The sequence below is a fragment of the Salvelinus namaycush genome, chromosome 8 (genome assembly GCF_016432855.1).
Source record: "Salvelinus namaycush isolate Seneca chromosome 8, SaNama_1.0, whole genome shotgun sequence".
Classification (NCBI taxonomy): domain Eukaryota; kingdom Metazoa; phylum Chordata; class Actinopteri; order Salmoniformes; family Salmonidae; genus Salvelinus; species Salvelinus namaycush.
Genome location: NC_052314.1, coordinates 47,417,845 through 47,489,933, shown reverse-complemented (window position 1 = coordinate 47,489,933; position 72,089 = coordinate 47,417,845). Strand labels below are relative to the sequence as shown.

The 72,089-nt window shown below is 41.8% G+C and overlaps 1 protein-coding gene across 1 annotated transcript; it reads right to left on the bottom strand.

Annotated features, from left to right (window-relative positions):
• Positions 1 to 20,200: 20,200 nt before the first annotated feature.
• Positions 20,201 to 67,211, bottom strand: LOC120052757 (microsomal triglyceride transfer protein-like). The gene is made up of 17 exons (XM_038999853.1): positions 67,014 to 67,211; positions 64,983 to 65,173; positions 62,892 to 63,035; positions 60,753 to 60,860; positions 60,075 to 60,331; positions 59,577 to 59,727; positions 59,013 to 59,170; positions 58,445 to 58,613; positions 55,721 to 55,828; positions 54,965 to 55,177; positions 49,913 to 50,124; positions 34,454 to 34,551; positions 34,100 to 34,221; positions 30,818 to 31,045; positions 30,334 to 30,458; positions 21,741 to 21,911; positions 20,201 to 21,615 (listed from the first exon to the last, which is right to left on the bottom strand). Exons 1-17 carry the CDS (start codon positions 67,072 to 67,074, stop codon positions 21,468 to 21,470), a joined length of 2,664 nt encoding a protein of 887 aa, XP_038855781.1. The 5' UTR covers positions 67,075 to 67,211; the 3' UTR covers positions 20,201 to 21,467.
• Between the last annotated feature and the right edge of the window lie 4,878 nt (positions 67,212 to 72,089).

Genomic DNA, 72,089 nt, shown 5'->3' with positions numbered 1-72,089 from the left:
GGAAGGAAAAGGACCATGGGCTAAGGTTGGAGTGAATCGCCGCCCATGGGAACAGCTGGAGGCAGCTCGGAGAGCGGAGGAAACCGGAGAGAGGAACCGGCGTTATGAGGGGACGCGTCTAGCACGGAAGCCTGAAAAGCCCGCAAGTACAACCCAAAAATTTCTTGGGGGGGGGGGGGGGCTAAGAGGTAGTGGGTCTAGGGCAGGTAGGAGACCTGCGCCCACTTCCCAGGCTAACCGTGGAGAGCGGGAGTACGGGCAGACACCGTGTTACGCAGTAGAGCGCACGGTGTCTCCTGTACGTGTGCATAGCCCGGTGCGGGTTATTCCACCTCCTCGCACTGGTAGGGCTAGATTGAGCATTGAGCCAAGTGCCATGAAGCCGGCTCTACATATCTGGCCACCAGTACGTCTCCTTGGGCCGGCTTACATGGCACCAGCCTTACGCATGGTGTTCCCGGTTCGCCTACATAGCCCGGTGCGGGTTATTCCACCTCCCCGCACTGGTCAGGCGACGGGGAGCATACAACCAGGTAAGGTTGGGCAGGTTCAGTGTTCAAGGGAGCCAGTACGCCTACACGGTCCGGTATATCCGGCGCCACCTTCCCGCCCCAGCTCAGTACCACCAGTGCCTACACCACGCACCAGGCTTCCAGTGCGTCTCCAGAGCCCTGTTCCTCCTCCACGCACTCTCCCTGTGGTGCGTGTCTCAAGCTCAGTGCCTCCAGTTTCGGCACCACGCATCAAGCCTCCTGTGCGTCTCCAGAGCCCTGTACGCACTATTCCTTCTCCCCGCACTCGCCCTGAGGTGCGTGCCGTCAGCCCGGTACCTCCAGTTCCGGCACCACGCACCAGGCCTACTGTGCGCCTCAGCAGGGCAGAGCCATCTGTCGGCCCAGCACCGTCTGAGCCATCTGTCTGCCCAGCGCCGTCTGAGCCATCCGTCTGCCCAGCGCCGTCTGAGCCATCCGTCTGCCCAGCGCCGTCTGAGCCATCCGTCTGCCCAGCGCCATCTGAGCCATCCGTCTGCCACGAGCCATTAGAGCCGCCCGTCTGTCCCGAGCCATTAGAGCCGTCCGTCAGTCAGGAGCCGCTAGAGCCGTCCGTCAGTCAGGAGCTGCCAGAGCCGCCAGCCAGTCAGGAGCTGCCAGAGCCGCCAGCCAGTCAGGAGCTGCCAGAGCCGCCAGCCAGTCAGGAGCTGCCAGAGCCGCCAGACAGTCAGGAGCTGCCAGAGCCGCCAGACAGTCATGAGCTGCCCTACAGTCATGAGCTGCCCTACAGTCATGAGCTGCCCTACAGTCATGAGCTGCCCTTCAGTCATGAGCTGCCCTCCAGTCATGAGCTGCCCTCCAGTCATGAGCTGCCCTCCAGTCATGAGCTGCCCTCCAGTCATGAGCTGCCCTCCAGTCATGAGCTGCCCTACAGTCATGAGCTGCCCTACAGTCATGAGCTGCCCTACAGTCATGAGCTGCCCTCCAGTCATGAGCTGCCACTCAGTCATGAGCTGCCACTCAGTCATGAGCTGCCACTCAGTCCGGAGCTGCCACTCAGTCCGGAGCTGCCACTCAGTCCGGAGCTGCCACTCAGTCCGGAGCTGCCACCCAGTCCGGAGCGGCCACCCAGTCCGGAGCTGCCACTCAGTCCGGAGCTGCCATTAGTACAGAGTTGTCCCTCTGTCCTAAGCTACCTCTCTGTCCGGAGCTACCTCTCTGTCCGGAGCTACCTCTCTGTCCTGAGCTACCTCTCTGTCCTGAGCTACCTCTCTGTCCTGAGCTACCTCTCTGTCCTGAGCTACCTCTCTGTCCTGAGCTGTCTCCTCTATGTAGGAGGGGCCTTAGTGAAGGTTCCTGGACCATGGTCGGGGGCGAGGGTCGCCACTCAAAGGACGCTAAGGAGGGGGACAAAGACAGTGGTGGAGTGGTGTCCTCGTCCACCGCCGGAGCCGCCACCGCGGACAGATGCCCACCCAGACCCTCCCCTTGAGTTGTAGGGGTGCGCCCGGAGTTCGCACCTTGAGGGGGGGGTTCTGTCACGTTCCTGACCTGTTTTCTGTTGTTTGGTATGTGTTTATTGGTCAGGGCGTGAGTTTTGGGTGGGCAGTCTATGTTTTCTGTTTCTATGTTGGTTTTGGGTTGCCTGGTATGGCTCTCAATTAGAGGCAGGTGTTTGACGTTTCCTCTGATTGAGAGTCATATTAAGGTAGGTTGTTCTCACTGTTTGTTTGTGGGTGATTGTCTTCCGTGTCAGTACATGTTACCACACGGGACTGTTTCGGTTTGTCTGTTCCTGTTTGTGTGTTCTTCGTTTCATGTAAGTTCGTAAGTTTAGGTCTGTTTAGTTCGTTTTGTTATTTTGTATTTCTAAAGTGTATTTCGTTTCGTCTTTGTCTTGTTAATTAAATCATTATGAATTCACACCCCGCTGCACTTTGGTCAAATCCTTGCTACTCCTCTTCGGATGAAGAGAAGGAGGAAGCCCGTTACAAGCACAGGTAGCATGCACAAAGCCAACCTAACTAACCAAGAACCAACCAAACTAACCAAGAAACAACTTCATCAGATGACAGTATTATAACATGTTACACAATAAATCTATGTTTTGTTCGAAAAATGTGCATATTTGAGGTATAAATCAGTTTTACATTGCAGCTACCATCACAGCTACCGTCAAAAATAGCACCGAAGCAGCCAGAGTAATTATAGAGACCAACGTGGAATAACTAAATACTCATCATAAAACATTTCTGAAAAATGCATCGTGTACAGCAAATGAAAGACAAGCATCTTGTGAATCCAGCCAATATTTCAGATTTTTTAAGTGTTTTACAGCGAAAACACAATATAGCATTATATTAGCTTACTACAATAGCCTACCACACTCCCGCATTCATTCATCAAGGCACGTTAGCGATAGCAATAGGCACGTTAGCGTTAGCGAATAAACCAGCAAAATATATTAATTTTCACTAACCTTCATAAACCTTCCTCAGATGACAGTCCTATAACATCAGGTTATACATACACTTATGTTTTGTTCGAAAATGTGCATATTTAGAGCTGAAATCAGTGGTTATCCATTATGCTAATGTAGCTTATTTTTCCCAGAATGTGCAGATATTTCTATTAGACTCTCACCTATTCTGACCAAATAGCTATTCATAAACATTACAAAAAAATACATGTTGTATAGGAAATGATAGATCCACTAGTTCTTAATGCAATCGCAGTGTTAGAATTCTAAAAATATCTTCATTACCACATAAGGCTTACGTTATGTCGACCGAGTGCCCAAAACCTGGGCGCAAAACTACTAGTACACAGTTCGACAGATATATGAAATAACATCACAAAATGGGTCCTACTTTTGGTGATCTTCCATCAGAATGTTGGACAAGGGGTCCTTTGTCCAGAACAGTCGTTGTTTGGATTTAGAACATCGTTTTTCCCTCTTGTATTAGCAAGCACACTGGCCAAGTGGCGCGAAGCTCCCCATCGTCAACAAACACAGACAACGCAACACGCCTAACGTCCCGAAAAAATTTCAATAATCTATTAAAACTATATTGAAAAAACATACTTTACGATGATATTGTGACATGTATCAAATAAAATCAAAGCCGGAGATAGTATTCGCCTATAACGACGGCTTTTCAGAAGGCAATTCCAGGTCCATGTTCGCGCTCTCCAGAAAAAAAAAAATGGATGACTCGTCGTGCTAAGATGATTTATTCCACCTCAGACCAAGATAAACACTTCCTTTCTTCTCTCACTTCCTCTTGACATCGAGGGGAAGGTGTATGACGTGCATGTATACTCATACGTGTCATGCCCATTTATAGGCAGGCCTTTGAACAGAGCATCATTTTCAGACTTTCCACTTCCTGGTCAGAAAGTGTGCTGCCAAATGAGTTCTGTTTTACTCACAGACAAAATTCAAACGGTTTTAGAAACTAGAGAGTGTTTTCTATCCAATAGTAGTAATAATATGCATATTGTACGAGCAAGAATTGAGTACGAGGCCGTTTAAATTGGGCACGTTTTTCCCCCAAAGTGACAACAGCGCCCTCTGTCCTCATCACAAGAATGAACAAAGTGCCAACAATGCCTAACATTAGGCTCTAACTAGAAAAGCAAACAGCTCTAGGAAACAAATAATAATGTCGGCTAGGGAGCCAGTCAGCTAACGTTAGCTAGCTAACAGTACATTGTATCTTAAGACATAACTATCTAGCTAGGTAAACAATGAACCTAGCTAGGTAAACAAAGTTTAAGATCACCCACGTCACGTAACGTTAGCTAACGAGCTAGCCAGATAGCGTTAGCTAGTTAAACAACAATGAACAAAGTGGCAACAATGCCACAGTGCTGGGAGCTAATCAACCAGGTCCAGTGTTATCTAGCTAACATTAGGCTTGAACTAGAAAAGAAAATGGCTCTGGGAAACAAATAATAACATCAGCTAGGGAGCAAGCCTAGCTTGAAATGAAACCACTTTCTGTCAAAATTAGAAACGTGTAATATCTGAAAATGTAGCTAGCTAACGCTAGACTATCTTACCTGTATACATCAACATGCATCATGGACACCTCTCCCTGTTAGGAATGTCATACCATGGTTGCCCTTAGTTTTAAAGATGTAATCCAGAGACAGGTGTTTTCTCCATCTCTTTAGCTATCATACTCTAATTCCACGGATTTCAAAACTTGATCCTCCAGAAAATGGAGAGCAACACTTATGCAGCTCCACTACACAATACATTTTTTTAAAGCAGTGTTCGACAGGATTACCAACACAGACATAGACAGACGCCTTCAATATGGCAGACCAATCCGAACTTCTCTCTCGGCATGTCCAGCCCACTCATTATCACAGGCAATAATGGCTAGCGGTAAGGTTGCTAACTTTTTCTGTGGCTTAACCAACAAGGCTTGTAATTTAGCAATTGTTTTCGTATTTACAGATGGCATACAAGTTTGTTATTAAGGCACATGAATGTTCACATGTTCAAGAAGGCATTTCTGCCAAAAAATGCATTTCGATTAAAAAATATATATTTTACATTCAAACAGCTCTCCTGTGAAGTCGCAACATACGCTTAGTTTCCTGAATCGGGTCACATATCAACTTTTCCACAGTGAAGTTGATGAAATGCTGGCCTTATTAATCGCAAGGATGAAAATTGGAGCCCTAAGTTATAGGCTTCTGTAGCCATGCGCAAATTACATTAAAGGGGAAAACCTACGGAGTTGATTTGTGATTTCTAGTATGTTTTATATGCCTCGACTTTTCAATGTATAACAAAAAATAGTATCATGTTAAACTATTAGCCACTTTCGGTAGCCACCATCAGCTATACCCACATACTGTACATTTATAACTGTCAGTTTAGTGTTCATTTCCTTAAATTTTGCATCATTCCATTACATACTTAGATTACCTTTATTTCCTCTTTCACATTTGTGTGGTTGTTCCTGAGGATCGCTAGCAATAGTTGCTCATATTAGGCTAATGTATTACAAGTTCTGCAGTAATTTGGGACATGTAGCCTACATATGTAGCAGTTTAAAGTTGTTTGCCTGGCTCTGAGTTCATGACAACTAGAATGTTGTCACCACAGTTCCATGATTAGTGGGTATTATTAGGGTAGATTTATAGCACTACTCTTCAACCCCCATTGTACACTTTGAATCAAACCACTGTAATTTTGATTGACCAATATATTTAGTGCGTAAAGTCTCTCCAAACCTGTTTTTTTTTATATTCATGAATACTTTCCTAAGAATAAATAGATAACATACAAGATCAGAGTATTTTTAAATCTACCAATTGGTGCTGAAAAGTAGACAAATATGCGTGTATTTAGGTCTACATGACTTTCTTTCATTGATCCCTAATATTCTGAACCGTTTTCTCCATATATTGTAGTATAGTCTGTGGAGAAAATTCAAATTAAATGTACACCAAACTTAAAGGGGTGGCTTTAGATAAATGTACTAAAAACCCTATTGAATGAAAACTCCAGGAGAAAATCTGTTGGCCAGCAAGTGGGAGAGTTTTCAGTGGTTGAATTACATATATTCAGCACGCGCAGGGGAACCACGCCTGCAAAGCCCTTTACTGCAAGTCGCAGGGAAGGCAAGCGTACTGAAGGCGTACATTTCCTAAATTTGAATCCGGCCCCAAATGAGTTATCTGGTATACTAGTTTATCAGTGCTTCTAAGGAATCAGTCACTTGCTTTGAGTTGCACTTTACTTTACACCAGTATTTCCACTAGTTACCTGGTGTTTGCTAGAAAATGATGTGGTAACAATACTTTCTGGTACTTACTTTGAATAATTATACACAGTTGGTAGGCCTACTTGATGGTGCTTGTTTTAGTGAATTCTAAAGAAAGAAAAAATGTATTTCTGTGTTGTTTTCAATTTACCCTATACTTTTGAAGTAAAGTATTCGCAAAGCGTCTTGGAGTAGGAGTGGTGATGTGGAATCAGATTTCTATTTTAGAAATCGTAATGTTTAAGATTATATTGACTGGTGGGACAATGTAATCTTACATCTGGCAATTTGAATAGCCAGATTGCTAAATAGTCAATGAATGGTACCAAAACTATCTCCACTGACTGTATCTTGCACTGACCCTACGCACACTCACTACTTTGACACTCCCACACACGTTCACATACACTACGCACACACACATAACACAAACACACATACATACACATTACACACAGACGCGCAGACTCACCCACTTTTACACTCATCATTTGCTGTTGCTACTCTGTTCTTTATTTATCTCTAATTATTATCTATCCTGACGCCTAGGCACTTTATCCTGCCTTCATGTACATACCTACCTCAAATACCTCGCACATTGATCTGGTACTGTTCTGAAGTAAGGAGTGGGATGTACTCTGTGGGGAGCTCGTCACAAAGTCTCAATAGAGTAAAGCTGCAAAAGGCTGAGACGGCCTGCCACCACCTCTGGTCGCCACCTCTGCTGACTATGAGCTTCCAGATCCGTTCATGACTGCGGCTGCCCAACTGCTGGAGGCTTCAAGAAGCACTCAAACAGACTTGATCTAGTTACTTTTGTAGCCTATATTTCTTTTAAAATTATTTCTTGTTTATTTTGTTTAACAAGTGCTTTCTGTCTGTAATGAAAAGCGCTATAAACGTTTAATAAATTATTATTATCATGGATTAGACTAAGGGCTTTATTTAATCCATATAGGCGAAGTTCCGCATTACAGCGTGATTGAAATTTAAAGGCAATGTTAGCGGAGACTGCATTCACGGGAAACATTGTATATGTCAGCTCAATCAATTATCTTTACAATTCTATACACAATCTGTAACGCTTCAGCAATACATATTGAATAAAGCCATAAGTATCACTTTAAGTGTAAAAAAAAAATCACTCAGTGCTTATATACCACTTACAATAGTTCATAATTTCATCAATTAGCGGCCTTAGTTCGATATTTTTGGAGATTTTTATTTGTAGTTAAACATCACTGCACTAAAACCTTATGAAAGAATGCACAACTAGCATTTTATAAGGTCTCACAAAAAAGTGTTATCCTTAAGTACAGTACGTTGGAATAATGTTAATAGTAGGCTAGTAATCAAATCGTATTTGTCACATGCGCCGAATACAACAGGTGTAGAAATGTTTAGTGACATGTAATCTACAATATTGTAACGATTGTCGTCTGAAGAAGGAGAGGAGGACCAAGGTGCAGCGTGGTAAGTGGTCATATTTTTTTATAAAATATGAAAACACTTGACAAACAACAAAAACGACAAACGAACAGTCCTGAAAGGTGAAAACAAAACACTAAACAGGAAACAACCACCCACAAACAAAAGTGGGAAAACAGGCTACCTAAATATGGATCCCAATCAGAGACAACGATAGACAGCTGCCTCTGATTGGGAACCACACCAGGCCAAACACACAGAAACAGAAACCTAGACCTACAACATAGAATACCCAGACATAGAATACCCACCCACATCACACCCTGACCAAACTAAAAATAGAAACATACAAAGCAATCTACGGTCAGGGCGTGACAAATATAGCCTATACAATGCCACACTAGCTAGGTTTCCATTCAATTGGCGGACAGATTTTCATGCGAATATTCTAAAATCTGCATAAATAAAATATGCCCATTTTCCCACCAGAGATGTGTTTCCATCAAATTGACTTGTTGCAGATAAAAGTATGTGCATGGTGACGTAGTGCACATAAAAATGACTTTAGCACTTAAATCCCCATGTACCAAATAAAAAATACAAGTTAAATGGGTTTCCATCTAATTTTCACATTCAAGGGAATGTGCCCACTCTTGTATTGGCATGTGCACTCTAGCCAACCGCTTGCAGATACAGTGTGGGTATATGATGAGATTATTATGGTCAAAAGAGCAAGATTATTTTAATTTGTCAAATGGCAGCCAAGCATCAATCATCATGTTACCAGAATAAGACCCTCAATATTTATTGGAAAGGAGCATAAAGCTCACCACCTTGCACTTTCACCACCCTGTGAAGTTCATCATAATTTATTTAATCTGTGGCCTAATAAACTGAATGTTTTCCGGAGTCGTAGTGGGAGGACCACACAACATGTCATCGCGTGACTCCAAGTTTACTTCGATATGATGTTATTATATCGATATTTGCATATAAGAGCGTCTTCACTGCCATTTATTGCATTATTAATTTTACAGACACAAAAAAATCCCACCTTGTCTAGCGTATTTTGTTTTGTCGACATTTGGAAAGTTTATGATAAATTTGCTGTTTCCATCAGGCCTGTCATGACATTTTTTGTCCGGCATGTACTTTACGGGCATAAAAACGTTGGATGAAAACCTGGTTATTGTGACAAAATACAGTTTAAATGTTGAACATTTATTTCACACAATTTTATGAATTACGTCTACATTTAACTTAATTACATTTTTGTAATTTGGGTTCCTCAATATTAAATCGATCATATATGTGAATGGAGATTTCCATTGGCACTGTGCTTTATGTATTGACATTTGTGGATATATTGAGACTCAAAATCAATTCATAATTCTTCACCTCTACGCACCCTCCCCTACCCCTTCTGTCCTCATCTTCTCTTTCACAAACACACACACACACACACTTGTTGGTGTATTGAGACAATTGCGTGAGGGATACATGTCAGCTGGGTCAGTGGCAGGGGAGACAGATGGGGTTGAGTTGTAGCATTGGGCATGGCTGGGATAGCGACGGGAGAGAAAAGGTCAGGCAATGTAAAGTATTTGTTGTGCTGAGGCAGGAGGAGGACAGCTGCTGGGAGAGATCAAATGCTGGGGGGGGGCGAGGGGGGGGAATAGGTGGGTGAGCGAGGCTGCAGCAGGTTAAACTTTTTATAGGGTGCCCCTCACTCCAAAAAGGGAAGGAGGAGGTGGAGTGGTGCTGACCTCCAGCTCTTACATAAAGGGTTTATATACTTTTACTACATTTTACTGTATCTTTCAATGGTCACACTTTACATTAAGTTGCTCTTATTCCTGTATAATAACACCACACTGAACCTCACACCAAATATTTTGACCATGTCAAAAGGGTAACACTTTATATGAAATGTTAGACCTATGTAATAATGCTGTAATTACTCAAGTAATAATGTTGTTTTATATTATAAGTTAATTTAGTAGTTGCTTTGTAATTGCATCGTCAATTGTCGGTACATCTGAACATCACACCTGTGGGACAGGTACAGGATGGCAATAACAACTGCCCGAGTTGTTAGGAACTCGGCCAGGAACGCACAATCCCTCCATCAGTGCTCAGACCGTCAGCAATAAACTGTGAGAGGCTGGACTGAGGGCTTGTAGGCCTGTTGTAAGGCAGGTCCTCATCAGACATCACCGGCAACAATGTCGCCTATAGGCACAAACCCACCGTCGTTGGACCAGACAGGACTGGCAAAAATTGCTTTTCACTGACGAGTTGCGGTTTTGTCTCAACAGGGGTGATGGTCGGATTCGCGTTGATCATTGAAGGAATGAGCGTTACACCGAGGCCTGTACTCTGGAGCGGGATCGATTTGGAGGTGGAGGGTCCGTCATGGTCTGGGGCGGTGTGTCACAGCATCATCGGACTGAGCTTGTTGTCATTGCAGGAAATCTCAACACTGTGCGTTACAGGGAAGACATCCTCCTCCCTCATGTGGTACCCTTCCTGCAGGCTCATCCTGACATGACCCTCCAGCATGACAATGCCACCAGCCATACTGCTCGTTCTGTGCGTGATTTCCTGCAAGACAGGAATGTCAGTGTTCTGCCATGGCCAGCGAAGAGCCCGGATCTCAATCCCATTGAGCACGACCTGTTGGATCGGAGGGTGAGGGCTAGGGCCATTCCCCCCAGAAATGTCCGGGAACTTGCATGTGCCTTGGTGGAAGAGTGGGGTAACATCTCACAGCAAGAACTGGCAAATCTGGTGCAGTCCACGAGGAGGAGATCTACTGTAGTACTTAATGCAGCTGGTGGCCACACCAGATACTGACTGTTACTTTTGATTTTGACCCCGCCCCCTTTGTTCAGAGATACATTATTCAATTTCTGTTAGTCACATGTCTGTGGAAATTGTTCAGTTTATGTCTTAGATGTTGAATCTTGTTATGTTCATACAAATATTTACACATGTTAAAAGTTTGCACAAGTTTGCTGAAAATAAACGCAGTTGACAGTGAGAGGATGTTTCTTTTTTTGCTGAGTTTAGCATGAATAAATTAACCAAAATAACTTTTTAAAGTTAAGCTAACATAATGGTGTCCTGTCTCTTTATCAATACAATTACTTGAGTCAATACAATTAAATAATTAACCATGTCCAAGCCAGAATAGCCCATAGGATAGGAGCCTGTCTCATGTTTCTGTAGTGTGAGGTAGCTTGATGTAAGTACATCTGGACAGAACACCAGTATATCACTAGGCCTTACCCCAAATCCATCTCCTTAATGTCAAGTGCCAACCATTTTCTTTTTTTGCTATGACTCACCGGGGATTGAACCCCAAACCTTCCAATGTCAGGGAAGACACTCTAATCACAAGGCCACTGAATTATCCCCTGAATACAATTTCTTGAGTAATTAGTATCACACAGGTATAATAGTTAATGTGAGTGTTTAATTCACTGAACCGTTGTTGCAAAAGTGGATGTGGTCAAAATATTGTGTGTGAGGTTTGCCAAGAAAACAAAAACAAATTCAAGCCTTTTCAAATTGACCCTTACCCTGATTAAGTTTTATTACGTGTCCTGACCACAATCCTTTGTTGTTTTTCTACACAGGAGTGCTTCTTGAGGAGCCTGTCCAGTGATAAGTAGATATTTTATGGTAATCTTCTCACACCCTTCTTCGCACCCAGTCCACCAAATTCCACCTGAACCCACAATGTTTCCAAGCCCAACCACCTGCCACCATCACCGCCCCATCCAACTCTATCCTGCCGGTGGTCATTGCAGCATGTCTGTATCTGTAAAACTATGCCTACCACTTGTTTGTAAGGTAGCTAATTGTTTTGTAAGACTGCTTTCGGATGTGTATTTAGATTACAGACCATCCCTTTTGTTCAAACGCAGTTGGATTCAGGCACTGCAATATTGTGATTCAAAAGGAAATAATGACTGTTTTCCTATTAAGTTTCAACATTTTAGACACTTTATTGGGTCCACAAACATTGAATTCAGCATGTTTCCCTTCCTGTGAAGCAAACATCTCTTTTTTGAATTCCAAACAAGATATGTTTTGTTTCTCACAATTATTGTTGAAAAAATATATTGCAGCATACAGTATCATTCATCAAACAGTAGCATTCAATGTACAAGTTGCTATGATTCATGGGAGAATAAGTAAACATTTCAATTTAAATGGAAGGCCCATAAAAGTCACACACGTGTGTGGCGTGCGCGGGTGTGATTGTCCCAACAAAAATATTTAATCAGTAGACATAATCAGTAGACAATAGACATCAGTAGACCTTATTACACCATACATTGGAAAACATTTGCATTTGCACGTGGGTCAATTCCAATTTAATGCATCATAAAAATTCAAAATCCAATCCAGGAAGGATTTTTAATAAGGGATTTTTTTTATTCTCTGAACTGACACGTTTCCTTTTTCTCTTGGCTGTTAGGTGACCTGTAGAAGTAGAAAAACGTTTTATTTCTCTCTCTGAACTAGCTGCACCCATTGTTTCCTAATTTTGCAGGTAATGGCCACACAGTTATTGCATTGTGTGATTTGATGTGCTTTTATATGACATTCGTATGGCACTCTCTTTATATGCAAATAATATGAGGATAGACTTAAGAGAAACACACTAAGTGTGTTGCCGAGAAAAGCTGGAGCCCTGGGACCTGCCACATATTTAGTGGTTGTTCAGGGTCAGAGGTTGGCAAATAGTGTATTTGGGGCAAACATTTCCCAAGTAGCTTTAGGCTTAGGGGAGCCAGCTATAGTTGAGACATTTTAGGGGATAACCTCCTCTATAGGTTTTGGCTAACTTTTACACTCATGTGTAAGAGGACAATGATATGGTGCCTGTGTGTGTATGCACTGTAGGTGTTTAGTAATTGTGAGGTATTATGCATTATGTGAACAGACAACAGGCTGGCGTGCTACTTCAGCCATAAAAAGAGGGCATAGAAGTAGAGTACAGAGAGCTCAGATAAATTAGAAATACATCAGTCAATCATTCATTCATACATGAGTATTTTTTATTTAAGTTTTCACAATGTTTTGGGGGGTTGCCTACTTGTAAACAGAAACGGGAAAGGAATTGTCTTTCCCTTTGATCCTTTTCTTAAATGGCAATTATTTAAAAAATAATGGATACTGCCAATTCATGCCCGTTCTGAATACTTTTAGAATAATTCTGAATGGCAATTGTAAATAATGCTTATATTCATATTCAGTCAGGACCAGGGTTGGGTTGAATTCAAATTTCAATTCAGTCATTTCAGGTTATGATTTGAAATCAAATTAAAAACACTAATCTTGTTCTTTCCTTTTGAACAATTATGCAGTGCAACAATAGACGCTCATGCTTAGTACAATGGTGCTTTCTTCATTTTTGAATATGCATACTGTAGGTTTCTGTTTTTCTTGTTTTACAAATTTGAACATACATACAAGGTATTTGGAGCTGCTGGTCAGTCTATGAACCTGAATTGTGTAAAAAAAAATATTTGAGTTTTCTGTCTGTGACAACATACTGTATAAAAAAGTACCCTGTGCGTTGATTCCACTGTAGAAGAAAGTATAGTCACAGTACAACCCACTGGGCCATGGATCTATAACATTTAAAAAATGTTCACCTGTTACAAAAGGGTGTATTAAATTGACTTATGGTATTTCACCTTCATCATGCAAACATTCGGATTCAAACGTCAAACATGATACCTTTCAAAATGTCAAACCAGAGAAGACAATGTATTGAAAACATTTTTGGACATACAATTTCTTGTGTTGTTGGTTTTTATGAAATGGTTCATATACTGTGGTATGTAAACTGAATTTCCTTCTTAAGGGTGTGTAATTGCTGTTGGGCACGTTTGTGCACTTGGCAGGCCAGCTCAATGATTTTGTTCACCAACCAATAGCAGTGCATACTATAACAGTTGAAAATTGGTTGATGATGTTTCTTGTCCTTCAAAAGGAAATTCGTTACACATTAACCTGATGAATTGTTGAATACTAGAATGTAGTCTAATTGAATTCTGACACAAAGTAGCACATTTTTCTGAACAGTACATTCACACTACTTACAGTGCCTTCAGAAAGTATTGACTTTCCAACATTTTTGTTGTGTTACAGCCTGCATTTAAAATTGGTTAAATTGAGGTTTTGTGTCACACACAATATAGTGTATGTCAAAGTGGAATAATGTTTTTAGAAATGTTTACTATTTTTTTTTTCAATTGCATGGGCTCACTCTGTGTGCAATAACAGTGTTTAACATGATTTTTTGAATGACTACATCCTCTCTGTACACCACACATACAATTATCTGTAAGGTCCCTCAGTCGAGCAGTGAATTAGAAACACAGACCATGGAGTTTTTCCAATGCCTCGCAAAGGGCACCTATTGGTAGATGGGTAAAAAAAATCTATCAATACACTCAGTCACTACAAAGATACAGGCTTCCTTCCTAACTCTGTTGCCGGAGAGGAAGGAAACCGGTCAGGGATTTCACCATGAGGCCAATGGTGACTTTAAAACAGTTACAGAGTTGAATGGCTGTGATAGGATAAAATGGATAAACAACATTGTAGTTACTCCACAATACTAACCTAATTGACAGGGTGAAAAGAAGGAAGCCTGTACAAAATAAAAAATATTCCAAAAAGGCACTAAAGTAATACTGCAAAAAATGTGGCAAAGCAGTTCACTTTAGGTCCTGAATACAAAGTGTTATGTTTGGGGCAAATCCAATACAACACATTACTAAGTACCACTTTCCATCTTTTCAAGCATAGTGGTGGCTGCATCGTGTTATGGGTATGTTTGTAATTGTTAAGGACTGGGGAGTTTTTCAGGATAAAAAAGAAACGGAACTGAGCTAAGCAGAGGTTCAGTCTGCTTCCCACCAGACACTGGCAGATGACAATAACCTAAAACATAAAGCCAAATCTACACTGGAGTTGCTTACCAAGAAGACAGTGAATGTTCCTGACTGGCCGAGTTACAGTTTTGACTTAAATCTACTTCAAAATCTATGGCAAGACCTCAAAATGGTTGTCTAGCAATGATTAACAACCAATTTGACAGAGCTTGAATACTTAAAAAAAAAGAATAATGGGAAAATGTTGCACAATCCAGGTGTGGAAACTCTTAGAGACTTACATAGAAAGACTCACAGCTGTAATTGCTGTCAAAAGTGCTTCTACAAAGTATTGACTCAGGGGTGTGAATACTTATGTAAATTAGATATTTCTGTATTTCATTTTCAATAAATTAGCAAACATTTCATAAACCATGTTTTCACTTTGTCATTAAGTGGTACCGTGTGTAGATGGGTGAGAAAAAAATATATTTAATCAATTTTGAATTCCGTCTGTAACACAAGAAAGGGTGGAATAAGTCAAGGGTTATAAATACTTCATGAAGGCACTGTGTAAATATGTGTATTTCACTTGGTAATGTTAGATGTTCTAGTCTAGCTGACTACAACAGAAATATGTCATTACACTGTCATTACCTTTATGTCTCTTCATTGTATGTCCATTTCTGAAAAATGACATTACATTTTAGCTCAACTTAGCTGATGTTAGCATTTCATAACTTACTGAGTTATAATTTGTCACTAACATGAACAGTCATGATTTGACATGATATATGTTAAGCTTATTCAAAGTGATAACATAATTTAGTAAAGAACTACCCAAACAAACTGTAGCATAAATTATGAGTCATTGAATAAGAAATCTCAGTTTACAGCTTCACCTAAGCACAACATCCCTCCCAAAGCCCATAAATCTACTAGCTTTCATGTTCCCTGATGCCCAATGAAAGAAACATTCTGTGTAAATGCTTGCTTTTTGAAAGATGTTGAAAAGAATGAAAGATTGATGGGGAAGTAATGTTGAGATGGGAGAAATGTACGTGAACGAATGCATGAGAAAGAATGGCGCTATTATGATTGAGTGGCTACATTAGCCTTGGTGTCTGCAAGACAGTCATACAAAAGGGACATTATGTATGTGTTGTGAAAGTATTATGCTTTACGTACTTAAGATGGCGGCCTAAGAAGGAGCACGAGACCGGGAGGTCAATGCAGAGTTTGTTTGTTAGATGAAGCAGTGCCATGTTTGCACTTGCAAGGTGACGGTGATGAAATATGACAAGTAGACTGAGGTGAAAAGAACACACTGTAGGCCCAAAAGCCTATAAGTGTTTGGAATAAATCAAATTGCAAGCTAATTAACATTGTCTGTTGCGTATGTTTCTCATCATGGTCGTCTTGCTTGTGTCCATTTTCTTTGCTAAGGTACTTCCATAACATATTGACAGTGATCAAATCGTTGGGAATCACAGCTATCTTTAAACACACTAAGTGGTGTCCCAACCAGTGTTTTTCTGGTCAATTTGTATAATTTCTGTTGCTGGTAATATGATGTCCCCCCAACCCTTTCCAGCAACTTACTGCTCTACTGAATCTGCTCCTGAAATAAGGTATCCCAAGAAAAACAAGAGGAGCAAATTGATTTACTTGGAGAGACACATAAAAGTGTTGGCGTCTGCCGAAGGGTGCAAGGTTAACTTTCTGATGGCCCTGAAACCTCACCCGGCCCGGGCTTAAGTTCAACCTGACAGTTTGCTGGTGTGTTTACATCGTTGCCATGGAGGCAGTGAGACTGGCAGACAACCCCTTGCTCCCACCTGCTCTCTGTACTTCCTAAAGAATCTCCTATAAGGCCCTGTTGTTGTGCTTGGAATCCAACCGGGGGCTCTGATGTCACAACTGCGACACAAGGCCAGACACGATTTATTGCCTCACCCGGGTCAGCAAACGGGTGCACTACTCATTCAGTGCTCCTTCACACACTCACTCACATGTCATGCTGAATTCCAAATCAACCCCTGGCCCTTAATCTCTAGCCACTCCGTAGATCTGACAGGATTGGATAGGTGGAGGTGATATGGCGACATTTCCACCCAGCCAATCATAAGACAAGATGAAGCGATTTCCATGATGCTTACTGTATATCTCAGATTGACAAGACCGCCTGCTGTAGGAGTTAGGGGTCAATTTGGGATTCAGAATCAATGCTCTCCCCTGGTTGACATACTTTGCTTATGCTACATGCCATCAACACAAAGTGTCAAAAACATAACAGGACTTGGTTTCCCACTTTTGATGTTTTTTTTAATACTATAAATCATTACTAAAGTGCAACGTTAATAGGCTTGTGAAATAATTTTTAACCATATCCTGTAAACATACATTGCCTTCAGAAAGTATTCCTACCTATTGACTTATTCCACATTTTTCTGTGTTAAAGCCTGAATTTCTCCCATTCTTCCTTGCAGATTTTCTCAAGGAATCAGGTCTGGCCTTTGGCTGGGCCACTCAAGGACTTTCACATTCTTGTTCTGAAGCCATTCCAGCATTGCTTTGGCTGTATACTTGAGGTCATTGTCCCGTTGGAATGACATAGCGCTTTGCATTCAGGCCACAGCGTAGTATTTGTCTCATCAGACTACAGAATCTTTTGCCTTATGCTCGGAGTCTTTCATATGCCTTTTTGCAAACTGTTGTCATGTGCCTTTTTCACAGGAGTGGCTTCCGTCTGGCCACTCCCCCATAAAGTCCAGATTGGCGAAGTGCTGCAGAGACTGTTGTTTTTCTGGCAGGTTCTCCCTTCTCTGCCAAAGCACTCTCTAGTTCTGTCAGAGTTGTCATTGGGTTCTTGGTCACCTCCCTGACCAAGGTCCTTCTTGTCCGGTTGCTCAGTTTGGTCGGACGGCCAGCTCTAGGCAAAGTCTGGGTAGTTCCATATTTTTTCAATTTCCCAATGATGGAGACCACTGTGCTTTTGGAAACTCTATACATGGTTTTATACCCCAGATATATGCCTCATCACAATTCTATCATCTTGTAGATCTACAGACAGTTCCTTGGAGTTCATGGTATAGTTTCTGGTGGGCTCCAATCAAGTTGTAGTGACATCTCAAGGATGATCAAAGGAAATTGGAGCTCAATTTGAAGTGTCATAGCAAAGGGGCATAAATACTTATGTAAATTTGATAATTTATATTTAATTTTCAATACATTTGCAAAAATGTTTTAAAACAGGTTTTCACTTTGTCATTATGGGGTATTGTGTGTAGATGGGTGAGAGAAAAAATATTTAATCCATTCTTAATTCTGTCTGTAACACAACAAAATGTGGAATAAATCAAGGGGTATGAATACTTTCTGAAGGCACTATCTGTAAATATGTCACGTCCTGACCATAGAGAGCATTTATTTTCTATGGTAGAGTAGGTCAGGGCATGACTAGGGGTTGTTCTAGTTTATATTTTCTATGTGGGGGTCTAGGTTTATTTTTCTATGTTGGTGATTTGTATGAATCCCAATTAGAGCCAGCTGGTTATCGTTGTCTCTAATTGGGGATCATACTTAAGTATCATTTTTTCCACCTGTGGGTTATGGGATATTGTTTCTGTGTAGTTGCCTGTTAGCACTGCAATGCCACCACGGTTAGTTTATTCTTTTGTCTTTTCTAAAGTTTCACTTCTTTAATAAATTATGTGGAACTCAAAGTACGCTGCGCCTTGGTCCACTCCTTATAACGATCGTGACAGAATATCCAATCAACAAAGGACCAAGCAGCGTGCCCGGGAGGAGATGGCATCTTGGTCTTTGGAGGAGATCAGGGAGAGAGCATCCTGGACTTGGGACGAAATAATGTCAGGAGACAACAGCCTGCCATGGAAGCAGGCGGAAGCAGCGAAGGAGGGATAGCGACAAAGTCGGGGAGGAAGGGCACAGAAACCCCAATATTTTTTTGGGGGGGCACATGGAGCAGTTGGCGGAGCTAAGGAGTGAACCAGAGCCAGTCTGGGAGAAGAGGGAGAATTTGGAGGAGAGAGAAATGGGAGAGTTGTTGAGTTGGTGGAGGATGCACGGATTGTGCCCTAAGGAACGTGTTGTCAGTTTGGTGCCACCTGAGTCAGCTCCCCGTACTCGTCCTGAGAAGTGTGTTAAAGTTCCGGAACAATTGATGCCGGCTATACGCACCAGGTCTCCAGTGCACCTTCACAACCCAGTACGTCCTGTGCCAGCTCCTCGCACTTGCCGTGCGAAGTGTGTTAAAGTTCCGGTACCTTTGATGCCGGCTATACGCACCAGGTCTCCAGTACGTCTCCACAGCCCGGTACGTCCTGTGCCTGCTCCTCGCACTCTCCCTCAAGTGCGCTTTCCCAGTCAGGTGCGTCCTGTTCCTGCTCCTCGCACTTTCCCTGAAGTGCGTGTCCCCAGTCCAGTACGTCCTGTGCCTCCTCCCTGCACTCACCCTGAAGTGCGTGTCACTAGTCCGGTGCCACCTGTACCGGCCCCACGCATCAGGCCTCCAGTGCGCCTCCAAAGTCCAGTACGTCCTGTGCCTGCTCCTCGCGCTCGCTCTGAGGTGCGTGTCACCAGCCCGGTACCACCAGTGCCGGACCCACGCACAGGGCTTCCTTCCGGCGACAGTTCCCGGTCCAGAGCTTCCGGCGACAGTTCCTGGTCCAGAGCTTCCGGCGACAGTTCCCGGTCCAGAGCTTCCGGCGACAGTTCCCGGTCCAGAGCTTCCAGCGACGTTTCACGGTCCGGAACCTCCAGCGACGGTCCACGGTCCGGAACCTCCTGCGACGGTCCACGGTCCGGAACCTCCTGCGACGGTCAACGGTCCGGAACCTCCTGCGACGGTCAACGGTCCGGAACCTCCTGCGACGGTCAACGGTCCAGAACCTCCTGCGACGGTCAACGGTCCGGAACCTCCTGCGACGGTCAACGGTCCGGAACCTCCTGCGACGGTCAACGGTCCGGAACCTCAAACTCCATGGCTGGAGCCTTCCCCTGCGCCGATGCCCAGTCTAAGCACGGTGTCCAGTCCAGCTCCAAGGCCAGAGTCTTCTTTCTTTCTTCTTTCTATGTGGGGTTCTACGTTTATTTTTCTATGTTGGTGATTTGTATGATTCCCAATTAGAGGCAGCTGGTTTTCGTTGTCTCTAATTGGGGATCATACTTAAGTATAATTTTTTCCACCTGCGGGTTATGGGATATTGTTTCTGTGTAGTTGCCTGTTAGCACTGCATTGTCGTCACAGTTCGTTTATTCTTTATTGTCTTGTCTTTTCTAAAGTTTCACTTCTTCAATAAATTATGTGGAACTCAAAGTACGCTGCACCTTGGTCCATGTCTGCAAACGATCATGACAAAATATCCCTTATGTACTGTACTTCTTCCCATAACTTTCTACTATGATTGATATGCGTTAAAATTGTCAACCTGAACAAGCCACACAGAAAATCTATTATCTAAAAGACATGTCAGGTAAGCCAGTGTTCTGATAGCTTAACCAAGTAGGCACAACGGCCATGTGCAGGTCAGTAATGTTAGTGGGAAAGGTCAAAAGACAAGCAGAATGGAAATAGTTTTTCAAATCTTTATTGAAAATAATCGTACACATACATGATAGTGTAATGCCAGAAAAGCACTGCATACTGTATGTACAATTTCTTATACACTTATAAGCCAATGGGGCATAGGGGTTCCAGTGCACTCTTTGTTGTTGGTCAAGTACAAACCTAACAAACTGATCTCAAACTATGGTACAAAAAAATATCAAAGGTTTAATGTAATAATTATAATATTAAGTCACATTTCTTAGGAATACAGGACCAAATTATGTAAATGGGCCCAATAACAAATGTAAATAAATTCATCATACATTTTCCTATTGATATACATGTTTAACATCCAGAAGTTAAAATCATAGAAATGAATTCAATAAATTAACCCTGCATTATCTGGTCTCATGTAACAGCTCCTTCAAGCTTGTTACAGAGTGAATCAAGTAATGTATACATTATTTTACATTGTTACGCAATGACTTTAGTGTAATTCAATCTTTGTAGCCTTGGAAACCACATCCATGTATTCAATTAAACAAACAAACTAGAAACTGGGTAATGTGAGCATTTATGTAAATTACAGTAAATTCAACTATAGCATCAACTCACCCAAAGCTATGTACCATATTTACATAGGTGAATATGGTGTATCACTTAGCTATATTGGGTATATACCACATAATGTATATGATACTCATCTACCCATATAAATAGATATGCAAACAAATTCATAGTCACCAGAGAAATTCCTGATTTGAAATAAAAACATTGAATTAAGAATGTAAACATGTTTATGTTGTAAAAAATAATAATAAAAAACTCAATTTCATGTTTTTTGCCTGTCGTGTGATACAGTAGGTGTTCCTGGATAGCTTAAAAAAAAATTATAATAAATAACTCTCCAGACAGAATTTCAAGTAGGACTCATTAAAAGAATAACCTTATTCCACTATTGTCACACTGTAAATAACGCATTCTGTTGTGGGATCGAAAGGGAGATAAATAGTAGTAAACAGCTAGCAAGTTAGCCTCTAGTTAGCAATTTTTCAGTAAACTGAACTCTGACGTAAGCGATGACAAAATGTGCCCATTTTCCAATCAGATCAACAAAAAAGGCACACATTTTACAATGGTCATATCTTAGCTAGCTAGCATCCATTTATCCGCCTCATACAACACGCTGTTTACACTGTGACGTAATAACAAAATAGGGTTGTTGCCCATAACTCTCTACACTCTGCGAAAGATCGTCCATCTCCTTACCGATGGATTGGCCCGGAGAAGACTACCAGTCTGAGTCAAACACCCTCTTGCACATGTTGGAGTTCTCCTGGTGGAGAGGGAACTCTGAGCCAGGCAACAGCTGCTTGTGGCCCCTGCGCGACACGTAGCTCTTCCCCGATGGCAGGCTCTCGTATTTTGTTAGGAACTCACTGCAATAAGGGACAATGTCAATTGAGCGGAATTATAATTATAATGAGCCATTAACTCGTTCATAATTCACTGAAAATACAATGTAGAATTCACTAGGCTGCAATTGGTCTTAGCCCTTGCCTACCTGAAGGGGAAGGTGGTCTTGTCCATCTGCATGCACACCAGGAAAGGGTACTCCGAGAACTGGACTGTGGTGATAAAGTCTAGAGACGCCTCTGTCTCAAAGCTCACCTCCATCCCAGTGCGCACAAAGTCCATGTCCACGGTCACATTCCCAGTCACCACCATGGCTCCCCTAAAAATAGACACAATTACAAAAACTCATGGGTGGATGAGAATAAATTGTTCATTTTCTCAAATTAAGATTCAATTGCATTTTGCAAGTCTTTGACCAGTAAAATGCCTTTCAACTCAACATAAAATGAACAGGTGGTGACTGAGGTGGACAGAGGTGTGACAAAATCTCTTACAAATTTGAGAATGTCTGAATATGAAACCGCTATTGTCATATTAGTCTGCTTAAAATTTCGAATCAAAATGGCCACTGCCAAGCCATCCGAAGAACCTGTATGTCTGTCTGTCTGTCTGTCTGTGGAAGCATGCCTTGGCAAAGATGTTTGTTCTGCTCCTATAGATAGCCTGCTGGTCTATTATCAGAGGAGAGGAGGTACATTACGACTGCCCCTGATCCATACACCTGCCTCTGCCATTCCCCTCGTTGACTTTGAGCCAACACAGAATGCCACCTAAAATGAAATTGCAAAACAAAGACCAAGAAAGCAGCAGAAGTCTATCTACAGTATCTGGAACAGTGTTCCAAGTACAGGAAGTCATGAATCGAGCAAATTTCATTTCTTCAACTAGTATATTTGAAGGAACAATCCCAATGGCACTAAGATCAGACCAACCAAATCAGATCTTGGGTAACATAATTTTGACTAGACAAAACAACTTGACATTGTTGAGACAAGACCATTAGGCTCAAATAGGTGATTCAAGCACTGGAATGAAATGCCTCATGGTAGGATTGCTGATCTAGGATCAGTTTTGCGTTTTTGAATAAGATTACAATATGGACAGGGGAGACCTGATCCTAGTCTGAGACGCTTTGGGGGGAATTCCGACCAGAGTTAAGCGTGTGTAAATGGAACTTAATTCCCTTTTATGCACTTTCCTCTCTATGCGTGTTCCAACCTTTAAATGAGGATTAGCATTAGAATAGCATGCTATTCACCCGTTATTCGTTTGGGGTTTAGATCAAAGAAATGGTGTGGCGGAGGTGTGTCTACACTGTATTCTGACCTTTACTCCCTCATAATTACACCACCTTTATGCGCGATGAAATTATGAATAAGGTAGAGGAATCTGTCAGTTCCATGTGGAACATCTACTTTATTTTTTCAGAAAGAATTAACACCATTGTCCATGCACTGTAATTTTCAAAAATTGTTAAGAGCTATTGATAAGAGCTAGGTAAATGAGTAAACCATTTGGATAAGTGGATTGTAAACATAAATGACAATTGTTTTAGATATATTTTACCTTATGAACGCTGGAAACAAATGCAAAACCAGTCATATGGCAGCAAACTGAAGCATATCAACATATCACCTTTTCCACAGTGAAGTTGATGAAATGCTGGCCTTAAACTTAGGATGAAATTTGGAGACCCAGCTATAGGCTTCTGTAGCCATGCGCAAATGACAGTATAGTGCCAAACCTACTGAGTTGATTTATGATTTCAAGAATGTTTCAATTATAATATACCTTTCACTGTATTTTTTACAATTTGTATTGTGTAAAATATTAGCCACTTTCGGTAGCCACCATCAGTTATACCTACATACATTTATAACGGCCACTGACTTTAGTGTTAGTTTTCTTACATTTTGTATCATTCCATTACATCGTTAGTTTACCCATCTTTCCTGTGTCTCATTAGCGTGGCTGTTCCTGAGGATCGCTAGCAATAGTGGATCATATTAAGCTAACATATTACAAGTTGTGCAATAATTTGGGAACTGAAGCCTATTTGAATCATTCTGGAACGCAGACCAGCAGTTAAAACCTGTAGCCTGGCTCACGATGACTGGACCGTCTTCATCACAGTTCCATGATTAGTGAGGATTATTAGGGTCGATTTTTACGACTACTGTTCAACCCCAATTGTACACTTTTCTAACCTTCCAAAATTTCTGGGATTTAACAATTGAATATGCCAACTTTCAGGATGAATCAAACCACTGTTTTTGATTCACCAATATATTTTGTGCGTAAAAGACTCTCCAAACCATTTTTTTTGTATTATTCATAAATACTTTCCTAACCCTAAGTGATATACAAGATCAGAGTATTTCTTTCATCTAACAATTGGTGCTGAAAAGGAGACGAATATGCGTGTATTTACATGGTTTTCTTTCATTGATCCCTAATACTCTGAACCGATCTCGCCATACATTCTACTGAGTCTGTCGAGAAAATTCTAATTAAAAAGGTACACCAAATTTAAAGGGATGGCTTTAGATAAATGTACTGAAAACCCTATTGAATGAAAACTCCAAGAGAAAATCTGTTGGCCAGCGGGAGTGTTTTTAGCGGTTGAATTCAAATTGATTCAGCGCACAAAAGGGAACCAAGCCTACAAAGCCTGTTACACACCAGGTAAGTCTGAATACCAACTTCTGAGAAGTGCGTAGGAAAGGCATGCGAAGGAAAAGGTGTACATTTACTAAAATCAGGCCCTTTATGAATATGGTCCCTGATTCCTGTAAAGCCTTGGAACTGTAAAGCACCCATCTAGATTCTAACAATTCCATTTCCATTTTATCACTGGATGATGTCACATATTTATCTACTTGATCAGTTAGGGTGAGTGATGAGCTCTACAGCAGTCTCAACACTCAATCGCTGGTTGAAAACAGTTTTCTGCCCCTCCCAAAAGATAGAATTTGTAGATAATTGGCTCTCTTTCTGGGTCTCACCCACAAACAGGACCAAGCCTGGCCTGCTGAGGAGTGACAAACTCCATCATAGCTGGAGGGGTGCTCTCATCTTATCTATGAACATAGACAGGGCTCTAACTCCTCTAGCTCCACAATGATATAGGGTACAGGCCAGGCAGCAGGCTGTTAGCCACCCTGCCAGCTTAGCGGAGTCTGCCATAAGCACAGTCAGTGTAGTCAACTCAGCTGTCCCCATTGAGACCGTGTCTGTGCCTCGATCTAGGTTGGGCAAAACTAAACATGGAGGTGTTCGCCTTAGCAATCTCACTGAAATAAAGACCTCCTCCATTCCTGTCATTATTGAAAGAGATTGTGATATCTCACATCTCAAAATAGGGCTACTTAATGTTAGATCCCTCATTTCCAAGGCATTTATAGTCAATGACCTAATCACTGATCATAATCTTGATGTGATTGCCCTGACTGAAACATGGTTTAAGCATGATGAATTTACTGTGTTAAATGAGGCCTCACCTCCTGGTTACACTAGTGACCATATCCCCCGCGCATGCCGAAAAGGCAGAGGTGTTGCTAACATTTACGATAGCAAATTTCATGGGAAAGTCCACAGACCCACTCCAAAAGGCTTTCGGAGCCATCATCGACTCAGTGGGTTTTGTCCAACATGTCTCCGGACTTACTCACTGCCACAGATCCTGATCATTAGAAAGCAAATTACAGACTCCTCTTTAAATCTGCGTATTTCTCCAAACGCTTAGTTGTCCTGAGTCTGCAAAACAATGCCAGGACCTAAGATCAAGGGAGACACTCAAGTTTTTTAATCCTATATCTCTTGACACATTGATGAAAATAGTCTTGGCCTCTAAACCTTCAAGATGCATACTGGACCCTATTCCAACTAAACTACTGAAAGAGCTGCTTCCTGTGCTTGGCTCTCCTATGTTGAACATAATAAATGCTTCCCTATCCACCGGATGTGTACCAGACTCACTAAAAGTGGCAGTAATAAAGCCTCTCTTGAAAAAGCCAAACCTTGACCCAGAAAATATAAAAAACTATCGGCCTATAATCGAACATCCCATTCCTCTCAATTTTTTTTGAAAAAACTGTTGCGCAGCAACTCACTGCTTTCCCGAAGACAATCAATGTATACGAAACGCTTTAGTCTGGTTTTAGACCCCATTATAGCACTGAAATTGCACTCATGAAGGTGGTAAATTACCTTTTAATGGCGTCAGACCAAGGCTCTGCATCTGTCCTCATGCTCCTAGACCTTAGCTCTGCTTTTGATACCATCGATCACCACATTCTTTTGGAGGGATTGTAAACGCTAATATGTCTACACGGACAAGTTCTGGCCTGGTTTAGATCTTATCTGTCGAAAGATATCAGTTTGTCTCTGTGGATGGTTTGTCTTCTGACAAATCAACTGTAAATTTCGGTGTTCCTCAAGGTTCCGTTTCATGTCCACTATTGTTTTCACTATATATTTTACCTCTTGGTGATGTTATTCAGACCCTTAATGTTAACTTTCACTGCTATGCGGACGATACACAGCTGTACATTTCGATGAAACATGGTGATGCCCCAAAATTCTCCTCCCTGGAAGCCTATGTTTCAGACATAAGGAAGTGGATGGCAGAAAATGTTTAACTTTTAAAAACTCTGACAAAACAGAGATGCTAGTTCTAGGTCTCAAGAAACAAAGAGATATTTTGTTGGATCTGACAATTAATCTTGATGGTTGTACAGGCGTCTCAAATAAAACTGAAGGACCTCGGCGTTGCTCTGGACTGATCTCTCTTTTGACTAACAAAGAATATTTCAAGGACAGCTTTTTTCCATCTTCGTAACATTCCAAAAATCAAAAACTTTATGTAAAAAAATTATGCAGAAAAATGTATCCATGCTTTTGTCACTTCTAGATTTGACGACTGCAATGCTCTACTTTCCGGCTACCCGGATAAAGCACTAAATAAACTTCAGTTAGTGCTAAACACGGCTGCTAGAATCTTGACTAGAACCCCAAAATTTGATCAAATTACTCCAGTGCTTGCCTCTCTACACTGGCTTCCTGTTAAAGCTAGGGCTGATTTCAAGGTTTTACTGCTAACCTACAAAGCATTACATGGGCTTATCTTTCCGATTTGGTCCTGCCGTACATACCTACACGTACGCTACGGTCACAAGACGCAGGCCTCCTTATTGTCCTAGAATTTCTAAGCAAACAGCTGGAGGCAGGGCTTTCTCATATAGAGCTCCATTTTTATGGAATTGTCTGCCTATCCATGTGAGAGACTCGGTCTCGACCTTTAAGTCTTTATTAACTTCTTCTTAATAGGGGGCGCTGTTTTCACTGTGGGAAAAAATCGCGCCCAAATTAAACGGCCTCGTACTCTGTTCTAGATCATACAATATGCATATTATTATTACTATTGGATAGAAAACACTCTGAAGTTTCTAAAACGGTTTAAATTATATCTGTGAGTAAAACAGAACTCATTTGGCAGCAAACTTCCAAACAGGAAGTGAAAATTCTGAAATTGGGGCTCTGTGTCAGGGCCTGCCTATTCAACTGGCTTATATTTATGGATCTGTATGCACTTCATACGCCTTCCACTAGATGTCAACAGGCAGTAGAATGTTAGCTTGATCTGAGACCGAATGAGAGCTTTTGGAGTGACAGGTCCGCTCTTTTGTCAGTATTCAACTGCGCACCAGGGAAGCTAACATTGTCTTCTGAATTGCGTTACGTATACATGACGAAATGCTCCGGCTCTGATTTTATTGGATACATATGAGAAAAACATCCTAAAGTAGGATTTTCAACCGAGTTTGACCAGTTTATTCAACGTTTATTGGGAATTTTGGAATTTTTCTTTCAGTGCCCAAAGATTTCTTGGACATGTGCCCTCCACATGGCTAGCCAAAGTTGCTAATTCGACAGAAGAAATGGACATTCTAAAACAAAACAACGATTTATTCTGGAATTAGGACTCCTTGCACAACATTCTGATGGAAGATCATCAAAAGTAAGAGAATATTTATGATGTTATTTCGTATTTTTGTGGTTTGTGTTGGCTCCAACAAGGCGGAGAATATGTGAGCGCTGTCTCACAATATTGCATGCTGTATGTTGTACTAAAGTTACTTTTTTAAATCTAACACAGCGGTTGCATTAAGAACCAGTGTATCTTTCATTTGCTGCACAACATGTATTTTTTAGTAAAGTTTATGTTGAGTTTTTTGGTTAGATTACGTGACTGTCCAAAATATCTCCGGACAATTTGGTGCATTATGGCTACGTATTCACAATGTAAAACCAGGATTTGTAGCTCTAAATATGCACATTTTCGAACAAAACATGAATGTATTTTATAACATGATGTTATAAGACTGTCATCTGATGAAGTTGTCCAAAGGTTAGTGATTAATTTTATCTCTATTTGTGGGTTTTGTGAAAGCTATCTTTACGGTGAATAAATGGCGTTGTGTGTTTGGCTTTTGTGGTGAGCTAATATAAATATATATTGTGTTTTTGCTGTAAAACACTTTAAAAAATCGGAAATATTGGCTGGATTCACAAGATGTTTATCTTTCATTTGCTGTACACCATGTATTTTTCATAAATGTTTTATGATGAGTATTTATTTATTTCAAGTTGCTCTCTGTAATTATTCTGGCTGTTTTGGTGCTATTTGTGATGGTGGCTGCAATGTAAAACTACGATGTATACCTCAAATATGCACATTTTCGAACAAAACATAAATGTATTGTATAACATGATGTTATAAGACTGTAATCTGATGAAGTTGTTCAAGGTTAGTGATTAATTTTATCTCTATTTGTGGGTTTTGTGAAAGCTACCTTTGCGGTGGAAACATGGTGAAAACATGGCGTTGTGTGTTTGGCTATTGTGGTGAGCTAATATAAATATATATTGTGTTTTCGCTGTAAAACATTAAAAAAATCGGAAATGATGGCTGGATTCACAAGATGTTTATCTTCATTTGCTGTATTGGACTTGTGATTTCATGAAATTATATTATATGATATCAATTTCGCGTTAGGCTAGGCTATGCTAGTCAGCTTTTTTGATGAGGAGGATCCCGGATCCGGGAGGGTGACTCGTTAGAGGTTAAAGACTCATCTCTTCAGTAGGTACTATGATTGAGTGTAGTCTGGCCCAGGGGTGTGAAGGTGAACAGAAAAGCACTGGAGCGACGAACCGCCCTTGTGGTCTCTGCCTGGCCGGTTCCCCTCTCTCCACTGGGATTCTCTGCCTCAAACCCTATTACGGGTGCTGAGTCACTGGCTTACTGGTGCTCTTTCATGCGTCACTTGAGTGGGTTGGGTCACTGATGTGATCTTCCTGTCCGGGTTGGCGCCCCCCCTCGGGTTTGTGCCATGGGGGAGATCTTCGTGGGCTATACTCGGCCTTGTCTCAGGGTAGTAGGTTGGTGGTTGAAGATATCCCTCTAGTGGTGTGGGGGCTGTGCTTTGGCAAAGTGGGTGGGGTTATATCCTGCCTGGGGGTATCATCGGACAGGGCCACAGTGTCTCCCGACCGCTCCTGCCTCAGCCTCCAGTATTTATGCTGCAATAGTTTATGTGTCGGGAGGCTAGGATCAGTCTTATATCTGGAGTATTTCTCCTGTCTCATCCGGTGTCCTGTGTGAATTTAAGTATTCCCTCTCTCCTCTCCGCCTGGCTAGTTTCAACGGTTCTGCCTGCGGCTATGGAACCCTGACCTGTTCACTGGACGTGCTACCTTGTCCCGGACCTGCTGTTTTGGACTCTCTCTCTACCGCACCTGCCGTCTCTAACGCTGAATGATCGGCTATGAAAAGCCAACTGACATTTACTCCTGAGGTGCTGTCCTGTTGCACCCTCTACAACCACTGTGATTATTATTATCTGACCCTGCTGGTCATCTATGAACGTTTGAACATCTTGGCCATGTACTGTTATAATCTCCACCAGAAGAGGACTGGCCACCCCCCAGAGCCTGGTTCCTCTCTAGGTTTCTTCCTAGGTTCTGGCCTTTCTAGGGAGTTTTTCCTAGCCACCGTTATTCTTAATCTACATTGCCTGCTGTTTGGGTTTTAGGCTGGGTTTCTGTACAGCACTTTGATATATCAGCTGATGTAATAAGGGCTATATAAATACATTTGATTTTGATTTGAAATCAATGGGGGACCCCTGGAGGTCAGGGCTTCATAAATACATTTGATTGATTGATGTTCTCTGGTTGAACTGGCTATTGTGTTTGCATTGACAGCAAGCATCAATCAGTCAACTACTCTAATCTAGAGCTGAATGAAATGTCACCTTCACATATATCTGATGAGACAAGAATAGTCACGTCACCATTCGCAAGCATGCTCTATGAATCAGTGTATGAAATGAATCAGTCGTCATTTTTAGATTATGTAGTTAACGTCAATCCTCACCATTGTCAATCATGTATTACCAATTGAGTTTGTAAATGTTGCGCATGTCGGCTTCAGCATAACTTACCTTTAAAATTCAGTTGTTCTATAACACGCATTGGATTGAATCTTGGCCTTTTTCTCTAATCTGAGCCCACCAAAAAGATGTCTACCTTTTGTCATTATTGTGCGATGATTATTCAAAACTATCCAACGATAAGTATGACTGAATACAATCAGGCAACATATGAGAAGAATGATCAAATTGAAAAAGTGTTTTTGTTATCATCCTGCCCATCACTATTGAACCCAGGTTCCCTACTTGTTGTTGACGCTGGTCTTTGACTCCCTGTACCACAGGCTGACCTCCATGCCTCCTGAGATGTCGATGGCCAAGCCACCCTGGAACTCGGCATTGGCCTTCAGCCCAGACTGAAGCTGGATGACCTGAAATGATGTAGGAGAAGAGAGAATGAGAAAACAGGAGTGAAAACACAATAGCTGCTTGCCCGTCCGGGCCAGTGAGTGCTAGTGTCAGAATGGTTTTAAACCAAGTGGCTGAAGAAGGCACTGACAACTAAAATGTGGCCTAAGCGGATACCATCACCTATAATAGTTTATGAGTCTATATGAAGAAATGTGTTAAAAATGTCTGAGGTATCAGCGACTTCAGATGATACAGAAGAACAAGTTCATTTGTGTGTTGTCATTAAAAAAATACACTTTAAATAAAGTTTGATTGATGGATTGACTGATTGTTTGATGGATTGACTGATTGTTTGATTAATTGATTTAAGGGTGCCAACCTGAGAGTGGTCAGTGAGCAGGATCAGGCCCTTCACCACGTTCATGGGCTCGCCGGACATGGAGAACATCTTGGACATGAGGTCACTGTAGCCCTTGAAGAAGGTCACAGGCCGCAGCTGGACGTCGAAGAGCAGAGCCGACATCCCAGCAAAGGACTCCAGGTCCTCCTCGCCTTCGTCCGGCTTGGCCGCGATCAGGGACTCCATGCCTTGGGCTTCAATTGCCACCTGGACAGCGAGAGATCAAATATGGCAGTCAGATCCTAACTGTCAACAAGTCGGCACTGTTGGTTGGTCCACCTTCCTTAGTTGAGTAAAGCAAGTCAGTGTAAGGTGAAGTTGCCCCTAAATACCGATCTTGGTTCAGTTTAGCATTTTCTCCAATAAAATAAGCTGTACCTACGGCAAACTTAACCTAAGAGCATGCAAAATCTTAGCTTCTGCTCTTCTACATGACTACATATACAGTGGGTATCATAAGTATTCATCCCCTTTGGATTTCTTCACATTTTATTGTGTTACAAAGGATAAAAACATTTTTTTTGCCAACAATCTACAGAAAATACTCTAATGTCAAAGTGGAAGAAAGAATTCCATTTTTTTTTACAGATTATTTGAAAATAAAACACTTATGTTCCTTAGATAAGTATTCACCTCTAAGTCAATACATGTTAGAATCACTCTTTTGGCAGCGATGACAGCTATGAGTCTCTAAGAGCATTGCACACCAATATTTGCCCATTATTCTTTTAAAAATTATTCAAACTCTGTCAAGATGTTGGGAATCATGGCTTGACAGCAATGTTCAAGTCTTGCCATAGATCTTCAAGGAGATTCAAGTCAAAACTGTATCTTGGCCACTCAATAACATTCACTGTCTTCTTGGTAAGCAACTCCAATGTAGATTTGGCCTTGTGTTGTAGGTTATTGTCCCATTGAAAGGTAAATTCCTCTTGCAGTGTCTGGTGTAAAGCAGACTGAAGCAGATTTTCCTCTAGGATATTGCCTGTCCTTAGCGCCATCGCGTTTATTTTTATCCTAAAAACCTTCACAGTATTTGCCGATGTCAAGCATACCAATACCATGATGCAGCCACCACCATGCTTGAAAATGAGGCAGTTACTCAGTGATGTGTTTTGTTTTCCCCATACATTAAGGCTTTGCAGTTAGGCCAAAAAAGTGTATTCCTTTGCAGTTTTTTTGCAGTATTACTTTATTGCCTTGTTGCATACAGGATGCATGTTTTGGAATATTTCTATTCCAAAAAGAATAAAAAACGGCAGACACTGCATTTTCCTAGAGGAAAACCTGGTTTGAGGGGGAAACCTTTCCACCAGACACTGGAAGATGGAATTCACCTTTCAGCAGGACAATAATCTAAAACACCTAAAAAGGCCAAATCTCCAATGGAGTTGCTTACCAAAAAGATAGTGAATGTTCCTGAGTGGCTAAGTTATGTTTTGACTTAAATCTGCTTCAAAATCTAATGGCAAGAGCTGAAAATGGTTGTCTAGTAATGATCAAAAACCAACATGAATTTTGAAAAGAATAAATTGGAAAATGTTGCACAATCCAGGTGTGGAAAGCTCTTCGAGACTTACCCAGAAAGACACACAGCTGTAATCACTGCCAAAGGTGATTCTAATGTGTATTGACTCAGGGGGTTGAATACTTATCTAATGAAGATATATTAGTGTTTTATTTTTCATATTATTTATTTGTTTACAAATGTTAGAATTTTTCCCCCCACTTTGACAGAGTCTTTTGTGTAGATCGTTGACAAAACTGACAATTAGGCCTCCCGGGTGGCGCAGTGGTCTAAGGCACTGCATTGCAGTGCTAGCTGTGCCACCAGAGATACTGGGTTCGAGCCCAGGCTCTGTCGCAACCAGCCGTGACTGGGAGGACCATGGGGCGGCGCACAATTGGCCCGGGTTAGGGAGGGTTTGGCCGGCAGGAATATCCTTGTCTCATCGTGCACTAGCGACTCCTGTGGCAGGCCGGGTGGGGTGCACGCTGACCAGGTCGCCAGGTGTGCGGTGTTTCCTCCGACACATTGGTGCGGCTGGCTTCCAAGTTGGATGGGCATTGTGTCAAGAAGCAGTGCGGTTGGGTTGTGTTTCGGAGGACGCATGGCTCTCGACCTTTGCCTCTCCCGAGTCCATATGGGAGTTACAGCGATGAGACAAGACTGTAACTACTACCAATTGGGGAGAAAAAAGGGTCTAAAAAAAGACTATTAAATTAATTTTAATTCCACTTTGTAACAACAAAATGCGGAAAAAGTCAAGGGATCTTCATATCCGGCTTCTTCACCTGCGGGATTGTCTAAGACCAGCCACCCGGACAGCTGATGAAACTGGGGAGTATTTCTGTCTGTGGGGGAAAAAAGTATTCTGATTGGCTCCCCAGTGGGTGGGCCTATGCCCTCCCAGGGCCACCCATGGCTGGGCACCTGCGCAGTCATGTGAAATCCATAGATTAGAGCCTAACAAATGTATTTCAATTGACTGATTTCCTTATATGAACTGTAAAATTGTTGAAATTGTTGAAAATTGTTACATGTTGAGTTGATATGTTTGTTCAGTATAGTTATAGCTAGATACCTGGCTAATAGCCAGCCCCTGTGTCACGTTCCTGACCTGTTTTCTGTTATTTTGTATGTGTTAGTCGGTCAGGGCGTGAGTTTGGGTGGGCAGTCTATGTTATGTGTTTCGTGTTGGTTAATGGGTGACCTGATATGGTTCTCAATTAGAGGCAGGTGGTTTTCATTTCCTCTGATTGAGAGCCATATTAAGGTAGGTGTTTTCACATTGTTTGTTGTGGGTGGTTGTTTCCTGTATCTGTGTTTGTTGCACCATACGGGACTGTATCGTTCGTTCGTTTGTTTGTAGTCAGTACTGGTTCGTTCGTTCTTCGTTACGTGTAAGTTCGTAGTCCAGGTCTGTCTACTTCGTTTGTTGTTTTGTATTGTTGTTCAAGAGTTTTTCCGTCTTCGTCTGTTCCTTGTAATAAATAATATGTATAACTCCAACGCTGCATTTTGGTCGAATCCTTGCTACTCCTCTTCGGATGAAGAGAAGGAGGAAGCCCGCTACACCCTGAGATACCTAGCTGACAGAAAATGTCTGATTTAAGGTATTTCAGTACTTGAATTTCAGAGTGCCAAACTCAAGTACTTTAAGCACCTCAAACACCTTGTGCGAACCCTGGAATACTTTATGAAGGCACTGTAAATATAATAATTTCTTCATTATCAATTCACAAATTCATTCTCATTACCTGGAGGCCATGTAGCAGGGCGCCATTACTGGCTCCGTAGATGTTCATGTTGCTCCTCCTGAGGACCCCAGAGCCAGAGTACAGAATGTCCAGACTGTAGGTGGTAGTGGCATCAGCGGTACCTGCAGGAAGTTGATTTAGTTATAAACATAATTATACAGTACATAAAATGGCACCTGTGACTGTGCCTCATGGCAGCAATGACTAATCAACAAGACTATGAACTTTATCCATATATGATTATATCACATAGCTGTATCGATTATTCTTTAAAATGTACAAAAAAAATCCTTAATGTGGAAAGTAGTTTTTCCTTTATATTGAACAGGAGAAAGGTGGGGGGGGGCCACTTACGTGCCATGAAGCCAGAGAAAGCAGAGGATGACCCAACCTTGGAGAAGCGGTCATAGTTGTGGGAGATCATGTCCTTCATGGCTTGCCGTAGAATTTTGCTGGAAATTGTAGCGACCAATAGAAATTAATGGTAAATAATGCATTGTGTCATTTTGGAGTCACTTTTATTGTAAATAAGAATATAATACTTCTACATTAATGTGGATGCTAGCATGATTACGGATAATTCTGAATGAATTGTAATGATGAGTGAGAAAGTTAGAGGCATAAATATCATACCCCCCCAAAATGCTAACCTCCCCTTTTATTGTAATGGTGAGAGCTTATGTCTTCGGGGTATGATATTTGTGCGTCCATAACTTTAACTCACTCATCATTATTCATTACTCATTACTTACTGGACCCTTATGATCACTCAGCTAAGCATGTCTCTCCTTAATGTCAATATGCCCTGTCCATTGCTGTTCTGGTTAGTGTTTATTGGCTTATTTCACTGTAGAGTCTCTAGACCTGCTCATTATACCTTATCCAACCTTTCAGTTCCACCACCCACACATGCGCTGACATCACCTGGTTTCAATTATGTTTCTAGAGACAATATCTCTCTCATCATCACTCAATGCCTAGGTTTACCTCCACTGTATTCACATCCTACCATACCTTTGTCTGTACATTATACCTTCAAGCTATTTTATTGCCCTCAGAAACCTGCTCCTTTTACTCTCTGTTCCGGATGTCCTAGACGACCAATTCTCATAGATTTTAGCCATACCCTTATCCTACTCCTCCTCTGTTCCTCTGGTGATGTAGAGGTGAATCCAGGCCCTGCAGTGCCTAGCTCCACTCCTATTCCCCAGGCGCTCTCTTTTGATGACTTCTGTAACCATAATAGCCTTGGTTTCATGCATGTTAACATTAGAAGCCTCCTCCCTACGTTTGTTTTATTCACTGCTTTAGCACACTCTGCCAACCCGGATGTCCTAGCCGTGTCTGAATCCTGGCTTAGGAAGACCACCAAAAACTCTGAAATCTCCATCCCTAACTATAACATTTTCAGACAAGATAGAACGGCCAAAGGGGGCGGTATTGCAATCTACTGCAGAGATAGCCTGCAGAGTTCTGTCCTACTATCCAGGTCTGTACCCAAACAATTTGAACTTCTACTTTTAAAAATCCACCTCTCTAAAAACAAGTCTCTCACCGTTGCCGCCTGCTATAGACCACCCTCTGCCCCCTGCTGTGCTCTGGACACCATATGTGAACTGATTGCCCCCCATCTATCTTCAGAGCTCATGCTGCTAGGTGACCTAAACTGGGACATGCTTAACACCCCAGCCATCCTACAATCTAAGCTTGATGCCCTCAATCTCACACAAATTATCAATGAACCTACCAGGTACCACCCCAAAGCCGTAAACACGGGCACCCTCATAGATATCATCCTAACCAACTTGCCCTCTAAATACACCTCTGCTGTTTTCAACCAAGATCTCAGCGATCACTGCCTCATTGCCTGCATCCGTAATGGGTCAGAGGTCAAATGACCTCCACTCATCACTGTCAAACGCTCCCTGAAACACTTCAGCAAGCAGGCCTTTCTAATCGACCTGGCCCGGGTATCCTGGAAGGATATTGACACCTCATCCCGTCAGTAGAGGATGCCTGGTTATTTTTTTTAAATGACTTCCTCACCGTCTTAAATAAGCATGCCCCATTCAAGAAATTTAGAACCAGGACTGTTACAGATATAGCCCTTGGTTCTCTCCAGACCTGACTGCTCTTAACCAACACAAAAACATCCTATGGTGTTCTGCATTAGCATCAAACAGCCCCCATGATGTGCAACTTTTCAGGGAAGTTAGAAACCAATATACACAGGCAGTTAGAAAAGCCAAGGCTAGCTTTTTCAAGCAGAAATTTGCTTCCTGCAACACAAACTCAAAAAAGTTCTGGGACACTAAAGTCCATGGAGAATAAGAACACCTCCTCCCAGCTGCCCACTGCACTGAGGATAGGAAACTCTGTCACCACCGATAAATCCACTATAATTGAGAATTTCAATAAGCATTTTTCTACGGCTGGCCATGCTTTCCACCTGGCAACAGCACTGAATCCCCCACAGCAACTCGCCCAAGCCTTCCCCATTTCTCCTTCTCCCAAATCCAGTCAGCTGATGTTCTGAAAGAGCTGCAAAATCTGGACCCCTACAAATCAGCCGGGCTAGACAATCTGGACCCTTTCTTTTTAAAATTATCTGCTGAAATTGTTGCAACCCCTATTACTAGCATGTTCAACCTCTCTTTCGTGCCGTCTGAGATTCCCAAAGATCGGAAAGCAGCTGCGGTCATCCCCCTCTTTAAAGGGGGGTACACTCTTGACCCAAACTGCTACAGACCTATATCTATCCTACCCTGCCTTTCTAAGGTCTTTGAAAGCCAAGTCAACAAACAGATTACCGACCATTTCGAATCCCACCGCACCTTCTCCGCTATGCAATCTGGTTTCAGAGCTGGTCATGGGTGCACCTCAGCCACGCTCAAGGTCCTAAACGATATCTTAACCGCCATCGATAAGAAACAATACTGTGCAGCCGTATTCATTGACCTGGCCAAGGCTTTCGACTCTGTCAATCACCACATCCTCATCGGCAGACTCGATAGCCTTGGTTTCTCAAATGATTGCCTCGCCTGGTTCACCAACTACTTCTCTGATACAGTTCAGTGTGTCAAATCGGAGGGCCTGTTGTCTGGGCCTCTGGCAGTCTCTATGGGGGTGCAACAGGGTTCAATTCTTGGGCCGACTCTCTTCTCTGTATACATCAATGATGTCGCTCTTGCTGCTGGTGAGTCTCTGATCCACCTCTACGCAGACGACACCATTCTGTATACTTCTGGCCCTTCTTTAGACACTCTGTTAACAACCCTCCAGACGAGCTTCAATGCCATACAACTCTCCTTCCGTGGCCTCCAACTGCTCTTAAATACAAGTAAAACTAAATGCATGCTCTTCAACCGATCGCTGCCTGCACCTGCCCGCCCGTCCAGCATCACTACTCTGGACGGTTCTGACTTAGAATATGTGGACAACTACAAATACCTAGGTGTCTGGTTAGACTGTAAACTCTCCTTCCAGACTCACATCAAACATCTCCAATCCAAAGTTAAATCTAGAATTGGCTTCCTATTTCGCAACAAAGCATCCTTCACTCATGCTGCCAAACATACCCTCGTAAAACTGACCATCCTACCGATCCTCGACTTCAGTGATGTCATTTACAAAATAGCCTCCAATACCCTACTCAATAAATTGGATGCAGTCTATCACAGTGCCATCCGTTTTGTCACCAAAGCCCCATATACTACCCACCACTGCGACCTGTACGCTCTCGTTGGCTGGCCCTCGCTTCATACTCGTCGCCAAACCCACTGGCTCCAGGTCATCTACATGACCCTGCTAGGTAAAGTCCTACCTTATCTCAGCTCACTGGTCACCATAGCAGCACCCACCTGTAGCACGCGCTCCAGCAGGTATATCTCTCTGGGCACCCCCAAAACCAATTCCTCCTTTGGCCGCCTCTCCTTCCATTTCTCTGCTGCCAATGACTGGAACGAACTACAAAAATCTCTGAAACTGGAAATACTTATCTCCTTCACTAGCTTTAAGCACCAGCTGTCAGAGCAGCTCACAGATTACTGCACCTGTACATAGCCCATCTATAATTTAGCCCAAACAACTAACTCTTCCCCTACTGTATTTATTTATTTAGCTCCTTTGCACCCCATTATTTCTATTTCTACTTTGCACATTCTACCACTGCAAATCTACCATTCCAGTGTTTTATATTGTATTTACTTCGCCACCATGGCCTTTTTTTGCCTTCACCTCCCTTATCTCACCTCATTTGCTTACATTGTATATAGACTTATTTTTCTACTGTATTATTGACTGTATGTTTGTTTTACTCCATGTGTAACTCTGTGTTGTTGTATGTGTCGAACTACTTTGCTTTATCTTGGCCAGGTCGCAATTGTAAATGAGAACTTGTTCTCAACTTGCCTACCTGGTTAAATAAAGGTGAAATAAAAAAATAAATTCACGGTTCATTCAAGATTATCCGTAATCACGCTAGAATCTACATTAAAACCTTTTCTCAATAGGGGGGCGCTATTTTCACTTTGTAAAAAATCGTTCAAGTTAAACTGCCTCGTACTCAATTCTTGCTCGTAAAATATGCATATTATTATTACCATTGGATAGAAAACACTCTCTAGTTTCTAAAACCGTTTGAATTATATCTGTGAGTAAAACAGAACTCATTTTGCAGCAAACTTCCTGTCAGGAACTGAAAAATCTGAAATCGGGGGCTCTGTTCCAGGGCCATCCTATTAATTTGCATGAAATCTATGGGTCTACATGCACTGCATACGCCTTCCACTAGATGTCAATAGGCAGTGAGAGGTGGAATGGGGTGTATAGCTCTATCTGAGGCCGAATAAGACCTGTTGGAATGACGCGACCACTCTTTTCATTGTTCACCATGGCGCGAGATGGACCTCTGGATTGCGTTCTGAAAAGCTTTCGTTATAGACGTTAGATATCTCCGGCTCTGATTTTATTTGATATATGTGTTAAAAACATCATAAAGTCGTTATTTTAAACCGAGTTATATCAGTTTATATCAGTATATTGCGATTTTCAGCATTTTCTTTTCTATGCATTATGGTTGAGTTGGACACTACTGCGCCACATGGCTAGCTTTGTTTGCTAATTGACAGATGAAGAGGACATTCTACAACCAAACAACGATTATTCTGGACAAAGGACCCCTTGTACAAGATTCTGATGGAAGATCATCAAAAGTAGGAACCATTTATGATGTTATTTCGTATTTCTGTCGAAAATGTGTCGTCGTATTTTGGGCGCTGATTTTGGGCGCTGTCTCGCTATAACGTAAGCTGTATGTCGTACTAAAGTTATTTAAAAAAATCTAACACAGCGGTTGCATTAAGAACTAGTGTATCTTTCATTTGCTGTCCAACCTGTATTTTTTAGTAAAGTTTATGATTAGTTATTTGATTAGATGAGTGTCAGAAATATATCCGGATAATTTTGTGCAGTTTGGCTACGTATTCACATTGTTCAACCACGAATTGTACCGCTAAATATGCACATTTTCGAACAAACCATATATGTATTGTGTAATATGATGTTATAGGACTGTCATCTGATGAAGTTTATGAAGGTTAGTGAAATAATTAATATCTTTTGCTGGTTTTGTCGCTATCGCTACCGTTGCCTTGAATCAATGCTGTTGTGTGGTTGGATATTGTAGTAAGTTAATATAATGCTATATTGTGTTTTCGCTGTAAAACACTTAAAAAATCTGAAATATTGTCTGGATTCACAAGATCTTTGTCTTTCATTTGCTGTACACCATGTATTTTTCATAAATGTTTTATGAGGGGTATTTAGGTATTTCACGTTGCTCTCTAGTTATTCTAGCTGCTTTGGTGAGATTTGTGATGGTGGCTGCAATGTAAAACTATGATTTATACCTGAAATATGCACATTTTTCGAACAAAACATATGCTATACAATAAATCTGTTATAAGACTGTCATCTGATGAAGTTGTTTCTTGGTTAGTGACTATTTATATCTTTATTTGGTCGAATTTGTGATAGCTACCTATGCGGTAAAAAAATTGTGAAAATATGCGGTTGGGTCTTTTGCTATCGTGGTTAGCTAATAGAAATACATATTGTGTTTTCGCTGTAAAACATTTAAAAAATCGGAAATGATGGCTGGATTCACAAGATGTGTATCTTTCATCTGGTGTCTTGGACTTGTGATTTCATGATATTTAGATGCTAGTATTTACTTGTGGCGCTATGCTAGGCTATGCTAGTCAGCTTTTTTACTGATGAGGGTGCTCCCGGATCCGGGATTGTGACCAAGTAGAAGTTAACGTAGAAGTGTTTAGAAACATATTGTATTCTTATTTAAAAGTGACTTCAAAATGACAAAATACATTATTTACCCATTTCTATTGGGCACAAAATATGAAACAACCAGCAAATGTATCCAACATGTATGTAGAGTCACAAGCTTGATGCAATCATTGTGTGCTAGGAATATGGGACCAAATACTGGCCATGTTAACTCCAATGTCTATCACAGTTGTGTAAAGTTGGCTGGATGTCCTTTGTGTGGTTGACCATTTGTGCATGGGACCAGGAATATGGGACCAAATACTAAACTTTTGACTACTTCAAAACACAAGACAACAATAAGCAACACAAACATTGGCGCACAAACACGCATACACAAACACACTATACATGGATTTAGTACTATAAATATGTGGTAGTGGTGCAGTAGGGGCCTGAGGGCACACCGTGTGTTGTGAAATCTGTGAATGTATTGTAATGTTTTTAAAATGGTATAAACTGCCTTAATTTTGCTGGACCCCAGGAAGAGTAGCTGCTGCTTTGGCGGCAGCTAATGGGGATCCATAATAAATACAAATACATTGGGTGTACAAAACATTATGAACACTATGCTCTTTTCATGACATAGACGGACCAGGTGAATCCAGGTTAAAGCTATGATCCTTTATTGATGTCACAATCAGTGTAGATGTAGGGGAGAAGACAGATTAAAGAATAATGTTTAAGCCTTGAGACAATTGAGACATGGATTGTGTGTATGTGTGCCATTCAGAGAGTGAATAGGCAACAAAATATTTAAGTGCCTTTGAACAGGGTATGGTAGTAGGCAGTGTTGTATTTGAGACCACCTAGAGCGAGACGGATTCAAGACCAATACCGGAGCAAATCGAGTCCGAGTCAAGACCAAGACCGGGGGGGGGGGGGGGGGGGTTCTCTGGGGAGATAAAGCTAAGTCAGCCATTGGCTAGGCCATCAGAAGAATTGGATCCTGAGTTCGTAACCCCCAAGGCAATTGAACTTATCCCAGAGGCTGCTCCAAGACGCCGGCTGGCGGAGAAGAGGAATTCGGAGTGGACTTCTAGTGTGACTCAGGTGGCGGGCACACCCGCCACCGCTTCCGAGTATATTACTCGCTAATGTTCAGTCTCTGGACAATAAAGTATACGAGCTCAGGGTGAGGATCTCCTTCCAGAGAGACATCAGGGACTGCAAAGTACTCTGTTTCACGGAATCATGGCTCTCTCGGGATATACTGTCCCCGTCCACACAGCCAGCTGGGTTCTCAGTTCATTGTGCAGACAGAAATAAAGAACTCACTGGGAAGAAGAAAGGCGGGGTGTATGTTTCATAATTAACTACTCATGGTGTGATTGTGGTAACATACAGAAACTCAAGTCCTTTTGTTTACCCGACCTAGAATACCTCAAAATCAAATGCTGACTGTATTACCTTCCAAGATAATTATCTTCGGTCATAGTCACAGCCGTGTATATTCCCCCTCAAGCCGATAACACAACGGCCCTCAAGGAACTACACTGGACATTATGCAAATGAAACCACATATCCTGAGGCCGCATTTATTGTAGCTGAGGATTTTAACAATGCAAATTTGAGGAAAAAGCTACCGAAGATCTATCAACAAATTGACTGTAGTCCTCGCTCTGCAAAAACATTAGATCACTGCACTGATCACTGCTAAGCCCTCCCCAGCCATCCCTTCGGCAAATCTGATCACGACTGCATTTTGCTCCTCCCTTCCTATAGACAGAAACTCAAACAGGAAGTACCCGTGCTAAGGTCTATTCAACGCTGGTCTGACCAATCAGAATCCATGCTTCAAGATTGTTTTGATCACGCCGACTGGGATATGTTCCGGGTAGCCTCAGAGAATAACATTGACGTTTACACGGACAAGGTAACTGAGTTCATCAGGATGTGTACAGGGGATGTTGTTCCCACGGTGTTTATTAAAACCTACCCATACCAGAAACTGGTATGGGTAGCGCAAAACTGAAATCACAAACCACCGCATTTAACCACGGCAAGGTGACTGAGAATATGGCTGAATACAAACAGTGTAGTTATTCCCTCCATAAGGTAATCAAACGGGCAAAACGTCCATACAGAGACAAAGTGGAGTCGCAATTCAACGGCTCAGACATGAGACATATGTGGCAGGGTCTACAGACAATCACGGACTACAAAGGGAAAACCAGCCACGTCGCAGACACAATGTCTTGCTCCCAGACAAGCTAAACACCCTCTTCGCCGTTTTGAGGATAACATAGTGCCACTGACGCGGCCTGCTCCTAAGGACTGTGGGCTCTTGTTCTCCGTGGCTGATGTGAGTAAGACATTTAAGCAGTTTAACCCTCGCAAGGCTGCAAGCCCCGACGGCATCCCTAGCCGCGTCCTCAGAGCATGTGCAGGCCGGAGTGTTTACGGACATATTCAATCTCTCCCTATCCCAGTCTTCTGTCCCCACTTGCTTCAAGATGTCCACCATTTCTTTATTGGGTACAGGAACAAAGGCAACTAAACTAAATGACTATCGCCCCATAGAACTCACTTCTGTCACCAGGAAGTTCTTTGAGAGGATATTTAAGGATCATATCACCTCCACCTTACCTGACACCCTAGACCCACTTCAGTTTGCTTACCACCCAAATAGATCCACAGACGATGCAATTGCCATCACACTGCACACTGCCCCATCCCAACTGGACAAGAGAATCACCTACGTCAGAATGCTGTTCATTGACTATAGCTCAGCCTTCAACACCATAGTACCCTCCAAGCTCATCATTAAACTCGGGGCCCTGGGTCTGAACCCCGACCTGTGCGGGGTCGCACCCAGGTGGTGAAGGTAGGAAACATCATCTCCACTTCGCTGATCCTCAACACAGGGGCCCCACAAGGGTGCCTGCTAAGCCCCCTCCTCTACTCCATGTTCACCCATGACTGCATGGCCATGCACGTCTCCAACTCACTCATCAAGTTTGCAAACGACAACAGTTGTAGGCCTGACTACCAACAATGACCAGATAGCCTACACGGAGGTGGTGAGGGCCATGGCGGAGCGGTGCCAGGAAAATAACCTCTCCCTCAACGTCAACAAAACGAAGGAGCTGATCGTGGACTTCAGGAAACAGCAGAGGGAGCACGCCCCTATCCACGTCGATGAGACCTCCGTAGAGAAGGTGGCTTGAAGTTCTTGAAACTTGAAGTTCCTCGGCGTACACATCACTGATGATCTGAAATGGTCCACCCACACTAACCAACTGTGAATATATTTTATGGGCTTTGCGATTGTGTAAAAATCAAATCAAATTTTAAAGGTCACATACACATATTTAGCAGATGTTATTGCGGGTGTAGTGAAATGCTTGTGTTCCTAGCTCCAACAGTGCAGTAATTATCTAACAATTCACAACAATACACACAAATCTAAAAGTAAAATAATGGAACTAAGAAATATATAAATATTAGGACGAGCAATGTCGGAGTGGCATTGACTAAAATACAGTAAAATAGAATACAGTTGGGCTGGGCGATATACAGTTGAAGTACACCTTAGCCAAATACATTTAAACTCAATTTTTCACAATTCCTGATATTTAATCCTCGTAAAAATTAGTTAGCATCACCACTTTATTTTAAGAATATGAAATGTCAGAATAATAGTAGAGAGAATGATTTATTTCAGCTTTTATTTCTTTGATCACATTCCCAGTCGATCAGAAGTTTACATTCACTCAATTAGTATTTGATAGCATTGCCTTTCAATTGTTTAACTTGGGTCAAACGTTTTGGGTAGCCTTCCACAAGCTCCCACAATACGTTGGGTGAATTTTGGCCCATTCCTCCTGACAGAGCTGCTGTAACTGAGTCAGGTTTGTAGGCCTCATTGCTCGCACACACTTTTTCAGATCTGCCCACAAATTTTCTGTAGGATTGAGGCCAGTGCTTTGTGATGGCCACTCCAATACCTTGACTTTGTTGTCTTTAAGCCATTTGCTACGACTTTGGAAGTATGCCTGGGGTCATTGTCCATTTGGAAGACCCATTTTCGACCAAGCTTCAACTTCCTGACAGATGTCTTGAGATGTTGCTTCAATATATCCACATAATGCGTGGTCCCATGGTGTTTATACTTGCGTACTATTGTTTCTATAGATGAACGTGGTACCTTCAGGCGTTTGAAATTGCTCCCAAGGATGAACCAGACTTAGGGAGGTCTACAATTCTTTTTCTGAGGTCTTGGCTGATTTCTGTTGATTTTCCCATGATGTCAAGCAAAGAGGGACTGGGTTTGAAGGTAGGCCTTGAAATAGATCCACAGGTACACCTCCAATTGACTCAAATTATGTCAATTAGCCTATCAGAAGCTTCTAAAGCCATGACATAATTTTCTGGAATTTCCAAGCTGTTTAAAGGCACAGTCAACTTAATGTATGTAAACTTCTGACCCACTGGAATTGTGATACAGTGAATTATAAGTGATATAATCTGTCTGTAAACAATTGTTGGAAAAATTACTTGTGTCATGCATAAATTAGATGTCCTAACCGAAGTTCCTAAAACTGTTTGAGTCATGTCTGTGAGTATAACAGAACTTATTTGGCAGGCGAAACCCCAAGGACAAACCATTCAGATTTCTTTTTTGAGGTCACTCTCTTTTCAATGAGTTTTCATTGGGAATCCAGATTTCTAAGGGACCTTCTTGCAGTTCCTATCACTTCCACTGGATGTCAACAGTCTTTAGAAATTGGTTGAGGTTTTTCCTTTGAGAAATGAAGAAGTAAGACTGTTCAGAATGAGGGTAGAGGGAAGTGTACTCTTTGTTAGAGGCGCGTGACCTGAAAGCACGCTCCACTTTGTTTTCCTCCGGTATTGAACACAGTATATCCCGTCTTCAATTTTATCGATTATTTACGTTAAAAAATACCTAAAGTTGTATTACAAAAGTAGTTTGAAATGTTTGGACAAAGCTTACAGGTAACTTTTGAGATATTTTGTAGTCACGTTGCGCAAGTTGGAACCAGTGTTTTATTCTGGATCAAACGCGCCAAATAAATGGACATTTTGGATGTATATCGACGGAATTAATCGAACAAAAGGACCATTTGTGATGTTTATGGGACATATTGGAGTGCCAACAGAAGAAGCTCGTCAAAGGTAAGGCATGAATTATATTTTTATTTCTGCGTTTTGTGTCGCGCCTGGAGGGTTGAAATATGGTCTGTGTTTGTTTGCTTGGGTGCTATCCTCAGATAATAGCATCGTTTGCTTTCGCCGTAAAGCATTTTTGAAATCTGACACATTGGCTGGATTCACAACAAGTGTAGCTTTAATTTGGTAGATTGAATGTGTGATTTCATCAAAGTTACATTTTATATTCATTTATTTTGAATTTGGCGCTCTGCATTTTCACTGGATGTTGGCCAGTTGGGACGCTAGCGTCCCACATATCCCAGAGAGGTTAACAAGAAATTTGTGGAGTGGTTGAAAAATGAGTTAATGACTCCAACCTAAGTGTATGTAAACTTCTGACTTCAACTGTATATCGTGTGACGATAGAAAAATGTCTATCGTTTCATATTATGCTCTATCGTTTATTTCGATGTGTCGCAAATCACATTCTTTACAGCAATATTTTGTGTCAATTGAACAATGCTTTGCAGAAATTTGCAACACAAACAAACATGGAGGAGAGTGAACGTGACACAGAGCATGGAGACATGGAGCTCGTACTTAAAAGAGGGGCTACTTCGGTCGCATGGACTTGGTTTGGGTATGAAAAGTCTGACACGGACCAGAAAACCACCCTCTGCAAAATATTACGCAGGCCGGTAACCGACAACAGGCTCAAACACCACTAACTTCTTATCACCTACGCAAGAATCATGTGAAACTGTACAGAGAGAGTCTATGGATGACACCCCAAAAAGTACAGTCAACTGCTCAATACAAACCCCCGACTCAGACGTTGCAAGAGGCTTTTGCCCGCGGCACACCATATGGCAAAGAATCACGAAGATGGAATGAGATAACAGCTGCCGTTACAACTTACATCTGCAAAGACATGGCCCCAATTTACACGGTCGAGAAACGGGGGTTTCGTGAGTTGCTGCTAACACTCGACCCAATGTACCAAATGCAAATTGATATGTGACACGTATTAACCTGTTTGGGCTGCAGGGGCAGTATTGAGTAGCCAGATAAAAGGTGCCCATTTCATACGGCCTCGTACTCAATTCTTGCTCGTACAATATGCATATTATTATTACTATTGGATAGAAAACACTCTCTAGTTTCTAAAACCGTTTGAATTATATCTGTGAGTGAAACAGAACTCATTCTGCAGCAAACTTCCTGACAGGAAGTGGAAAGTCTGAAATTGAGGCTCTGTTCCAGGGGCTGCCTATTAAATCCCTTGTTATTTATTAGTTTAGATGCACTTCATACGTCTTCCACTAGATGTCGACAAGGAGTGAGAGAAGAAATGGACTGTGTAACTTGATCTGGACTCGAATTACAGCTCATGGAATGACGTATCCTCCATTTCCTGTTTTCAGGAAGGCGCGAAGAGAGACATGGATTTGCCTTCTGTTTAGCTGTCGTTATAGGCCACTACTATCTCCGGCTTTGATTTTATTTGATACATGTGACCATATCATCGTAAAGTATGTTTTTTCAATATTGTTTAATCAGATTATTGAAAATTTTTCGGGAGTTTTGCCGTGTTCCGTTCTCTGACTTTGTTGACGATGGAGCGATTCGTGCCACTTGGCTAGTGCGCTTCCTAAATCGAGAGGGAAAGTGTCCGTTCTAAATCCAAACAACGACTGTTCTGGACAAAGGACCCCTTGTCCAACATTCTGATGAAAGATCACCAAAAGTAAGAAACATTTTATGATGCTATTTCATATATCTGTCGTGCATGTGAACTAGTCGTCGGCGCCCAACGTTTGGGTACTCTAGCTATACCGAAGTGGATGTCGTAATGAAGTTATTTTTTTGAATTCTAACACTGCGATTTCATTAAGAACTAATGGATCTATCATTTCCTATACAACATGTATTTTTTAGTTATGTTTATGAATAGTCATTTGGTCAGAATATGTGTGTCATAAAAAGTGTCAGAAAAAAATTAGGACGTTGTGGGACAAAATAGCTACGTTAGCAGAATGTATAACCACTGATTTCAGCTCTAAATATGCACATTTTCGAACAAAACATAAGTGTATGTATAACCTGATGTTATAGGACTGTCATCTGATGAAGAATATCAAGGTTAGTCAAAAATTATATATCTTTTGCTTGTTTGTTACGATCGCTAACCTTTTGCTACTGGGAAATGGCATGTGTTTCTGGCTATTGTGGTAAGCTAATATAACGCTATATTGTGTTTTCGCTGTAAAACACTTAATAAATCGGAAATATTGGCTGGAATCACAAGATGCCTGTCTTTCATTTGCTGTACACTATGTATTTTTCAGAAATGTTTTATGATGAGTAATTAGGTATTTGACGTTGGTGTCTGTAATTATTATGGCTGCTTTCGGTGCAATTTCTGATTGTAGCTGCAATGTAAACTATGATTTATACCTGAAATATGCACATTTTTCGAACAAAACATAGATTTATTGAATAACATGTTATAAGACTGTCATCTGATGAAGTTGTTTGTTGGTTAGTTTGGTTGGTTCTTGGTTAGTTAGGTTGGCTTTGTGCATGCTACCTGTGCTGTGAAAAATGTCTGTGCTTTTTTGTATTTGGTGGTGAGCTAACATAAATATACGTGCTGTTTTCGCTGTAAAACATTTTAAAAATCGGACATGTTGGCTGGATTCACAAGATGTGTACCTTTCATTTGCTGTATTGGACTTGTTAATGTGTGAAAGTTAAATATTTAAAAAAAATATCTTTTGAATTTCGCGCCCTGCACTTGAAGTGGCTGTTGTCATAAGTGTACCGGCGTCGGGCTGCAGCCATAAGAAGTTAATGCCAAACTGGCAAGCCCAGGCAAGGATGTTTCAGACTAGCTGATCCGTCACAATACATATGAGATGAGTAAAGCAGTATGTAAACATTATTAAAGTGACTAGTGTTCCATTAATAAAGGGGTCAGTGATTCCATGTCTATGTATATAGGGCAGCAGCCTCTAAGGTGCAGTGTTGAGTAACAGGGTGGTAGCCTTGAGATAGAAGCTGTTTTTCAGTCTCTTGGTCCCAGCTTTGATGCACCTGAACTGACCTCGCCGTCTGGATGATAGCGGGGTGAACAGGCCATGGCTCGGGTGGTTGATGTTCTTGACGATCTTTTTGGCCTTCCTGTGATATCGGGTGCTGTAGGTGTTCTGGAGGGCCGGGAGTGTGTCCCTGGTGATGAGATGGGCAGACCGCACCACCCTCTGGACCATCACAGAAGCTCCTTTGTGCATGATTTCTCTATTCTACTACATAATTGAACAATCGTATACGTCCACTACTTTGATACGCATCTGTAGGGATTAAGAAGTAGGGATACACCACTGGCCCTTTGTGTTTAACAAAAAGTGCACTCTCCTACATGAGTGCGCTGGTATTACGGTTGCTGTCCTTTCAGAATCACAAACCTGTCACACACTGAAGGCCTATAGGTTCGCCACTGCGCAAACATGTCTATAATAGATATAAAGGCTGTTAAGATACCGTATTTTTTTTTTTTTTACTGCGCTGGTATCAGCAAGAAGTTATGAGTCCTCACTGTCCGAGAGCGAGTCAAGACCAAGTACAAATGTATCCGACACCGAGACAAGACCGAGACACTCAATATGTGATCTCGAAACTGAACTGTTAGTAGGTGCCAGTTGCACAGGTTTGTGTCAAGAACTGCAACGCTGCTGGGTTTTTCACACTAAACAGTTTCCCATGTGTATCAAGAATGGTCAACCACCCAATGGACATCCAGCCAACTTGACATAACTGTGGAAAGCATTGGAGTCCAACATGGGCCAGCATCCCTGTGGAACGCTTTCGACACTTTGTAAAGACAATGCCCCAACGAATTGAGGCTATTATGAGGGTGGGGTGGGGGGCTATGAGTCTATTCTTGATGTTTCGTACACTCAAGTCCCCTAAAATGGGGGGACTACATACATTGCTGTAATTTCTAAAAGGTTCAACTAATATGGATGGAAATACCCTCAATTAAAACTGACAGTCTGCACTTTAACATCATAAACATTGTATAATTTCAAAACAACAAAATGTGTCACTGTCCCAATACTTTTGGAGCTCACTGTAAGTAATGCCTGCCTTCAATTTAGGGTTTTAATTAAATAAAATGAGTGCCTGCTGGTCTAGCAGGTAACGCCACTGCCTGCACCACATATACACCACCCCAGTGTGGGTACGAATCCCAGCCCAATCGCTAGTCTCCCCACTCATTTAGTGCTGTTTCAGTCTGAATAAAATGAAAATAACAAAAGAATTATCAAATCAAATGTAAATCCCATCACCCACCTGGCAGGCATTTCAAAGTGGAGGATGTCCTTGACCTTGGAAAGCATGTACTTGTTCAACTCTTTGGGAAGGTTTCCGATGGACAGGAGCACATTCTTCACCTCCATGTATGAGGGGTTGCTGCTAAAGACGACGTCCGCGGCTGCTGCCCTCACATTCTTCTCGTAGACCCGGCGGTTCTGGTGGTACACTCGGTTCACCGTCTGCTTCACCTGAAATGGAGTGAGGCACGACAACAGTTTAAAAGATCAGTTTGGTGGCCAGGCTGGTCTAGCGCGGGCACACATCTATGATGTTGGCATAAGTTTGAACCCGACCTACTGCCCTTTAACACAACTTCTCTCTATAGTTCCGCACTGCTATCATCCTTTCAATAAAATCTGAAAATACACACATATACATACAGTCGTGGCCAAAAGTTTTGAGAATGACACAAATATTAATTTTCACAAAGTCTGCTGCCTCAGTTTGTATGATGGCAATTTGCATATACTCCAGAATGTTATGAAGAGTGATCAGATGAATTGCAATTAATTGCAAAGTCCCTCTTTGCCATGCAAATTAACTAAATCCTCCAAAAACATTTCCACTGCATTTCAACCCTGCCACAAAAGGACCAGCTGACATCATGTCAGTGATTCTCTCGTTAACACAGGTGTGAGTGTTGATGAGCACAAGGCTGAAGATCACTGTCATGCTGATTCAAATCAAATCAAATGTATTTATATAGCCCTTCTTACATCAGCTGATATCTCAAAGTGCTTTATAGAAACCCAGCCTAAAATCCCAAACAGCAAGCAATGCAGGTGTAAAAGCACGGTGGCCAGGAAAAACTCCCTAGAATGGCCAAAACCTAGGAAGAAACCTAGAAAGGAACCAGGCTATGAGGGGTGGCCAGTCCTCATGAGTTCAAATAACAGACTGGAAGCTTCAAAAGGAGGGTGGTGCTTGGAATCATTGTTCTTCCTCTCTCAATCATGGTTACCTGCAAGGAAACACGTGCCGTCATTGCTTTGCACAGAAAGGGCTTCACAGGCAAGGATATTGCTGCCAGTAAGATTGCAACCATTTGTCGGCACATCAAGAACTTCAAGGAGAGCGGTTCAATTGTTGTGAAGAAGGCTTCAGGGCGCCCAAGAAAGTCCAGCATGCACCAGGACAGTCTCCTAAAGTTGATTCAGCTGCGGGATCGGGGCACCACCAGTACAGAGCTTGCTCAGGAATGGCAGCAAGCAGGTGTGAGTGCATCTGCACGCACCGTGAGGCGAAGACTTTTGGAGGATGGCCTGGTGTCAAGAAGGGCAGCAAAGAAGCCACTTCTCTCCAGGACAAACATCAGGGAGACACTGATATTCTGCAAAAGGTACAGGGATTGGACTGCTGAGGACTGGGGTAAAGTCATTTTCTCTGATGAATCCCCTTTCCGATTGTTTGGGGCATCCGGAAAAAGCTTGTCCGGAGAAAACAAGGTGAGCGCTACCATCAGTCCTGTGTCATGTCAACAGCAAGAGGCGGGTGGACAAACAAAACCCCACAAATTCTGACAAACTCTAAGCATTGCAAGAATGGGCTGCCATCAGTCAGGATGTGGCCCAGAAGTTAATTGACAACATGCCAGGGCGGATTGCAGAGGTCTTGAAAAAGAAGGGTCAACACTGCAAATATTGACACTTTGCATCAACCTCAGGTAATTGTTAATAAAAGCCTTTGACACTTATGAAATGCTTGTAATTATACTTCAGTATTCCATAGTAACATCTGACAAAAATATCTAAAGACACTGAAGCAGGAAACTTTGTGAAAATTAATATTTGTGTCATTCTCAAAACTTTTGGCCACGACTGTACACACACAGTGCATTCGGAAAGTATTCAGACCCCTTGATTTTTCCCAGATTTTGTTACATTACAGCCTTACTCTAAAATGGATTTTTAAAAAGTTATAATTCTCAGCTATCTACACACAATACCCCATAACGACAAAGCAAAAACAGGTTTCGAAATGTTTGCAAATTTATTTAAAAAATGAGAAATACCTTATTTACTGTACATAAGTATTCAGACCATTTGCAATGAGACTCGCAATTGAGCTCAGGTGCATCGTTTCCATTAATCATCCTTGAGATGTTTCTACAACTTCACAACTTGATTGAGTCCACCTGTGGTAAATTCAACTGATTGGACCTGATTTGGAAAGGCCTGTCTATAGAAGGTCCCATAGTTGACAGTGCATGTCAGAGCAAAAACCAAGCCATGAGGTCGAAGGAATTGCCCGTGGAGCACCCAAACAGGATTGTGTCGAGGCACTGATTGGTGGAAGGGTACCAAAAAAATGTCTGCAGCACTGAAGGTCCCCAAGAACACAGTGGCCTCCATGCCTCCATTCTTAAACGGAAGAAGTTTAGAACCACCAAGACTCTTCCTAGAGCTGGTTGTCCGCCCAGCCAAACTTAGCAATTGTGGGAGAAGGGTCTTGGTCAGGGAGGTGACCAAGAACATGATGGTCAATCTGACAGGGCTCTACAGTTCCTCTGTGGAGATGGGAGAACCTTCCAGACCATCTCTGCAGCCCTCCACCAATCAGACCTTTATAGTAGAGTGGCCAGACGGAAGCCACTCCTCAGTAAAAGGCACATGACAGCCCGCTTGGAGTTGCCAAAAGGCACCCAAAGGACTCTCAGACCATGAGAAACAAGATTATCTGGTTTGATAAAACCAAGATTGAACTCTTCGGCCTGAATGCCAAGCATCACGTCTAGAGGAAAACTGGCACCATCCCTACGGTGAAGCATGGTGGTGGCAGCATCATGCTTTGGGGATGTTTTTCAGTGGCAGGGACTGAGAGACTAGTCAGGATCGAGTCAAAGATGAAAGGAGCAAAGTACAGAGATCCTTGATGAAAACCTTTCTCCAGAGCACTCAGGACCTCAGACTTGGGCAAAGGTTGACCCTCCAACAGGACAACCACTTGTTGTGTAAGCACACAGCCAAGACAACGCAGAAGTGGCTTCAGGACAAGCATCTGAATGTCCTTGAGTGCCCAGCCAGAGCCCAGACCCAATCGAACATCTCTGAGACCTGAAAATAGAGACCTGAAAATAGCTGTGCAACGATGCTCCCCATCCAACCTGACAGAGCTTGAGAGGATCTGCAGAGAAAAATGGGAGAAACTCCGCAAATACAGGTGTGCTAAGAGTCACACCCAAGAAGACTTACAGTTGAAGTCGGAAGTTTACATACACCTTAGCCAAATACATTTAAACTCAGTTTTTCACAATTCCTGACATTTAATCCTCGTAAAAATTCCCTGTCTTAGGTCAGTTAGGATCACCACTTTATTTTAAGAATGTGAAATGTCAGAATAATAGTAGAGATAATGATTTATTTCAGCTTTTATTTCTTTCATCACATTCCCAGTCGGTCAGAAGTTTACATGCACTCAATTAGTATTTGGTAGCATTGCCTTCAAATTGTTACACTAGGGTCCAATGTTTCAGGTAGCCTTCCACAAGCTTCCCACAATAAATTGGGTGAATTTTGTCCCATTCCTCCTGACAGAGCTGGTGTAACTGAGTCAGGTTTATAGGCCTCCTTGCTTGCACACGCTTTTTCAGGTCTGACCACAAATTTTCTACAGGATTGAGGTCAGGGCTTTGTGATGGCCACTCCAATACCTTGACTTTGCTGTCCTTAAGCCATTTTGCCACAACTTTGGAAGTATGCTTGGGGTCATTGTCCATTTGGAAGACCCATTTGCGACCAAGCTTTAACTTCCTGACTGATGTCTTGAGATGTTGCTTCAATATATCCACATTATTTTCCTCTCTCATGATGCCATTTCATTTGTGAATTGCACCAGTCCCTCCTGCAGCAAAGCACCCCCACAACATGATGCTGCCACCCCCGTGCTTCACGGTTGGGATGGTGTTCTTCGGCTTGCAAGTCTCCCCATTTTACCTCCAAACATAACAATGGTCATTATGGCCAAACAGTTCTATTTTTGTTTCATCAGACCGGAGGACATTTCTCCAAAAAGTAAGATCTTGGTCCCATGTGCAGTTGCAAACCGTAGTCTGACTTTTTTATTGCGGTTTTGGAGCAGCGGCTTCTTCCTTGCTGAGCAGCCTTTCAGGTTATGTCGATATATGACTCGTTTTCCTATGGATATAGATACTTTTGTATCTGTTTCCTCCAGCATCTTCACAAGGTCCTTTGCTGTTGTTCTGGGATTGATTTGCACTTTTTGCACCAAAGTACATTCATCTCTAGGAGACAGAACGTGTCTCCTTCCTGAGCGGTATGACGGCTGATTGGTCCCATGGTGTTTATACGTGCGTAATATTGTTTCTACAGATGAACATGGTACCTTCAGAGGTTGGAAATTGCTCCCAAGGATGAACCAGACTTAAGGAGGTCTACAATTTTTCTCTGAGGTCTTGGCTGATTTTTGTTGATTTTCCCATGATGTCAAGCAAAGAGGGACTGAGATTGAAGGTAGGCCTTGAAATACATCTACAGGTACACCTCCAATTGACTCAAATTATGTAAATTAGCCTATCAGAAGCTTCTATAGCCATTACATAATTTTCTGGAATTTTCCAAGCTGTTTAAAGGCACAGTGAATTGTAAGTGATGATATCTGTCTGTAAACAATTGTTGGGGAAATTACTTGTGTCATTCACAAAGATGTCCTAACCGACTTGCCAAAACTATAGTTTGTTAACAAGAAATTTGTGGAGTGACTCCAACCTCCAACTCCAACCTAAGTGTATTTTATTTTAGAATAAGGCTGTAGCGTAAAAAATGTGGGAATGTCAAGGGGTCTGAATACTTTCCGAATGCAGTGTACATACAACAGTATATACAGTGCATTTGGAAAGTATACAGACCCCTTGACTTTTTCCACTATTTGTTAAGTTACAGCAAGTGTCCACATACTTTTGGTACTCTCAGTGTATATCGAAATAAGATAAATATATCTAAATATATGGCTCTGGGAATGGCAATCCAGCTTCCCTCATGAATGGTTGTCTGGCTATTCCAATGGCCTCACCTCATCTGTGATGAGGGCGACGTCGTATCTCTGCAGGGCTGTGAGGGAGATGGTGCAGTATGCCCCGACCTCTGACTCAGCATATTTGGAAAACAGGGGAATGGCCTCAGGCAACAGGGAGTTCTTCAGCGCTAGCAGGTACATCTGAATGTCTGACTCCACCTGCGTACTGTCGGAACCTTCCAGAATCATCTTCTTCACCTCAACCACAGTCTGCGTTGGACATCGGACAAAAACACACACAATAAATCAGTTCCATTTAAGAAATTGTGACTTTCTTTGGTGCATTTCACAACGGGATCATAGAGGGATAATTTCTGTATATTTTCAAACTATCAGACACAGCTACCTCTCACTACAGTTTCACTTCACTATTCCAGTCTGGCATTCCAATAGTCACACTTGGCTCAGTTAAAAAAGTCAAATCAGTATTATCTTTGTTGAAGATGATTCAATTGCTTAAAAAGGGACATTTAAACACATTTTACTTCATATTCATCGAGACAATGCCTACTCATAGTTGGTTAAAATCATATGATGCACAACAAGATGACGTCATCGGAAACACTTATATTCATCCATCTTTTGAACTATGAAACATAGAAAAACGCCATTTTCACATTTGATGACGTTGGGGTGATGCTTGATATTATTAATATTTAGTAAAAAAGTATGTTTTAATCCCTTTAAGAATGAGTTTTGTACAACTCCCCTCATTACAGACACGGGCTAAACATATTTGATAACTTTACTCACTGGTAGCTCGCAACCTCCTTTTTGACAGAGTTTGTGCACAATGGCACCCATGATGATCACCACCGATTCTTTGATGTCTTTACTGCCAATCTTGCCCTTTGAAATGTCCTGAAAAACAATGTGTCATTATCATCATATGATTTATCATCATACAGTACCCCAAAAAACATGATTTTAAATAAAATTGCAATTTTGGAAGTCATTAGAGAGTAGGTACAAAATCTAAGGGAAGTAGAAACAACTGCCCCACAAATAATGTTATGTGTTATTTCCTTTAACGCAACACAGGACATAGTCAGACAGCCACAGAAATGCTACAATCAACAATGTCATGAAGGGTACATTGAGAGCGCTGGGCCGTGATCAGTATGGAGAAAACATTTTCAAACGGCAAGGTTGAAAAATATTTACAGTACCAGTCAAAAGTTTGGACACCTACTCATTCAATTTTTAAAAAACTACATTGTAGAATAATAGTGAAGACATCCCAACTCCGAAATTACATTATTCCATACATGTTGTAACCAAAAAAAAGTGTTAAACAAATCAAAACATATTTTACATTTAAGATTCTTCAAAGTATCCACCCTTTGCCTTGATGACAGCTTTGCACTGTGTGGCATTCTCTTAACCAGCTTCATGAGGTAGTAACCTGGAATGTATTACAATTAACAGGTGTGCCTTGTTAAAAGTTAATTTGTGGATTTTCTTTCCCTTCTTAATGTGTTTGAGCCAATCAGTTGTGTTGTGATAAGGTAGGGGTGGTATACAGAAGATAGCCCTATTTGGTAAAAGACCAAGTCCATATTATGGCAAGAACAGCTCAAATAAGCAAAGAGAAATGACAGTCCATCATTACTTTAAGACATGAAGGTCAGTCAATCAAGAACATTTCAAGAACTTTAAAAGTTTCTTCAAGTGCAGTCGCAAAAACCATCAAGCGCTATGATGAAACTGGCTCTCATGAGGATTGCCACAGGAAATGAAGACCCAGAGTTACCTCTGCTGCAGAGGATAAATTCCTTAGTGTTACCAGCCTCAGAAATTGCAACCCAAATAAATGCTTCACAGAGTTCAAGTAACAGACACATCAACATCAACCGTTCAGAGGAGAGTGAGTGAATCAGGCCTTCATGGTTGAATTGCTGCAAAGAAACCACTACTAAAGAACACCAATAAGAAGAAAATACTTGCTTGGGACAAGAAACACAAGCAATGGACATTAGACTTGTGGAAATCTGTCCTTTGGTCTGATGATTCCAAATTTGAGATTTTGGTTCCAACCGCTGTGTCTTTGTGAGACACCGAGTAAGTGAATGGATGATCTTCGCATGTGTAGTTCTCACAGTGAAGCGTGGAGGAGGTGGTGTGATGTGTGGGGGTGCTTTGTTGGTGACACTGTCGGTGATTTAGTTAGAATTCAAGGCGCACTTAACCAGCATGGCTACCACAGCATTCTGCAGCGATATGCCATCCCACCTCATTTGCGCCTAGTGGGACTCTCATTTGTTTTTCAACAGGACAATGACCCAACACACCTCCAGGCTGTGTAAGGGCTATTTGATCAAGAAGGAGAGTGATGGAGTGCTGCATCAGATAACCTGGCCTCCACAATCACCCGACCTCAACCCAAGTGCTCAGCATTTGTGGGAACTCCTTCAAGACCGTCGGAAAAGCATTCCAGGTGAAGCTGGTTGAGAGAATGCCAAGAGTGTGCAAAGCTGTCATCAAGGCAAAGGGTGGCTACTTTGAAGAATCTCAAATATAAAATAGATTTTGATTTGTTTAACACTTTTTTGGTTACTACATGATTCCATATGTGTAATTTTAGTTTCGATGTCTTCACTATTAATCAACAATGTAGAAAATAGTCAAAATAAAGAAAAACCCTTGAAGTAGTAGGTGTCCAAACATTTGACTGGTACTGTATATATAATAAATAAATGTACCAACATTTTCACTTGACCCCCCCCTCCTTCTAGCTCTGACTCTATTGATAGCTACATTATTGAGGAAATATTTACTTTCTATGCCTGTGATATGTGGTTGTCCCACCTAGCTATCTTAAGATGAATGCACTAACTGTAGGTCGCTCTGGATAAGAGCATCTGCTAAATGACTAAAATGTAAAGTTGTAAAACATTGTGCTAATGTTCTTACTGAATATTGCCCTGATGATGAACAAAGTACCAGTCTTTCAAACCAGAAAAAAATGGATATGTAAAAAACACAGTAAGTCAATGATTTTCACTGGGAGCCGTGCGTTGGGGGAGGGTACAGTGTTGTGTTGCGCTGTCCATCAGAAGTCACAATGATGCATTTTGGGGCTCCCGAGTGGCGCAGAGGTCTAAGGCACTGCATCTCAGTGCAAGATGCATCACTGCAGTCCCTGGTTCCTATCTAGGCTGCATCACATCCGGCCGTGATTGGGAGTCCCATAGGGCGGCGCACAATTGGCCCATTGTCTGGGTTTGGCTGGGGTAGGCCGTCATTGTAAATAAGAATTAGTTCTTAACTGACTTGGGGGGGGGGGTCAAGTGCAAGTGTTAGTACATTTATTTAAATAAATAAAAAAATCTGTCTAACCAATTGAAAACATTGAACTGACTTTTTACCAAACTATTTCTCCCCATCCTGCTGTGTTGGACATGATTTTAATTTATTTTGATTTGAAGGCACCCTAAGATGTAGAGTTTGAGCAAGAGGCAGCCATTGGCCACTCACCACCAAAGCCTGGAGCATTCTCTCGTTGGGGTGCGAGGCAAAGCCACAGGCATACAGGAACCTCTCCTGCAGTACCAGGCCTTTGGGGTCGGCAAAGTTGAGGAACTGCAGCATGGCGTCCAAGGAGTCGGGCGTCTGGGACGAGGTCACGGCGTCCACCACCTGAGGTCTGCAGACCCCAAGAGAGTTGGAGAGAGGCGGTGAGTCAGAAGTCATATCTAAAATGGCACCATATTCCCTATATAGTTAACTATGTGGCTCTGGCCAAAAGAAACATGGAGCGAGAGACAGACAGCAAGGAAACGGGGTGAGTAGTCTCTACATCTCATAAGAAAGCATCAAAGCCTGAGAGAGAGAAAAAAAGACACATACAGAAAAAGAGGAGAAAATGAGAGATCGAGAAGAGAACGAGCGATAGAAGAGAAGTGAAAATAAAGAGAAGAAAAAGGGAATGAAGCGGGAAAGGCAAAAAGAGAAAAAAAGAGGAGAGCTAGAGAAAGAGGCAGACAGGAAGAGAATGAAAAGGAGGGCGAGAGAGACAGAGAGGTGGGAAAGTGCTAGGGATTACAGGGCAGTCTTGCTGGAGCGCCTCAGCACTTGGAGGATCTCGTCCTTGGAGGCTTTCCTTATGCTCTGGATGAGAGCCAGGAAGCTTCGGGGAGCGATGGCCTTAGACAAGCTATCTGGTTCAAACTGCTTCTGGACTGCTTGCCAGTGCTCAAACAGCTAGTGGGACGGGCAGAGAAAAGGAAAAGAAAAATAGTAATGTCTTAATTAAATGTTTGGTCGGCAAGGACATGTATCGACAGTGTGGTATAGTGTTGGTAAATGCAGACTACTAATAAGGGCAGCTTTTCACACTATTGTAACACCCCGTACTCTGATAATTTAATTCTAGCACCATTCCAGCAATCAACCAGGCCAGCATAGTTTTGACCTGCTCTGCCCTTTTTAATTATTCTTTAGCAAAGAGTAATTTTTTAAGCATTTGTTTTGGCACTCAATACCATCAATGTAAAAGCTGAATTGAAGATAGGTTATATTGGAACCTTTCAGAGGAAAAAGTCAGTGTCCAAGGTTGACAACAACCTGAAGCAATTTCTTTGCTTTATTGCTTCTCACAACCACTCACCGATTGACAGCCCTTGCATTGGGATTTGACCTTCTCAGCTGCCACACCAACAGCAAACAATTTCTCATCAAGTGATTTGACAACACTGGCGACATTCTTCCCCGCAGCCTCAAACAGCCCAGTCTCAATTGCTACCAGCGTCAAGCTTTGCCTGAGGACAACATAAACGAACAAATCCATCCATCAGTTTCTGTTCCTTGCTATTGATGTTCTCAGAAAGCCTATTCAATCAATAAGTGAAAAAACAACATTACTTTCACAATGAAAAATGCATGTGTTGAATTAATGTAGTAAACAAAAGAAGAAGAAAATAACCTATTGCCTCAGTTTACAGGATATTTCTTTCACCATTAACATTCCATTTGACTCCCTTGTGTCTTATTTTTCTTAAAACTGCATTGTTGGTTAAGGACTTGTAAGTGAGAATTTCATGGTAAGGTCTACAACTGTTGTATTCGGCACATGTGACAAATAACATTTGATTTGTGCCAACCTTACCTGGACACTATTTTAGCAGCGGTGGTGCGGCGTGCATTGACTGCTAAAATGTGAGTCTCCTTGGCTATGGCTGACTTAATGAAGCCATCCTCCAGGGTGAAAACAGTGACAGAGCTGGACTCCCCACTCACGCCCAGGACCTGAATGTAGGTGGTGAAGCCGGTCTCTGCGGTCTTGCAGGTCTCCAAAGCCTTGGTCCTTGTCACCTGGCCCTGGGCAGCCTTATACTCTACCGTACACCTCCCGGACACGTCATTCTGTTCCCAGACCAGACAGATCAGTCAGCCAACCAAATACTCATACAGAAAACCATTGAAAAACAGTTTTAAGCAATTGTTTGAATGATTTACATTGAGAATTCATTGCAAACTTACAACTGTGCTTTTGGTCAAATTGTATTTTACAGTGCATTATTTATTTATTTATTTTAATTTTTTATGACATGATAAAATGGCAATTACATGAGTATCCACTTATAATTACTTTTTTGGTTTCTCTAGGAATCATTGAAACAAAAATCATAAATAAAATCAATTTGGTGGTTACCAATTGAGTTTGTTAAAAATTACTCAAAAGTAATTTCTCTTAGTAAGTGCCTGCTAAAATAGGACTGTAGAGTAAAACATTTGAATGTTTCCATGATTACCTGTAACTGTATATGTATTGGATCTCATTTACCTCTATGACCTTCCCAGATCTGCATTGCACCTGTAGCAGGCTGGCCACACCCCTCTTCAAGTTCTTAATGGAAGCAGGCTCCGCCTTATAGCAGTAAAAGCTGCTCACCTGAAACAGAGGAATGGAACAACAAACAAGTCAATACGATACGAAAGTGACTTCTTATTTGCTGAAAGTGTGCATAGTAACAATGCACTAGAGTCAAATGACAGGGAACAGTGAAATTAACTGTAGTTTTCTCAGATTAACATTATCTAAGTGCCTCAGATAATGATGAGATGTCAACAAATGGAAAAGGGTCTGACTACATAGGGTCTGACTGTGAACTTCATCTTGAGGGTGTTCCTTGCGAGGGAGTTCCTTTTTTCTTGGCAAGGTATGCACATGGCATGAGCAGGGGCCAATATGAGTGCCATTTTCTTGTCAAGGAATGCCCACGGCAAGGAACGCAACCCAAGACAAATTCTACAGTCAGACACTATCAACCAATCTCTTGTTCACTTTCCCAGCATATTCAACTCAGGGCATCATACTGTAAATCACACTTTGAGGCTTAGATTAAATGACTAGATTGATTAGGCTTTATTTACTATATTTGTTAAAGACTATAACCTTCTTTAACCTTATTTGTCCATATTCAGCCTTTATCAACTCAAGAGATAGAAAGCTTTATTTGAAAAACCATGTCTAACATTGCAGAGATTGCAGAAAAATACAATACAGAAGTACAAAGGTTGCAGACAATAGATCACATTGTAGTAAAAACAAACACGTCACCCTAAGGTCACCATTATCACAAAAGTTTCAAAATCTTGTCACTCGTTCATTATCTTACACTCACCGGACAGTTTATTAGGTACACCACCCTGTTCACGAAAATGGATGGCTCCTACAGACAGTGAGTCACGTGGCTTGTAATATGAAGCGGGCAGACAGGCGTCAAGGCATTCAGTTACTGTTCGATTGAACATTAGAATAGGCAAAACAAGTGACCTAAGCATCTTTGAGCATGGTATTCTGGGTTTTTCACGCACGACTGTCTAGGTTTACAGAGAATGGTGCGACAAACAAAAACATCCAGTCAACGGCAGTCCTGTGGGCGAAAACAGCTTGTTGATGAGAATGGGCCAAGGAGAATGGCATGAATCATGCAAGCTAACAAACGTCAAATCTGCATCAACTGTGTGATGCCATCTCGTCAGCATGTGAAACGCAAAGGGGGGGATCCAACTCGGTAGTAGATGGGTGTATCTAATAAACTGTCTGGTGAGTGCATGTAATCACTTATTATAGTTTGTAATACTATGAGATACATTTAGTTTCAATATGTACAGTCCAGTGCTAAATTGTTACTATTTTCATAACAGATTTAGCTTATCACAATGCATTCAACAGGACATTTACTGATCAACTGGTTCACCTATGCACCTCACCCTGTCTGTGTCATCAAGGAACGGGACCCCTTTGCCACGCCAATGCCCCCACACTTATCTCCCGTGGGATCTGATAACCGGACGGCCGGCAATCTGAAGGATTGACCTTTGCACATACACACCATCTGTCTGGTATTTCCCCTTCCAGCGTCACCACACTAACACATTGCCATTTACTGCTCCATTAATAGTCCTCGGAAATATGGATGTCGTCAAGGATGCTCCGGAAATGGCTCCCATGCTAGATTAAGTATTTCTTATCTTAACTGATTGTAGTAAAAGTGATGGTTGATATAGAAATACATGTAAAATTGCACAATACTTTTATGACCATTGACCTATGAAGACATAACAACAAAAGTACTACAATGATAGAAAAATAGATATTTGTAGTATATCTAGTATACTTCTGGTAATAATTAAACACCCTACTACCTACACATTTTACTACATCTACCTATGGCAGATAATCTCCACTACAGTATACCCAAAGTACATTCATGTTCCTAGTAACTGCCTTAAATTCAATCAATCATTTTGCATCGATAAAAACATACAGTAACACTTTACTTAGCGCCTGCAGGTATAATGCATTATGATCAGTTCTAATTATTTTTTAGACCTGTTATGAGCATGAATGAGCCCCTTTATAATGTCTAATAACTGTTTGTTTCCATAGATACAAACCAACATCCACAGCTCTTACCTTTCCGTTTTTCAGGTGCACCATGAACGGCCTTTCCAGTGCTGCCAGCTTCTTCTCTCCGAGAAGGCTTTGCGTTGTTGCGCCCTGGAATATGTTCTTCTTGGCTGAGCGTGGGGCCACATTTTTTATCTTCACATTTGAGATCTGTGGATGGGAATGGAAGAGCTTGTTAGATGATCTGGAGGACAAGGAGGAGGAGGACATAGTCATGTTAAGAAAAAAGGAGGAATTTATAACATGGATACATGTTCCTCAACGGGCAGAAGAAAAGTTAGTGACTAAAAAGCTTAGGACATTTCAAGCAGCTCAATATCAATATTCTCCAAAGAATACAACCAGAGTGGAAGGTATAGACTTCAAATAGTATTTGAAATCTTTAAAAAAAAATGTCAGTGTTTGGTTTAGCCTGTCTGGAATTCCAGGCAGGCATGTTGGCACTTTTGAGATGACTGCTTTTGGGCCAGGCACGTACAATTAAGCACAACTTAAGTGTAACAGAATTCAAATACTATTTGAACCCAGGCCTTTTTAAATATAATTTAAAAAACAGACTCCCTGAGGGGCCTGTCTGAGAACTTAAGTACTATTTTTACACAATCAGACCAGGCATTTTTTCTATTTGTGCCAATTACAGGGGACATTAAGAACCTCTTTCCCAGGACCACTTTCCCAGGACCACTTTCCCAGGATCATATCAATATGTGGTTGAGTTTCCTTTCCTTTCACATTGTAAACAATATTTTGCATGTATAAACTCCAACATGTACCCTCCCAAAACAAGAGGTGTTTTCCCCAAAAATATTTAATATCCCAGGGAAACATGTAACCAGGTTTGACAAAAACTGTCTCTGTCTGACCCTGAATGAATCTTAAATCAACCCCTATCCCCTACTCACTGCCTTCTCTGCGTTTGTGTAGATCTGAAAAGACTGGATAGGTCTAAGTGTTATAGTGAAAATTCCAACTAGGCTATCATTTGGCGAGGTAGGGTTACTGCCATAAAGCAGTTACACATATCCAATACTCTCAGATCTATATATGGTCTAGGGGCTGGGGTTTTAGCGGTGGATTTGGGATTCAGGTTAATCTATCCAACATACATTTAAGTCATTTAGCAGACATTCTTATCCAGAGCGACCTACAGTTAGTGCAGTGGTCGCCAACCGGTTGATCGCGATCAATCTTCAAGGCATTCCATGTCATTCACCAAATATTTATGTAGAAAAGCCAACGAACAATAAAGGCTTGCGCTCCTTTTTAAAAATCGTGTTGCGCTGTTGCCGGTAGGTGCACTTGATTCAAAAGTCCTGCACACCGAGTAGCAAAGTGTTCCCATGAGACAAACTCCGCCTACCTGGCAAATCTGTGACTAAATCGAGTGCACCTACTGCGCTGCCCAATCGGATAGCTCAAATCACAGTGGCTACAGAGCTTCCATGACCATGGCCACAGCCACGTTTAATAGGCTACTAGCCTATGTAAGATTTAATAACTTTTAAAACCATGACCACAGAGAGACTCAACGAATACAGCTGTTTTTATAAGTGAGTTCATGTTCAAGTTTATATTCAGCACTGTCACTGTTTTTATTCAACACTATTACAAAACGCGCTTCTCCGTACTTCCGCTCGGGCTGCAGCTGCAATGAATGAGTAGCCAAGTATCGATAGCCCTGCGTTTTATTATTATTAGCAGCTCGTCGTGTCGATTTTAATATTAAGGAATATTTAACTTTCTCTGGTCATAGGAACAACATGAATTTGTGCATGAGGCAGATGCGGTGCGACTCGAGTTTCGCCATCAGGTGGAAGACGGTGTCCCCTCTCTCTGGTCAGTCTCACTGCAGGAAAGGAAGGAGAGCAGGGACCGTGAGAGGCGGTTGGGAAAAATCGTTTTGAACTCGGAATTCCAAGTCGGAAACCCGGGCATCTTTCTAGAGCTCCGACTTTTCGACCTGAAGATCACTGACGTCGTGATTTGATCTCGTTGACCATCAGATGCAGGTACCATCAGTCCAGTACATTTTCCCTCAATGTAGCTATCAGCAAAGTCAGGGTCAGGGTGAGGAGGTGGTGCTGTGCGATTATTTACCACCAGTTGTATGAGCTGGTCGTCCTTGCTGCTGGGGTCTCTCCACACTAAATTGACATTCACGTCACTGGAGATCCTATAGCCGGCACTGCCATCTTTTGACCCCTTGGCCCTGTCCACCAGCACCTCCGTGGTGTAGCTGAATTTGTACAACCGGTCATTGTTCAGCCTGGGTCCAGCAGCACCAGCACCTGAAACAACAAGAGGGGGCATGCTGGAATCACAGATTAATATCAAAACTCACAGTGATATGAGTGACTTAGGGCAGGGGTTCTCAGTCTGTTTTCTTTTTGAGCCCCACTAGGCCTTTTCAAACTGCATTCTCTTAGCCCAGGGCTATCCTTAACCCTGGGTTAAAATTAGCCCAGGGCCAGTTTAACATCCTTTTACACAAGCATTTGTTAACCCTGACTAGTTGAAACCAACTGTCACTTTTCTGGAGTAGAATATTCCTGTGTCACTTTTCTGGAGTCAATTGGGTGACAACCCAGGGTGTTTGCACTAGGCTAAGAGCAGTTGGAACATGGCTACTGAGACCCTGAGGACCCCAAAGGATTGGGAGTCACTTAGACCAGGTGTTTCTCTATATAAATATCAAGGTCTTTCATCAGTAACTGCACAATGTCAGTAAGCTGATTAACACTAAAGGGCCCTCACTGCTGAGTGAGATGTCTGTCAAAACAACTCCTAAACAAAATAGTTGGTATATACCATTAAGCAGTGATTGAATGAAGGTATTTTCCTCAGCAGTCAATTACTTCCCTTTGTATGTCAATCATTACAAAAAAGGCTTGAGTTCAGATTGGAGGAATGAATTACTCTGTTAGATTTGTAATGTCTTGGCTAGGCAACAATTAACCGTTTAACCATTACACACGTTACCTAGTCCCCTGGCTAATTGCGACTGGTTCGACAGAGAAAGATCAGGCAGGTGGATGAGACTGTGACACATGTAAAACTATGTGTAGCTTTGGGCAAAATACTTCCAAAAATCTTATCCTCTGTAGCAGATTATTTAAAACAGACAGTAATATGTATACATCCTGGATTCAGAAGGTGAGAAGGTGAGCCCTTCATGGTGGTGCAATTGCAGCTTGTAATATTGTGTCATTATTACGAGAACCCTTGTAAACTAAACCTACGATGGTCTACGTTTCTGATGGACACAATCAACACTGGAGACAGTGAACGTTGTGGGTGGACTACTAAAGTTCTCTATTGCTCTAATACAGTGTATCATTCCAAAAGAAGTGACATTAGGCCACGAGTCAAGACTGACGTGTCACTTTCGAGTTGCTTCACCAAGTGCTGAATCAAACATACAAAATCTGTCACAGACAGCTGTATTCATCCACTTTGTCAACTGCCTCAGTTTCTACTGACCAAGTTGAACATGAAATAATTTAATTCATATCGCCTATGATGAATAGATATGGCACTCAAAAAAACTACTTTACCACCACCAACTACAGTAATATCCACAATATCTACCCTGCAGGTTGCCTCAAATGTTTAGGGGACTAATTACTATTGGTTGTGTATTTAAATGTTTATTTAACTAGGCAAGTCAGTTATGAAACAAATTCTTATTTACAACGACCTACCCCGGCCAAATCTTAACAACGCTGGGCCAATTGTGCGCCGCCCTATGGGACTCCCAATCACGGCCGCTTGTGATACAACCTGGAATCGAACCAGAGTCTGTAGTGATTCCTCTAGCACTGAGATGCAGCGCCTTAGACCACTGCGCCACTCAGGAGCCCACATTACATCACCAGGAAACTCTATTTAACTATTGAATTTAGGAACAAACATGTTTTGTGAATTTGTCCATCTCCAGCGAAAGTGATTTGTTGGTTTCTTGGCTGTTGCAAGACCATTCAAAGGTTTTATGACAGAAGTTCCAAGGTCACTGACTGTAGGCCTAGAGCCCAACTCCTAAAATACTCTCTAACCAAATCACAAACCAACACAATATAAAACAACATATTCATCACACATATCGGTACATGAAAAAACCCAATAACTCACCTCTATTAGAAGCAGAAAATGAAGATGTCATGCAGAGCAAAAGCACAAAGAGAGCTAACATTTTGCACTAAATTAGGAGCAAGAAGGTGATTGCAGGTAAAAGTTTACGGAATAGGCGCTCACAGGCCAGAAAGAAAGGCTCAGCTACCCGAAGCTACTCAAATTATGTTAAACGATGTGGAGGGCAGAATCCAAACTCCACGCTCAAGAACTAAGTACGAGATAAAGAGCAAATCATTAACTTGTAGAGCTGAGTTTTGACAATCCCTTCAAATATCGATAAGTGCAATGCCCACTGTCGCCGGGGGATACGGGAGCAGTTAATTTACGTTACGACACCCAATGATCGGATGATAGGCTTATCAACAGCGCATGCACAAATGCGAATTGATATCTTATATATGTTTCGTCCTCAAGCAGTAGCCCATCATGATAAAATCAGCAAGACAATTACATTTAGGCTAAAACAGTAGTTTCACAGCAGTAGCGATACTTCCGAATTCTGCCCAACTTTAAGAAACAAGTTTAAAACAATAAAACTCTACATTTACAACGTACGTCTAAAGGGGTTAAAACAATGGTGACATTTACCCCTCGGTAGTGAGACGGCGTCAATTTGAGATTGAACCTTTCACCTCATTTTGCATGTCGGTAATAAACAGATTGACATTGTTGCACACACGGTTGAAGGAAATTGACTATACACGTCACACTATAACGGCCAGCATATGAGCCAATGGTAAGTATTTGGCTTTCTGCCGTGTTTGTGTGCGGTTTGGGGGAATTTGTAAGCACCAACTTGAGGTCAGTTTTGCGTTTCCCCACTCTAATGGTAAGGATGGATGTGGGGACATGTGGGGAGGGGACGCGGACTGATCCGTGACCTGTGACCCCCCATTCCCATCAGGGACAAATTTATCTGGGTTTACATTATAGATGATTCATATCTTTGATTACATTGCGAGTGAAAGGGAAATAACAGTTCTAGAATGTATCAAGCAGTGAAGTAATTTCCTTGACAGTGAAGTCGTTCTTATAATAGTCTTTATTGGAGAATCCTATCTATCTGTATTTTTAGTAGCTCATATTCTTCTACTGATTAACCATATACAAAGTATCTCACACTTCGGAAAGGAATATGGAGGCCTCCTTTCAAGGTGATACTTCTCTGATTAGATCAACTCTGTCATCAGCGACAACACCACAATGATTAAATTAGATTTTGCATGCAGCCCTACTTCATCGATGTCTGGATGAATGTAATTTTGAGTGATTTCCAATCAATCTATTGTATTCATTAATAGGCATTCATCGGTTCACTTTATTTTTTCATGCATTTGGGGAAAAATTGAGATATATACAGAGATATTGAGTCAGATCATATTGTCTTTATAGTCTTTCAGATGATGTTATTCTTTTGTTCTGATCAATTGTCAGTCTAGAAATACTGGTAGTGGTGCAGTATGTGGTAACACTTAATTTACATTGCCATTATTACTGTGTGACTACTTATGTAATTGCAGTGGAAAAAGTATTGTTGTAACTAATGATTACACTGTAGCAATAACCCTAACCTTAACCTTAACCCTACCCCTAACCTTACCCATAACCCAAAGTAACCCTAAGTAGAGCGTAATAATGAGTAATTAACCATACTCATTAGACTGTAATGACATAAAACAAATGACACAGTAATAAGGGCACTATAGCGAGTAAAACTAGAAGACATTAATCAAGTCTGAGTATTTTTTGTTGTCTATCACAATTTCAAGTCCCATTTTAACTTCCTTTCCAACTCAATCAAACACTCATTCAAAATCTAATTCAAACCAAATCAGAACAGAATGACTACCAATTGCTGAGTAAGACATGTATTGAGATGCACAGGAGGGGTACATTCATAAGGGCACAACATTCAGAGTGTTGCAGATAGAAATAAAATCACTAGAGCTGATACAATAACCTATTCAACATGACAGACAATGGTATCTATTCTACATCATACATTTCTATCTGAACGTTCAGTGACGTTGCAACTTCCTGAACCAGCCCCAGGTGTATTGCCAGAGTGGTGTTTTAAGTCACGAGTGAGCCAGGTGCCTGCTGGGTATAGTTGGGCCATTCGGCCTGGAACACTTCAGGTTGTGTGTGAGGCATCAGGGCCCACTTGGTGCACCGTAGGACCACCTTCTGGTTGAGGTGACACACGGTGGGGCTACCCAGGGTCCTCTGGGTTCTCAGGGGTCTGGCGCTGTGCTTCTCCCTGGGGGTCTTGGACTCTGCCCTCTCTGTGTCTGCCTCCTCCAGTTTACCTGGGAATGGTGCATTATAGATAGACAGAACTCCAGATTTTGAGTGAATCAATCAACATATCAATTACTAGGTAAATTAATTATATTATTTGTCAGCACATAACCTTGGAGACTCACCTGAGTCACAGTTTGACATAATTTCTAGGGAATGATCTCTGTGAAGTGTAAAGATAATACATTTTGTAAATGCATTACAGGCTGTCCTTTTTGAATAGGCAAATGTATTGGCCAGTGGGTAGCAGTATTGATATACAGCACCTACTGCAGGGTGCACAACTTACAGTATTTGTCCAGGGGGGAAGTGGCAGCCAGATATGGACATGATTCAAGGGGCCAGAAAATAGTTATAGCTCGATGTACTATTTCTTGGTAGCATGGTGATTTCATGCTACATGGCATTGCATCATCATGGCATGGCATCATGATCATGATGATGCTACATGATGCTACATGGCATCATCATCATCATCAAATCAATTTCAAATAGATTTCTCTAAGAACTAGGATTTTTCCCCACACATCATCAATTACTTTTTAGGCCTGTATGCTGTGAAGTGTGCAGCCAACTTGCAAGGTACAATGGTTCCAAAACATAATTTCTTATCTGTGATCCACTAAAAGCGTTTGCCATCTTCAAGTGACCCAACAATTAAAACACAACCATAGTTTCAACAATCAATCCTCCCAGCTAACAACATATGGCATAGGTGTCTTACAATGACGTCATTTTCTGGTTGGAAATACTAACCTGGTGGTATCCTTCTCACTCACCAAAGCCATTCTGGAGGCAGGAGGGAAGTTTTGAACCTCCTTCACCGTCAGCTGCTCTCTTCCTGGAGCCTCATAGGCTGAGACAGGGTCCTTGGCCAGGGCGGAACACAGCAGACTTAGAACCTGGTCCTTTTCTGGACAAAAGTAAATACCACCACAGGTTAAAGGCATGACAGATCAATGTTTACATCCTGATGGATATTATTAGGGGCTTGGGATTATGGTCCCGATTAACAGTGGTGGAAAAGCCATCACTGATCCATTTTTCATTTTCCATTGGTTTTGTCTTGTCTTCCTTCACACCTGGTTCCAATCCCATCAGTTACATGTTGTGTATTTAACCCTCTGTTTCCCATCATGTCCTTGTCAGAGATTGTTTGTTTTGTATGTTCGTGTATTATGTATTGGTGCGCGACGGGTTCTTGTTCCCACTTTTATTTATTATGTAACTTTGGTTTTGGAGTTTTGTTAGGACTATTAAACTACTCCATTTATACCAAGTTCGATTCTCCGGTGCCTGACTTCCCTGCCACTTACACACACGACATTACAGAGTACTTTTGGGTGTCAGGGAAAATGTATGGAGTAAAAAGTACATTATTTTATTTAGGAATGTAGTGAAGTAAAAATAAAAGTTGTCAAAAATATAAATAGTGAAGTACAGATACCCCAAAAAACTACGTAAGTAGTACTTTCAAGTATTTTTACTTAAGTACTTTACACCACTACCAATAAACACTATTTTGGGGACTTTTAAAGTCTTTGTGTGAGTGCATCTCACTCATCTGCAATATTCTTGGTTCATTCTGCCTGTCTCACTTTAATGTTGTGATAAAATGTTTCTTGATAATGTACCATTTTGTTACTGTTAATATGGCTGATGCTCTCACATTTACTTTGGGGTATGAATAAAGAACTATCTTATCTATCTAATCTTGTCTTTCCCTCACTATGCTCTGCAGCTGGATTTCAACAACTAGAAAAGGGCTCTAGATAACAGTGACTGCATGCTAAATGGATTGGTGTATATGTGCAGTCCAGTGCACTTACCTCTTTGACCAGCTGTCAGAATCCATTGCTGGACATCCCATATAGACTCAGTCTGCAGTATCTGACACAACATATCAATCACCTACAATATATAAGAGTGTTCAAACTATGTCATAACATGTTACAAGCTGTAACTCAAAAGCCATCATGAAGGCAACCTATAACTGAAACATGCAAGTTGCAATTGTTTTTAACATTCCTTGCGGATATACAGTATGCCAACATAAAACATACATTAAAATTGTGAATCAACGTTGTTTCCATGTCAATGAAATGACATTGAACCAAGATGGAATAGACATTAAATTAAATTGATGTCTGTGCCCAGTGAGAAGTGCCTTGGAATTTTTTTCAAACATGAAGAACTCTACTGCTCACCATCAGCTGTAGTTTAAGGTTCCCCTCTCTGTCATCTTTAGAATCCCCGAGGGCTGACACACAGCTGCACTGGGGGAAGAAGGGGACACCACTGCCTGGAGGTCAGAGAGCAATGGGGTAACAACCAACAATCCTAATCTTAACTCTAATCTTAACCCTAACTCTTAACTAAACCTAAACCTCAAACCAAACAACAAATGTTTTCACCAGACATCGAATGTGCATCTATAACAACACACATTTCTTTTGTGTGTATTTTACCCACTTTTTCTCCCCAGTTTCAATCTTGTCTCATCGCTGCAACTCCCGAACAAGGTCGGGAAGTGAAGGTCGATTCATGCTTCCTTCTAAACATGACCCGTCAAACCGCGCTTCTTAACACCCGCCCACTTAATCCGGAAGCCAGTGTGTCAGAGGAAACACTGTTCACCTGACGACCGAGGTCAGCCTGCAGGTGCCCGGCACGCCACAAGGAGTCGATAGAGCGCGGTGAGCCAAGTAAAGCCCCCTCTGCCTATCCTGGCAAATAACTATGTTTAATTATTACGTGATTAAATTAATCATG

What these genes read in the sequence shown, in the direction of transcription:
- LOC120052757 (XM_038999853.1), bottom strand. Translation starts at nt 67,074, where the DNA reads ATGTTAGCTCTCTTTGTGCTTTTGCTCTGCATGACATCTTCATTTTCT. An exon ending in ATTTTCTGCTTCTAATAGAG is followed by an intron (nt 65,174 to 67,013) that starts GTGAGTTATTGG and finishes TTGTTGTTTCAG; the next exon opens with GTGCTGGTGCTGCTGGACCC. An exon ending in TTTCTCTGGCTTCATGGCAC is followed by an intron (nt 34,222 to 34,453) that starts GTAAGTGGCCCC and finishes AACTTCCTGCAG; the next exon opens with GTACCGCTGATGCCACTACC.